This window comes from Carcharodon carcharias, chromosome 10 (genome assembly GCF_017639515.1).
Source record: "Carcharodon carcharias isolate sCarCar2 chromosome 10, sCarCar2.pri, whole genome shotgun sequence".
In the NCBI taxonomy this organism is placed as follows: domain Eukaryota; kingdom Metazoa; phylum Chordata; class Chondrichthyes; order Lamniformes; family Lamnidae; genus Carcharodon; species Carcharodon carcharias.
Genome location: NC_054476.1, coordinates 60,907,915 through 60,964,211, shown reverse-complemented (window position 1 = coordinate 60,964,211; position 56,297 = coordinate 60,907,915). Strand labels below are relative to the sequence as shown.

General features: G+C 42.8%; 1 protein-coding gene and 1 non-coding gene across 3 annotated transcripts; one reads left to right on the top strand and one right to left on the bottom strand.

Moving 5' to 3' along the window:
• Positions 1–6,203: 6,203 nt before the first annotated feature.
• LOC121283290 (acyl-CoA (8-3)-desaturase-like) lies at positions 6,204–45,875 on the bottom strand. 2 transcript variants are annotated; one of them, XM_041197702.1, is made up of 12 exons: positions 45,529–45,875; positions 34,531–34,641; positions 33,611–33,808; positions 33,031–33,132; positions 30,961–31,089; positions 29,347–29,407; positions 25,450–25,526; positions 21,348–21,445; positions 16,754–16,850; positions 12,784–12,863; positions 11,792–11,917; positions 6,204–9,519 (listed from the first exon to the last, which is right to left on the bottom strand). In XM_041197702.1, the coding sequence occupies exons 1-12, from the start codon at positions 45,709–45,711 to the stop codon at positions 9,468–9,470; spliced, it is 1,314 nt and encodes a 437-aa protein (XP_041053636.1). In that variant the 5' UTR covers positions 45,712–45,875; the 3' UTR covers positions 6,204–9,467. The 2 variants fall into 2 exon arrangements, with proteins under 2 accessions (XP_041053636.1, XP_041053637.1); XM_041197703.1 differs by lacking the exon at positions 33,611–33,808 and having other exon boundaries at positions 45,529–45,873.
• A 5,022-nt stretch (positions 45,876–50,897) lies between these two features.
• LOC121283750 lies at positions 50,898–51,016 on the top strand. Its single transcript, XR_005944378.1, has one exon. It is a non-coding gene; the product is annotated as a 5S ribosomal RNA (ribosomal RNA).
• The last annotated feature ends 5,281 nt before the right edge of the window (positions 51,017–56,297 follow it).

Sequence of the window (56,297 nt, the reverse complement as noted above, 5' to 3'; positions counted from 1 at the left end):
GAAAGGCTTGATAGGATAGACATTCAGAGATTGTTTCTGATGGTTGAGGAACCAAAAACATGGGGGCACAGTCTCAGGATAGGGGATCGATCATTTAGGACAGCGAAATTACTTCACTCAAAGGGTTGCGAATCTTTGGAATTCTCTATCCCAGAAAGTTGTGGATATGCCATCGTTGAATATATTTAATGCTGGGATAAACAGATTTTTGGTCTCTCAGGGAATCAAGGGATATGGGCAAGAAAGTGGAGTTGAAGCCCAAGATCAGCCATGATTGTTTTAAATGGTGGAGCAAGCTCGAGGGGTCACATGGTCTGCTCCTGCTCCTAATTCTTGTGTTCATGTGTGGGTACTAGGTGGGTGCAATGTGTCAGGATAGGTGCTGGTGGCAGATGGGTGCAGTATCAGGGTCAGTACTGAGTTGCAGCAAGTGGGCCTTTTTGACATAGTGGGGTCGATTTTCAACTCACAGGATGGAATAAAACTCACACTGTACGATAAGGGGATTGTCAGATTTTAATTTCCATTGATTTCAGCAGGCACTCACTGGACAGCACACGAGTACAGGGTAGGTGTAGTATATCAAAGCAGACGCTAAGTGGCAGTAGATATCTGATGAGATCAAGAAAAGGAATAAATATATTAAGGTAGAAAGGGGACCAATAATTGATACACTTATCAAACTTAGAGAGAATAAATGCCATGGTCCAGATAGATTGTATCCATGTGTATTAAAAGAAGCTAGAGAAGAGATAGCAGAGCCACTATTACATATTTATAAAAAAAACTGAAAAGATAATAGAATCAGAGGACAAATGGCAGCTGAAGTGATTCCTATAATTAAAATTGGGAATGATAAATCGGTTATATTAATGTTAGTGTTTGGAATGATAATAGAATCTTTATTGAAGGTGTAATAGAGAAATTTCTAGAAACTGAAACTATAATAACAGATTTGGAAGGGAGGGTTATGCTTGGCCAACTTTATAGGCTCAGATTTTGCAGTCAGTGGTGAACCAAAGGTACTCAGCAGTGACTTTGAAGAAAGCTGCCCATAAAGATTCAGCGACCTCCATGATGTAGTTCTCCCATTCCTGACAGCAGTTTGAATCTGCCATGTTTGAATCAAGTCAAAGAGACCTCTTGCATGCAGAAGCAGTGATGTCAGCAAGCAGGGTAAACAGTAGTATTAAAGTATTGCCATGAGATCCAGACTTACCTTCTCGTGGAGCAGGAGTCAGGAACTCCCAAGTCTCAACAAGCCTTGGGAGTTCCATGCATGAGTGGGCATGGAGTGGGTGGCGTGCGCACAATCTGGCATTTGAAGTCCTTTGGGCTGAGGACATGGGCACAAAAGAAAATGGCATGAAAACGGGATCATGTGATTGGGAGCGGAGCACAATAATTGAGAAGAGTCCCAGGCAGGAGACAGGGAAACAGGGCAGTAGCGGTCCCAAAGTAAAGAAGAAAGAGGAGCAGAGAAAGAGGCTTCAAGCAGAAAAAAGGACTGTGGTTGGCAGGGCTCAGTGGAGAGGGCTCAGGAGAAGCCCTGGCAATTAAAGAGGCAGCAGATGGATGGTAACTCCGTGCTGCGGGCAGTTGGGGCAAAGGTGCCCTATACAGCTATAGTTTTCTACTCGGTATGGCAAAGAGCTGAAGTTGTGCTGAGTAGGCAGTCTCCAGAAGAGATGAGGCTAGATGAAGATGTGAGGGTGTGTGTAAGAGAGTGAGTGGTGATATCCCTTGAGCTGGCAGTGAGTGAGTTGCCAGTAAATGTGTGATGGCCATGTGAGTATGTGATTTTAGAGTGATAATTTGGTTGCCTTACCCTGGAAACACAAATGAGATCATTCATCTGTTTTCTGCATCGATTGGCCGACCTCTTGTGTGCAGCATTGTGTGACCACCTCTGCCACTGCCTCGCAAGCCAGAGTGGTGAGACTGATGGGCCTCCTGCAGCCGGACCAGAGGTAAAGGGCATCATGGCAGGCCTCCAGAGTATCCAGAAGGCATCCCAAGGATATGTCACTAAATCGGGGTGCGGCACCCTTCTTGGCTTTTGGGGCCATGTCTTCACTCCTGGGTGGCAAATATTGAGAAGTGTGTGCACGGTTCCAGTTTAAATATGGTGCTATGCATGAGGAAGTGGCGAAGCAACAGTGTGGTGGCCAAATTGGAGGCCGCCTGCTAGTGAGACGCCGTGTTTCCTGTGGCTGCATAATTAATGAGGCAGGAATAGGATGATACCACGCAAAAACCCACCATTGCGGTCAGCGGGTAAAACAACTTTTTTCCTGTCCACTACCGCACTTTGCGCAAATCTGGGATGATTCTGTTCTTAATCTCCTTCACTCTTAATTTAACTCATCAAATAAAGAAATAAACAATCATAACTGGACTAAGCCAGAAGCTGAAATAAAGGTAAACAAACTTGAAAAATCTTGAAATAAGGATTTCTTTTTATCATTAGAGAAATTTGACATTCCGCAATTATAAAATTAAGTTTTCAGAGCTAGTGTTTAGCAGTAATTATCAAGTTAGTATGAGGTTAAGAAGCAAGTTAGGCCTCATTCAACAAGGGTGTAACATTTTCAAAGGGCTTTTGCACTGTGACTAACAGCCTAAGAGTTGAAGTTCTCGTCAACTCATAGATTTTCCATTGATTCCAACCTGGGAATGCTGTATGTTAAATACTGAGGAAGGCTGCAACAAAATACAAGACAATATTAGTAAATTTGCAGAATAGGTGTAGAATTGATAAATGAATTTCAGTATAGATGTGTTACAAGTTGGGCAATGTTTTGGAGATGGAAATAGTTGGTCTTAATGATGGCACAAGTTTGAGGTCAGAACCTCATCTTGGGGTCAAATGTGGCACCAAGGTTGTGAATAGACTGACTTAATCTCAGACTCAGTTGCAAGGGAGAGGGATGGAATCAGTAGCTAGGGAATAGGAACTGAAAACAATGGCTTCAGTCTTCCCAATATTCAACTGGAAGAAATTTCTGTTCATCTAGCACTGGATGTTGGATAAGCAGTTTGCTAAGTTGGCAACAGTGGAGGAGTCAAAAGAAGTGGGGGTGAGGTAGAGCTTGCTGTCGTCAGCCCACATGTGAAGACTAATTCTGTGCTTTTGGATGATGTCACCTAGGGGCAACATGTAGATGAGAAATAGGAGGGGATCAAGGATAAATCCTTGGGGGATGCCAGAGGAATGGTGAGGGAGCAGAAAGAGAAGCCATTGCAAGTGATTCTCTGGCTATAATATACTATAGATAAGAATGGAATCTGGGAGAGCAATCCCACCAGCTGGACAACAGTGGTGACGTATTTGAGGAGGATGGTGCAGTCAACCATGTTAGAGGCTGCAGATGTGTCAAGAAAGGAAAAGAGGGAAAGTTTACCTTTATCAGTCACATAGGATGTAATTTTTGAATTTGATAAGAGCTGTTTTGGTACTGTAGCTGGGATGGAAATCTTCAGATCATCTTAAGTTCCTGAAGATCAGATGGAAGGACAAAATACCAGACACTGACAAATTACCAGACAAATTACTTAAAACTATCTCTAGTTCCTAATGCTTAGTTTTAATATCACCACTGAGTCTGGGAGAAGCGCACCCAAGATGGCAGCGCCTGGTGCAACCAAATAAAATTCAGTGCAGTCCCCTTTGAAAGCAAGCGCATGTCAGAGGCAGAGAGAAAGCACAAGGGGAGGAAATTCCAAGTTAGTAACTCACCCAAAACTGAGTCATCTGCGGTATCCTGTCTCGTTTGCAGCAGAACCTGCCAGGCGCAGTTCAGCCTTAACAGTCATCAAACATTCCAGATGATGGGCATGGTCATCTTCATTTTGAAGGACGAACATAAGGGTTGGAAACCTGATTGCAGTGATTCAAACGTGGAGTTCCAGGAAAGATAGGCATGGATTTGAGAGGCGAAAATACGTTTCGTGGACTTGGAAAAGGAGGTTCAAGACAAGGCAGTATTTAGCAAGGGGTCAAAGGTTGGCATTTTGAGGAGGAGTGATGACAGCAGATTTTAAGAAGGACAACACTGGAAAAGAGAGAACCATTTGCTATATCAGCTAACATGGCAGCTAGGAAGGGAAGTTGGGTGATCAGCAGTTTAATAATAGGGGCGAGGAGCAGGAGGTGGGTATTGTGGAGAAGGTGAACTCATAGTGGACATGAGGGGACATAGGTGAGAAACTAGAAAAAGATGTGAGTTCAGGACTAGGGAGGGGGAAGCATTAAAGGATGTTGGACAGGGAGGCTAGTGGCAGGGAGAGTTGAGGCAAAGACAGCTGATTGGATGGTCTCGATAATAGTGACAAAGGAATCCGAGTACTTCACATTTATTGCTGGAGGTGAGAGTGGAGGGGACAGGGGAGAAGGGTTAAGAAGATGGTTTGCTGTAGAGAAAAGAAGCTGGGGTATCTCTTTGCATTCCAGGATGATCCTGGAATAATGAGCAGTTTTAGCAGACACGAGCAGGACCAGTTGTGTTTTAAATAGTCCTGCTCTTGTCTGGCAGTGAGTGGCTAAACCAGTTGTCCACCATATCCTTTCAAGTCTACATCACCTGGGCTTAAGCAAGCAGAGATGAGGGCTGTACTAGGGGGAATAACCAGGGTGAGAGTAATTTTTTTTGGGGGGGGGGGGGCACTAAGGAATCAAAGGTGGGGTGAGGGTGCAGTTGAGCCAATCAGTAGCTGCAGAAACGTTGGGTTGACCAAAAGGCCAAAGGCTAGGCAGTTGGGATTTTGAAAATGCAGTTTAAGTGAATTGGGGGATAGTTTTTTTCCAGGGATGGTACAGAAGGAGATAGGATTGGGATGTTGGGGAGGATAAAGTTGGGGAGTGGATGGTTAGTGATACAAGGAGATGATCAGAGATGGCCTTGTATGTAGTTGATACGATGGGACTAGCAAGATCATCAGAGGTGACAAGGTCAAGGTGGTGGGCATGATTATGGGTTGGGGGTTTGCATGGGGAGAGAGATTTAGGGACAATAAGAAAGCAGTGAACTCAGAAGAGAGAGGATATGATGAGTTGAAATGAAGTTTGAAATCTCCGAGGATGAGAAGTCAATGTAGATGACTGAGCAGAGTGGCAGACAATGATGATTTTGAAAAAGAGGGGTGAAACAGGGTGAGATACTCAAAGGAGGATGAAGTGGAATAGAGGGGTCAGGCTAAGGTGTGATCTGCTGATAGGCACCACGTTGCCACTGCAACATTCTTGAGGGGAGGCGAGTGGTGGAAGACATGGCTAGGTGGGGAGGCTTCATTAAGGGGAAGGGTGTCATCACCCCTCAGCCAGGTTTCTGTTAAGGCCATGATATTGATACAATCATCCACAGTAAGTTCATGGATTGCAAGGGCCTTGTTCACAAGTGAACAGATATCCTGAAGGGAGATGCAGAGAGGGGTGGTGAGAGCTAATCTGCTGGCAGACTCCACAGGGTCAGCAGTGGGTGGGGTGAGGTGGACAGGAGGAAGAGCAGCAAGATGAGCCCCAGCGGGTGTACTGGGTGAGAAGGTTGAAGAGACAGTGGGATGGGGTAATTGGAATTGTTGCTTGTAATGAGCCAGCTCTGAGTGCCTTGATGAGTACATCAGCGGACACCAAGAAAAGCACAGAAGGAAGTTGTAGGCTAAGAGGGAGTCAAGCCTTGGATGGTTGTGAAAGAAGTTGAGGTAGGGGATTGGGAGGCCAGAGTATCTGAGAGTGGAGAAATAAAAGGCAGCATGACAAAAGAACAGAGTTTAGGAGGGGTAAAGAGAAAAGAAGATAAAAAGGAAAGAACAAAAATGGAAATTAATTGATGGGCTTTGGATGCAATGGGCGGAATGCTTGTCTGGGCCAGTTGGGTCAAATGGCCTGTTTCTGTGCTGTACTCAATGCAATTCTCTAATATGTTTAAAAAGTGTGTATTGTAGCAGCTGAACTGCTTTTCCAATTGAAAACAGTGAACTCAGCACAGACTGAGAATCAAACCTGTGACCTTCAGGTCCTGAACTCAACACCACAGCAAGCAGCAGACTTAAAATCTGAGCCATTGAATAGCTGAATTCTGTATTGGAATCAAATGAATTGAGTACAGCTATCTGATTAGTGTGGTACAATGAGTTATATACAAGCACATGTATATACAGTAATGACAACACAGTAAATGTGGCTGTAGTAATCTATGCAGGACTGATGTATAATTGCTTTTTTATTCAGTGTAAAAGTGCTAGATATCAGCTGAAAAACATTACACAAGCTTAGATTCATTCAGTGTGATACCTTTAATACAATAAACAGTACCCAACAAACTGATTCTAAGAACAAAGCTCTTTCGATTTGGCCCTCAGAATTATAGGCCTAGGTTTGCTGCTCATAATATTGATGCTAACCCAATTAATCTTAGTTGGTTATCACCAGCATTATGATCAGAAAACCAGCACCATAGCGTCAATACCTGTTAGAACATTCATTAACCGATGGCCTGATGATTTAAGTGCACTGCCTGCTGTGGTACTGAGCTTTACAGACCAAGGTTCAATCCACTGTCTGTGGGAAGTTACCTGATCATTGCTTGGGGGGGAAGCAGATGAGGCAGGGGCAACAAGGTGGATGTCACAGCTGGTTTCAATCTTAGGGCCATGGCTATGAAAATCAGCCAGAATTCCTTTTCCTGGTCACCAACCGAAAGCTCACCTGCCTGACTGACAGGGCTGAACAGGATTGGAGTTGGCTATGTTGCCCCACCCCTACTGTCCAACAAGAAATTTATTATTGAGCCTCACTCGTGCAGGATGAGGCTATGGATGAAAAGGGGCTGCTGGAGCCTGTGGAACTGAATCCGACAAGAGCCAATTCCGTCAGAAAAGAAAAGGAAACTGTCTGTTTCAGTGAAGCACTCATCCACTGCAGCCCTCAGTCCTAAGGCAAGTGAATGGGCCTCATTCAGGAGATGTCCTCACAACTAGTAGTGCCAGTGAGTGGCTGTGATTGAATCAGTGTACACAAACATGTGTGAACATGGGTACATGGATCTGAGAGTTCAAATGATTGTGCACCGTTATCAACTGTGTGCAAATACATATCTAATGTGTGCATACTAGAAATTAATTGCAACAGCTAACATCTGTTTATGTCGATGGTGCTGACTCTCATTGGGTATGGTTCCAGGTTGCCTACGCCATTTGGTCATATTTCTTCAATGAACCGAGAGTGAATGTTGGTAAATTATTCAACCATAGGATTATCGCATGTTGAGCCTGTTCTAGTCCTTATCCAGCTTCCACACATGCGCTTTCCTACAAGGGTCAATTATGATTGCAAACCCTGGCTGAATATTTTTTCCCTCCCTGTCATTGGAGCACTGAGACCAATTGCAATGCTCCCACTGTTACCCCAATGGGATCAGTTGATTCAACATGGAACAGGCATTGAACAGGCAGCTTTCCTGTGCTGTATAATTCAGTTACACATTGGGTGGTGCCTCAAGGCCATCAGAGACTACATGAAATCAACTCTGCAGTTAAATAATAAAACAGCCTTTTAACAATCCCCAACCTCATCAACCCCAATTAAAAAAATGAAATGACACATCCTTTCCTGTACTAACCCAGGATAATTGTAATAATCTTGGATACCACCAACTCCACTTTCCTCCACCTTCCCCAAATTGGAATGTCTGGTCCACATTATGGAAACTGTAGAATGACTACCCTGAGTCACCTTAATTTAAGATTACCTCTACTGTTCTCAACGACCAGCAGTAATCATGCAACTTCATTTTCACACCTATCTTGAAATGCTGATAAACTAGCAGATATCCAGCACGCCATTGATGAATGCAGTCTTGGTTATTATTGCTGAATTCCTCCATTGATTAATATATAATTCCAGAGACAGGCTGTTACAACTAATCATGGCCACATAACCAGAAATCTCACATAAGCCAAAAAAATTACTGCTGTGCTATTAGGGGATAGGCACTTAATTTTTATAACTCTGTCCAGTTTTAGTGGAAGTGCTAGCCATTTTAGAATAAACAGAATAATGCTTCCAGTAACATAGAGAAATTAAGTCACTAGCGGTAATTGTTGGGCTATAGACTTGGCTGCTGCAGTGTGTTTACACTTTGCTGCACCTTTGGCATTTGGGATGAAAGGGTCCTCTCACTGCTGGCTGTATGGGGTTAGCATCACATGCATCTAGTCAACTTCATTCCAGTTCACAGAGGGCATGGACCTACAGCACAAAATTGGCAAAGTAGTGGGACTGAGAAATGGAAACTTGTTACATTGGTGCAGTAGGGCGCACTTTTCTGAGATTGTGGGTGAGGCACATTGTAAGGGCAGAGTGAAAGAGAGCTTCACTGCTCATCTAACAGTGTTATACTTGACCTGACAATGCTTGGCAGTGGCACTGGAGGCAGAATTTTCTCTCCTGGTCTCAGGGCCCTGATGTCATGGTCAAAAGTGGGTGGGTGGGGGGGGGGGGTGTGGTCAGTGGTCAGAAGCCCGCACTAGGTGAGGAATAGCCACCCAGCAATGATTTCCCCCAAACTGACCAATTAGTGGCCAGAGGGCAAGCTCGCAGCCAATTAAGGACTGCGGGTGGGTAGGCTCTTGAAGCTGGAGGGCCAATAGGAGGCCCTGCAGCACTGAAGAAACAGCAGGCTACCTTTTCAGGCAAGTATGAGAGAGGGTGCCTCAAGATGGAGGCACACTTTCTCCAACATTTTAAAAAGTTTTAAAGAAAAAAAATGCCCTTAGCAGCTGGGCCACCATTGTTTTGGGGAGGTGGAGGGGGGGCAATCCCTCCTCAATGGTAGCTTGCCGCTGCAGTATGCCAGGCAAGCAGGAGAGCCTCAAAGCCTGCCTGGAGTGTAAGCACCCAGTCTGCTGCTGGAAAGATGCCTCCAGGCAACTGGCTGGGTTCCCTGACACCTTGGGGAACCCAGAGATCAACTGGAAAACCCCAGTCAGCCTCTGACAACAGGCCTTTCAGGCTCTCAACCGGCAACTCGCTGCTTGTGGGCGGATAGTTCTCCCACCCCCCCCCCTACCCCACCACCATCTTGTCCCACCTCCAGGAAAATGGGTCTGATGGGATGAAGCTAGTAAACCAGTAGGCAGGCCTCCCTCGGGGCCTAAAAATTAAGTCCTGGGTGACTGGAATGGAAAACATTCCATTCTCTAGCACTAGAATCCCCTGATGAGCAAAAAGTCAATTCCCAAATGTATTATTTATTTAGAACAGAATCTTCTTTTGATTCCTACTGACATTATTTCAGTTCATTTAACACTAATTGTATCCCATCAGAATTAAGAATATGGGCATTTCTTCTGTGGCACTTGGCACAATGTATACAAAATGGCAGCCGCTCCTTTGGAAACCTTCTTTCTTTCCTATTTGCAAGGCAGCAGCCGTTTGGAATGTGTAGTTAGTTGCTTGGTGTGATCAATCACTTGTGTAGGTATGCATCCAACCAGAGCTCCCCAGAGTCTTTCAAGGAGCTATAACAGAATACAAATAAACATATAACATAGAACACATATAAATCCCAAGTATCTCTCCTCATGGACTGCTCGCTAATTATGACCTCTTGCCAAGAACTCATTATTCTGCTCATTTCAGATATTAACTTCTTCACTGAGAATGGTCAGAATGTGAAATGCACTACTACTAAATACATACAAGAGGAACATAATAGAGGTTTATGTTCATAGGGTGAGATGAAGTAGAGTGGGAGGAGGGAGCATAAACAAACATTGCCCTTTGTGTGTGCTGTAAATTCTATGAAGTCACCAAACAGGGCACAGCTCTCGGTGGTGTAATGGTGCATTGGAGACATAGCCAACTTTAAGCTTCAACAGCTTATTACAGAGCAGCACTGCCTGTGGTTTAATACAAGTGACAAGCCTGCACACACTTGGTTGGAAACAGTCCCAAGCACATGGCAGAGGGAGCTGAGGGCAAACAGGACTGGGAAAAAAATCCAAGTTTTTCCCCTTCGTTCCCTTTCCTGTCATGATGGTGCTAAAACATTCACTGGAACATGCTTCCTTTGGGCCTGGACATCTCCTGTACTTTGGCAAAGTGACCACTTTTCATCTGATTGTGCTCAGATTGTGAATAACAACAGCCTATTTCACTGCCATTGCCCATCACAGCCAATCCCTTACCTGCCCTTGCCCAATACAGCCAATCCCTTACATGCCCTTGCCCACCACTCACACAGGTATTTTTCAGCAAGAGTTAGTAGCTAGTTATTGGGAGTTTGAACACCTCTGTTGTCCAGGGGGCTGGGACGCTGGCTGAGATAAGCTGACTCAGGAAAGTGTACTGCTCCTTTCCTTTAATTGTTACTAAACACAAGTTGGGCTCACATTCAAACAACCTCCATTGTTAAAGCTGCTTCAAGAAGTCAAGCTGCATCATTGATACCAAACATTTCTTTTTTCTCTCAAGGATCCTCAAAGCCTTGGACCGAGTCAAATCCCTACTGAGTTAAAAATGTCTCCTACCCACAATGAATATGGACTACAAAAGCTTTGTTGCTTTGCTATTAGACTGCAGCGCCGCAAGAAAGTTCCTTTTATAATTCCTATCCTTATTCCTATAGAAGGGCGTCTTCCCAAAATTGGAGAACAGAAAAAAGTTTGAGGCAGCTGTCTGAGTTCTCTCAGTGCTAACTTCAGCTCTACTAACGCAACCCTTGGGACAATATAACAGAAACAGCTTTTTCTTTCATTTCTAACACTCCAACATCTCTCTGTCTCAACCATTCCTATTTTTACTGTGACCATCCCAAACACATTTTCTCCTCACTGTGTCGAAATCAAGGCTCACAGCCTTAGCACTGGTCCTAAACTCTTAGCAGGAGACAGTGATGTAGTGGTAATGTCATTGGACTAATAATCCAAAGGACCAAGCTAATACTCAGGGGACATGGGTTCAAATCCCACCACAGCAGCTGGTGGAATTTAAATTCAATTAATAAAAAATCTGAAATTGAAAGCTAGTCTCAGTAATTAGTGAGCATGACACTATTGTTGATTGATGTAAAAACCCATCTGGTTCACTAACATCCTCTTTAGTGAAGGAAATCTGCTATTCGTATCCAGTCTGGCCTGCCCTGTATGTGACTCCAGACCCACAGCAATGTGGTTGACTCTTAATTGCCCTCTGCAATTGCCTGTCAAATCAAGGGCAATGAGGGATGGGCAACAAATTCTGGCTTTGCCAGGTGGTGTCCATATCCCATGAAAGAATATTAAAAAAGTTGCCTCAGTCTTCACCATTCGAGGGCCCTGTACTTAACCTCCCTCGGTCCTCACTTCTACACATAACTAGATTTTAAAATGCAATCTGAGCATCACCTAGTCCCTATCTGATTTAGCTTGTCTTCACCTCTACTCTCTCAGCTCCGGTTTTGTCCTGGGCTATTAGATCTGGCATTCCCCTGGCTTTCTCAGGGTAAGTGAGACAAGTAGTCCTTCAGAATATCTGATCACTTCACCATGTCTCCAGAGTGTAGAACAAGAGTTTTCATGATTAAGAAGCCCAGGAGATGGGCTTATGTTTTAAAGATTGTAGAAGGAAGGAAAGCCTGAGTTGAGTGAGGGGTTCCACAGTTCTGGGATCCCGTGAAGGAATACATTAGCGTTGGAAATGGTGCATTGAGTCTTGACTTTAATGCAGCAAAGATACAGTTTTCAGGAAAGGGTATTTGCAGCTTAGAATTGTTGGCATTACTATTAGCTCAATTCAGTCATTTATACTTACTGCACTATGTCTGCGAAGGCGGTGAATAAAGGCTTGGACTGGTACTCCAAGCCATGTTTTGCACAGAGTGACCTTACCAATGGTGCCACCTTGTAGAAGTTGTGCCTTGGCATTGTGGGAAACAGGCTATAAACACAAGAGAGGAAATTAGATAGGGAACAGAAATTAAACACTGGTGGGGTAAAATTCAAATTCAGTTGGGATGCAAAACGGATGGTAGTGAATCTGCTGTCAGTTATACACCCTGTGCCATTTTCTTCTTTATATTGAAGTCACCCTTTATCTTCCCTCTGAGGTTGAATTTTAGCCCCCGTTGACTGCAATCACACCTTGAATTTATTTTATTTTATTTTCTGATGTTCAGTGTCACTTTGTGACTGGTTTGTACAAGAAGTTGCTCATAAACATGTTATGTCAGTTAAGTTGGTTTAATATTACAACACATTTAGAATTGCCTAACATATTAAGAACTATTGTACATGCAGTCAGTGCTGACACCCGGTCTGCACAATGCAAACACGTCTGCTGTTCAGTTCACAGGAGGGACACCGCTGATTTCTGGCATTACAACAGTTTCCTACATTACAACACTGACTGCACTTCAAAAGTACTTCATTGGCTGTAAAGCACTTGGAAAATCTGGTGGTCGTGAAAGGTGCTATGTAACTGCAAGCCTTTCTTTATCTTTTAAAGAAGGTGCTAATACAACACGTCTGTTTTCGCCTGACACAGGAGTGCACCCGAACAACCCATCCCCAATGACTGTTTGGCCAGTGTATAATCTCCAGAATCTACCAGTAAATTCTACTTCATCATGAGCTCCATACCCTATCAAGATAAAGCAACTCCCTCTGTACTCCAGTCTGAGTCATATAGTTGCAGGATCAACTGTACCTCACTCTCAGTTAAAAACACAGGATGGGCACTGCCCCATGTGCCCTTTGTACACAAAGGCTGGCCATGTACCTACTGCTGAAAGCTGGGGTACTCACTGATGCTCAATCTGGAAGTTGAGGTGACCTGTGAACCAGTCATTGAAGAAGGATTGATGGACGTTACAAGTGGCATGCAACTGCGAGAGAAAACAAAAGGGTTAGTGGTCCGTCATGGTTACAAGTATCAAAGTCTGGGATGCAGGCCCTTAATATAGCAAAATCTCATCTGCTGCTAACATGATGGTGAGTCATTGTGACCATCCCATATCAACCCTGCACCAACACACTGGATCCTTTCTTCACCAGATGTACAGATAAATTCATGGTAGAAAGAAAATGACAAAAGAGCTTTTCCCCAGGGACAGGCTGTTTACCTGTGGGAATAGGGTTTGAGGTGAGTTCAGGATAATGGAACAGATGTCCCTTGTCTATTAGGTGCAAAGGAAATACATCTGGGCCAGTCTCAATCCAAAACAAAAACAGAATTACCTGGAAAAACTCAGCAGGTCTGGCAGCATCGGCGGAGAAGAAAAGAGTTGACGTTTCAAGTCCTCATGACCCTTCAACAGAACTGAGTGAATATTAGGAGAGGGGTGAAATATAAGCTGGTTTAAGGTGGGGGGTGGAGGGGGGGTGGGGGGTTGTTGTAGAGACAAGCAAGCAGTGATAGGAGCAGATAATCAAAAGATGTCACAGACAAAAGAACAAAGAGGTGTTGAAGGTGGTGATATTATCTAAACGAATGTGCTAATTAAGAATGGATGGCAGGACACTCAAGGTACAGCTCTAGTGGGGGTGGGGTGGAAAGGCTAACAGGGCATAAAAGATATAGATTTAAAAATAATGGAAATAGGTGGGAAAAGAAAAATCTATATAAATTATTGGAAAAAACAAAAAGAAAGGGGAAGAAACGGAAAGGGGGTGGGGATGGAGGAGGGAGTTCAAGATCTAAAGTTGTTGAATTCAATATTCAGTCCGGAAGGCTGTAAAGTGCCTAGTCGGAAGACGAGGTGTTGTTCCTCCAGTTTGCGTTGGGCTTCACTGGAACAATGCAGCAAGCCAAGGACAGACATGTGGGTAAGAGAGCAGGGTGGAGTGTTAAAATGGCAAGCGACAGGGAGGTTTGGGTCTTTCTAGCAGACAGACCGCAGGTGTTCTGTTGCAGAATTAGCACATTCGTTTAGATAATACCACCACCTTCAACACCTCTTTGTTCTTTTGTCTGTGACATCTTTTGATTATCTGCTCCTATCACTGCTTGCTTTTCCCTACAACCACATCCCCCCCCGACTTCTCTCCCCCCACCCCCACCTTAAACCAGCTTATATTTCACCCCTCTCCTAATATTCACTCAGTTCTGTTGAAGGGTCATGAGGACTCGAAACATCAACTCTTTTCTTCTCCGCCGATGCTGCCAGACCTGCTGAGTTTTTCCAGGTAATTCTGTTTTTGTTTTGGATTTCCAGCATCTGCAGTTTTTTGTTTTTATCCAGTCTCAATCCAGTTTGTTCTGGATATGGCCACAGGACAAGCTGTGGCTAATTAACACAATATGGGACTGGAGTCACAAATAGGTCAGATTGGGCAGAGGGGGCAAGTTTTAGTTATGAAAATCCAGCAGCTTTTATGGTCAGTTTTCTGTTGTCAACTCACAAATAGCCAAATTACCAGTAACTTTACCTCATAAATAGTCATGATGGAATTTTAAATCCTGACATCTGATGGCCAGTCCAGTACTGAAATCATTACACTCACTCTCTATGTCTCTATTTCCCTCTCTATATTTGTCCTATCCACAGCTGCAGCCTCATCCTGCTTCAGTTCAGTCTCTCCAGGTAGGACCTGACCTGCATTTCCTTGATTTTCTGGTACAGTTTCCAATCGCCTGTCCATAGTTCCATGTTACGGCTCAGGAGGACATTAATAAGATAGATTTATGGGGGAGGTAGTGGCATTGTCACTGGGCTAGTATTCCAAATGCCCATGGTAATGTTCGGGGGACCTGGGTTTGAATCCCACTGTGGCAGATGGTGAAATTTGAATTTAATGAAAAAAATCTGGAATTAAAAGTCTGATGATGACCCTAAAACCATAAAAATCTGGTTCACTAATGCTCTTTAGGAAAGGAAATCTGTTGTATTACCTGGTCTGGCTTACATATGATTCCAGGCCCATAGCAATGTGGTTGACTCTTAAATGCCCTCTGAACAAGGGTAATTAGGGATGGGCAATAAATGCTGGTCCGGTCAGTGATGCCCACATCCAATGAGCTAATTAAAAAAATTATAATACTTTGTGCAGAATATGCTTAATTGACAGGTACAGACCCACAGTATTGCAGAGACAGCCCATAGAGATCAATGGTTTTTTAAAAATTCGTTCATGGGATCTGGGAGTCTCTGGCTACACCAGCATTTATTTTCCATCCCCAATTGCCCTCAAGAAGGTGGTGGTGAGCTGCCTTCTTGAACTGCTGCAGTCCATGTGATGTAGGTACACCCACAGTGCTGTTAGGGAGGGAGTTCCAGGATTTTGACCCAGTGACAATGAAGGACTGACGGTATATTTCCAAATCAAGATGGTGTGTGGCTTGGAGGGGAACGTCCAGACGGTGGTGTTTCCATGTATCTGCTGCCCTTGTCCTTCTAGATGGTAGCGGTCATGGGTTTGGAAGGTGCTGCCTAAGGAGGCTTGGTGAGTTTCTGCAGTGCAGCTTGTAGATGGCACACACTGCTGCCACTGTGTGTTGGTGGTGGAGGGAATGAATGTTTGTGGTTGGGGTACCAATCAAGTGGGCTGCTTTGTCCTAGATGGTGTCAAGCTTCTTGAAGTATTGTTGGAGCTGCACTCATCCAGGCAAGGGGAGAGTATTCCATCACACTCCTGACTTGTGCCTTGTAGGTGGTGGACAGGCTTTGGGAAGTCAGGAGGTGAGTTTCTCACCCCAGGATTCCCAGCCTCTGACCTGCTTTTGTGGCCACAGTATTTATGTGGCTGATCCCATTCAGTTTCTGGTCAATGGTACCCCCAGGATGTTGATAATGGAGGATTCAGCAATGGTAATGCCATCGAATTTCAAGGCTGATGGTTAGATTCTCTCTTGTTAGAGACGGTCATTGCCTGGCACTTGCGTGATGTTATTTGCAACTTGTCAGTCCCCACCTGGAATTGTACAGCTCATGTATCCTAGTATCAGCTCCTTAACTTATACATTACACAGTGGGTAAAAAGGAATTCATTAGTCACACTTGGTTACAGATATTAACCAGCGTGCACAATTTGTGTTGTATAATGCTTGACAGCAGCTACTCATATGTTCAAATGACCAGAGAAATACAACGGCTGCATAAATGTTAGGCATCTTCTGTAGAAACAGTGCATGGCCTGCCCCCAATTTTCTCCCAATCTCACACTGTCCCCTCCCTGCAGCCTCGGGTTTAGCAAAGTCCATCCTGCAGCTGCAGGGTCACATGCAGCCTCCAAGTTGTGACAGTTCAGACCTTGAAATGCAGGAAAATCAGCACAATTTGTGGTTGTCTTTATAATTCTCCTGTTTAAATTTTGTGCCTTGGAGGCTTGGTCAAGGCTGTTTTTAGGGATATTGTCTCACTGGAGGATAAATCCTACATTAGAAAACCAAGATCTGTTTGGATCAGCAACATCAGGTATATGGAGGTCAATGGAATCTGGATTTAACTGCTACTGAGACTCCATGGTACATATCTATCTGGCACCTGAACCATGAAGACAAAAGCTCAGGCACGCTGTACTGGTATACTATCTCCAATACTAACTCATTCATTCCTAAGACCGTGGAACTCTTCAGCTTTCTCAGCCTTTCCTTTCTTCCACAAATTATGTTTTTAAATTCAAAAGTAAATTTTTGATTTACCTTTTCATCTGTTACATATTTTGTTGCAGTCAGTATTTAGGGCTTTTCACACCGCATGCAAAGTACATGAAAAGGTTCCCTAATAGTCAGGAGCTCCCCACTTAGGCCAGTGTCCAGTGACATTTAGCCTCTCACCTGCATGGTCAACCAGTCTTCTTTCTGATCATGGTCAATCATCATGGGAATGTGATTCATCTGAGTCACCCACACAAACCAATTACTTTCCACAAACCTGCAAACAGAAACCATGGAATTAATCATCTGAGAAAAGGAATGTGCTCTAACAAAGCATTGATAGAATAACATCCTCCATTTAGCAGAGATAAAATATAAACATAAACCCCACTGGATGGGATCCTTCCGGCAATGCTGTCACTAAGCAGCAAATCACAAAGAGGCATTTGCTCAATGGAAACTCGAGGAACAGCATTTACTCACCTTTTCTCCATATCTCTTGATATCATTACCTAATAAAATCTATCAATCTCAGTCTTGAAAGTTCCACTTGATCCAACAGCCTTTTAAGGGAGTGTGTTCCAGAAGTCCACTCCCCTTTGTGTGTAAGATGCCAACTGATTTTACTCCTAAGTGGACTTGCTCTACTTTTAAGATTGTGCCCCGTTGTTCTAAATTCTTTTGCCAGAGGAAGTGGTTTCTTTGGGCGGAATTTAATGGGCAGGGATACTGCCACCTTCCTGCCTCCACCCTGATTAAGTCCATGGCAGGAAGGCCTGTGGATTACGTTCCCACTTAAGGGCCTCATCCCACTGGCAATAACGGGCGGATGGTTCACCATGCGAGAACACGACGAGCAAACCCGTACGTTGCTGCCAATCTCTCTCCTCCCACCCTTCCTGCCATTACTCACTTCTGGTCTGAAATCCAGCGAAAATCCTAGCTGTTGGGTGGATGTCATATCGGCTGCAGCCACTGGCTCCCTGGTGGCACTGCCATTCATTCGAGCTCTCAGTGGGTGGAATTTCTGCCCCCAGGGTCCTTAATTCTGGGAAAGCCACTGTCCCAACAGCGGGCCTTCCCTCTAAGAGACAACACAGGGCACCAGCCAGTGGGCAACACCCTCATCATCTCCATTAAATCCAGCCCATTGTATCTACCCTATCAAATCCATTTATAATTTTAAAGACCTTGATAGTATCACCCCCTAACTGTTTAAACTCAAGGGAATACTAACCAAATTTATGCAATCTGTTCTAATAATTTAATTGCTTACACCCTGGTATAATTCTGCTGAATCTGCACTGTGTCCCTCCAAAGACCAGCATAACTTTCCCAAGATGCAGTGCCCAGAAATTAATGCAGTATTTTAGATGTGGTCTGTTCAATATTCTTTGCAACTGAAGCATTATTTTCTCAGTATTGTATTCCAATCCCCTTCAAATAAAGGCCAATATTCCATTAGCCTTTTTGATTTTTTTTTTGACTTACCCACTATGTGTTTTGTGTACATGGGACACCCAAATCCTTTTGGTCCTTCACGGCTCCTAGTAGCTCATTATCAAGAAAATATTCCAATTTGTCTTGGATGACCTCACACACTATCTAGGTGTCGTCTGCAAACTTAGATACACAGCCCTCCAGCAGCGCACCTTGACTGCAGCGTGTATCATCTATAAGATGCACTGCAGCAACTCACCAAGAGTTCTTTGACAGCACCTCCCACATTCTATTTCAGAAAGCCAGTTGATGAGGGATGATACTGAAACCAATCCTCACACAATTTTATATTTTTTTTTACAGAGTGAAACATTACAAGCATATACCTCCTAACTCAACCACAGCAGTTTTAGTAAGTGTCTCTTTATATATGCTCAAGTGAAGCCCCTAAGTAATGCCCTCTACCTTCAATTAATTAAACACAATTGACATATAATTAACATTCCAAACCCGCAACCTCTACTGCACAGAAGGACAAGGGCAGCAGACAAATGGGAGCACCACCACCACCAATTTCCCCTCTAAGTCACAAACCATCCAGACTTGGAATGATATCGCCATTTCTTCATTGTCTCTGGGTCAAAATCATGTAACTTTCTCCCTAGCAACATACAAAATTCACCACCACCTTCTCAAGGGCAACTAGTGGTGGGTAACAAATGGCTTTGCCAGTGACCCCCACATCCCATTGACAAATAAAAAAGACATTGATTATATGGTGAAAAGCTGAAGCCCCAGTACAGATATTTGGGGAACACCACTTGTCACATCCTCTCAATCTCTACCAGGGAACTAACTATTCCCTGTTCAATACAGGGTTGAGCATTGATAAGAGGATGGCTGCAAATAGTTTGATATTGAATTTCTCATCTACATGCTGTGACTCAGTTGCATCATTGAAAACACTGCATCAGATTCTACATGTATGCTGACAGCACCTAGCTCTATCTCACCAACACCCACCATCTCTAAATTGTCATCCAGGACTGGATGAGTATAAATTTCTTTCAACTAAATATTTGGATGAACAAAGCCATTGTCTTTAGTACCCACCACAAACTCTGTTCCCTACCCACCGACTTCATCTCTCTCTGGCAACTGTCCGAGACTAAACCAGACATTTCACAACCTTGGTGTTATTTTTGACCCCAAAATGAGCTTTGGACCACATCATCAGCTGCCCCTCGATTCGAGGAAGACATATACTCAGGGTCGCATGTGTCTGCCATGCGTCTTCATGTGACTGAACAGACTGATTCTTGACCCCCAGTTCTTTGGGCACAAGGAGCAGATGTCCCAGGAGGTAGTGGGATCAGGAGTGCAGGACTTGCTTCCTTTACTTTACTTCTCTAACACTACTTTGCCTCATCATTAAGACGTTGGGTTTCAAAGCCTGATGCAACTTGATAGACAAGTTGTTAACATTCTGAATGATTGCAAGCAAGCTTCTCCCAGTCATTAATGTGAATGCCACTGTGCTTCAAGTAGAGTTTCAGAGTGTCTTTGAAACATTTTCTTTGTCCTGCCTTGGAACGCTGGCCATTTGAGAGTTGAGAAAACAGGACCGGTCAGAGAAGATGGTTTCAGCCATCTGGGCACTGTCCAGTCCAGCTGACTTTGCAGGAGCTTTGCCTGAGTGCTTGTGGAAATTACTTCAAGAAAGACAACATATCTGCACCATCACAGCCTTCATAACATCGTCTGACCACAGCCCTGCCTCAGTTCAATTAAACTTTCATTCATGCCTTCGTTATTTCTAGACTTGACAATTCCAATGCAATTTTGCACGGTCTCCCATCTTTCACACTCCATAAACTCAAGCTGCTCGTGTCCTAACTTCCACTAAGTCCCATTCATCCATCACCTGCGCTCGTGGACTTCCACTGGCTCTAGTCTGGAAGCATCTCAATTTTAAAATTCTCATCCTTGTTTTCAAATTCTTCCATGGCTTTGCCCCTCCCTATTTCTATAGCCTTCTCCAATCCCTCAACCCTCGAAGATCTCTGGGCTGCTCCAATTCTGGCCTCTTGAGCATCCCCAATTTTAATTGCTCTACCATTGATGGCTTTGCATTCAGCTGCCAAGGCTCTAAGCTCTGGAACTCCTTCCTTAAACCTCTCTGTCTCTATCCATCTCTTTTCTCCTTTAAGATGCTCCTTAAAATCTACTTCATTGACCAAGCTATTGATCACCTGTGCTAATTGTCTTCTTACAAGGCTTGGTGTGATATTTTGTTTGGTAATGCTCTTGTCAAGCGATTTGGAATGTTTCATTATGTTAAAGATGCTATATAAATGCAAGTTGTTGTTGAAGAATGAGACCCACATTTTGCATTGTAATCAGTTCCACAGAATCAGAATAATCAGTGGCCATTCTCAAAACCCAGACCATCCCGACTGCTATCCATGGGTCTGTAAATGATTGTCTATCTTCTAGTCACCATCACATTTTTTTTAAACATTCGGTCAAGAGTGGTGCCTGCTAACTGGATCTGGAAAGAGAGGTGTCATGTCTGGTCTGGCAGTGGTGGGGAGTGCAGTTGGGGTGTGGGGAGACTGGCAGTCCTAATTCTGCCCAGTTTGTCATGGAGTTGCCACTGGCATTGCCTAACCTGCTTGTTGGGAGCTGACAACTCAGCTTCTCATTAAATAGAGACCAGTAAAACACACAGTGAGACAGAAATAAATAGCTGTCCTGCACATCAAACAGCATTGAATAAACAAATGTACAAATCAATGCCAGAGCCTCAGTGGGTGGAGGAAGTGTTGAATAAAGGTTACTGCAACCCTAACATTTAGCATAAAGATTGGATTCTCAGTAGTGGGATACAGCAGCAGTTATAACATTACATCAGCTGCAGTGATTGAGATAAATATGCAGACAGACCGAGTGCGAGAATAAATTGTTCATTTATTTTACGTAGTTGATGTCAGGAATAGAGGGAGTGGAAAATAAGCAGCAAGACAGAAATAAATAGAGGTAGTGAATAGGAAACTAAATGTTGCACAGAGAAAACAAAGGAGAGAGACATGTGGAACAAAAAAAAAATACAACATTGAAGAAAGGCCTCACCATTGCCTCAGTCTATTCATACGTTAAATCAAATGGAGAGCAGAAAGAAAACAAACACGCAGCTAGTTCCCACATAGCCACAGCTATGACAGGCATTCATTAATGGATGGTTAACGTACTCCAGATTCACAGCACCAATTATTTCAATTGTTGCAGCAGACAACCAAATAATATAGTTAGTAATATGACAAGGGAGCCCCACCTCACAAGAAAGAACATCATCAGGAAACCTTGAATGCCGAGCAGTGGGATGTAAGTCAGGCTGATGCGGATGTAGAAAGACACCATCCAGGCCAAGTCCTGTGGAGGGCAAGAAACAAATAACATCACAAATGAACCATTATTTTTCTTACCGGCTTCACTATTTCCCACCTGAAAGTGACAACTGGTCCCAGGGTTCAGGTCTATAGGCACTGGCTGTCCTCTATTATTACACTCCAGTGCCAGTTGAGACAGTGGGTGTTAACAGGCTGTTGAAAAATTGGGAAGAGTAATGAGAGTGAAATCATATCTGATCCTATCCTCACCAATCCTGTACTCAATCAAGGGCTACAACACAACATGAATTCCAGCCAACTCGTATTGAAAAACAACAGTCCATTCTTTTCACAAGTGAGCCACATTGAAGTTGCAGGCTAGAGGCTGAAGTGTGAAAACACTCAGCAATGCAGTTACAGATTCTGTGCTTTCAGATGTGGTTATTATCTAGAGAGAGTGCTTTGAGTTGCATTACACCAGCATGAAGTACAAGTATGAAGGGCCACAGGTTCCAAACCTGTCGCTGGTGGTGGGAATGATTTGAATAAAGAGAATCCCACAAGAAGGAATGGGTACAATATTACAATGCTAGATTATTTTTATATTGTATTTATGCTAACACACTCAGTGACTCAGTGACAATAGTGATGGTTAAAATTGATAATATCTGATTAATCTTTTTCTGATTTAGAATTCTATCAGGAGCAGTTGGGTTGTTCACTACATGATAACATATACTGATAAGATGGGAGAGGAGTTCCCGTTGTGTTGGAGCAGACACTTATCATGAATAGCAGTGCTGGCTCCTGACGTGCACTGTGTGCATAAAATGAATAATGATGTACTCAGGATAGACTGAATGGAATCAAAGCAGGGAGCTCACTGAGTAGGACTGTTGGTAGAGACACCATGAATACTGCAGGCAAGGACCATCACTATGATGTATGGGCAAAGGAAGAATCCGAAAAGTCTTTCAGCAGAAGATAAAAGACCCCTTCCTCCCCATTACTGCTAAACAAGGTTAATTTCCCAAATTCTACGGCAATAGGTTTGGGCTGTGGAAGCAGGAGCACAGGCATGATTCACTGCTTGTGACATACAATCCCAAGGGCTATGAGGCAGCAATGTTTCAGGCAGGTGTGAACCTCAGTTAATCCTATAATTGGTAAGGCGGTAAACCACACTAAACCTTGCAATTTTGGAATTGGCTTCTGCCAGAGTGCTCACCATACCCACAGAGGATGGCATATTTTGGCCTGGCCTGTTCAAGTTGGTTTCTTAAAGGGATATCGAGCTTCTGGTAAAATGTTTCTTTGGAATTTCTATTTGCATTTTACTACATTTGCACAATGCATTGGTTTTGCTGGACAGTTTACCATTTTTGCATTGCTTTTTCTTGTCAATATTTTTCTTCAACGTCTTCATTGCTGCTGTCATTTAAGTAGATCAGGAAGGGAGTGGGGATGGGGATGCACTTGGGAATCAAACAGTGCTTCATGATTTAGATAAAGAACATGGGTTTATGAGATGGGGGACAATCAAGGCAGGTGCAACACAGCAAGGGGGTCTATCCTCAGATTGTTTATAGTGCAGTGTATTTACAGAGCCCTTGAGATGTACCTGGTCATGTTATAGGAGACCTGTCTTTATTGCCAAGTTGTACTTAAAAGAAACAAAATACTCCAGATGCTGGAAATCTGAAATAAAAAAAGAAAATGCTGGAAATACTCAGCGGGTCTGGCAGCATCTGTGGAGAGAGAAACAGAGTTAACGTTTCAAGTCCATCTGACTCTTCTTCTCCGAAGGGGATTAAGTGGGGGGTGTGGGGGTCCCATGGGGTCTTGGGGATTTGAGGGAGTCCTGTGGGGATTTGCAGTGGGTCAGTACCCATAGTTACCCAGGAGTTCAAAGTGGGAGGGTCAAGGTGGGTCAATGGCGGAGATATGGTGGTCTGTGGGGTGGTCAGATGTTCGGGGGGTGGTCAGTGTGGGATTGGTCAGTGGGGCAGATAGGGAGGGTAGTCTAGAGTTGTGGGGTAGTCGGTGGGGGGGGGTGGTGAGAGTGTGGTCAGGAGTGGGGAGTGAAGCTAGGGTGAGGGGGATTGTCAAGGGGTGGGGAAAGCAGTCTGGGGAAGAGGGGCTAATCACGGAGGTGGGGGTGTAGTCAGGGAGGGTGGGGAGGGCAGTCGGGGATTGCAGGGATTGTTGGGGGAATAATCGGGGGAGGGTGGTGGGGGCACATGGCGGGGGGTCATGGTCATGGTTGTGGGTGTTGGGGTGTGAGGTGTAGTCAGGTGGTCCTGTGGAGGCTTGGGGGTGGGGTGAGTGCAGAGGAGTCCTGTGGAGGGTTGGGGGTGGGGAGGTGGCTGTCAGTGCTACAGTTACTCAGAAGTTAGAAGTGGTTTTAATTCTTCTAACCTCTTCAGGGTAACTCTTGATTAAGACACTTGGAACCATCCAAAGCTTGTGATTTAAATCGTACTTTCAGAAGGTTCCCAGTGCAGGGCAATAGCCCAGTAGATGTTTGAACTTCCTGGGCAATTGGTATGCAATCCTTACATGGAGAGTTATAGGTCCCAATTATATCTGCCTTAAGCATTACTGAATAGAGCATTTAAACACTCCTCGCATTGTAGAATATACCTATTATGCCCTACCCCAGCTTTACCCAATGTAAGTATTGCTGAAAAAAGAGACATGTCGAAGCTTTTCATCCTGCACTCGTCAGGACATTTTGCATAAATATAGGGGGAAAACAACAAGTTATACTGTAAGAGAAGAGAGTGCTGATTGGTTGGCAAATGGACTCTGATTGGTAGAGGCATTGCTATAGAGAATGCATCAATTGGCAGTGGCTGACAGTTAACTGCCAAGTATTGTTTGAAATTTAAACCAGGCAGCTTGACCCCGATTAGTCAAGGCATTGCCTTGAGGAACGAGTCAGCGAATAGCTGTCACTTATTTTGTTTAGCTGAAACAGGCAGGATGTATATACATGTTCTTTCTGTCTGCAAAGAATAGGGCCCTGTGCACTAATATATGTAGCTTCCAGTACACACAATGCACCACACCATGAGCCCGACTAACAATCTGAAATTGGTTGTCAGTGTAATTCTTAGCACATTGAGGATTATTTAGCAAATGTTGTCCAATCGCAGAATCACATCTAATGTTGGATATCGTGTTTTGAGTTTTGCAAGCACGTGCTGGTTGGATACGGTCTGTACCTTGCCCATTGCAAATAGCGGCTGGGACATGTTGTTTGATAGGATCCATCGGGCTTTGGGACGTACGGCCTACATACCTAGCATCACACCGGCACTGAAATTCATATACCACATTACTCATTTGTATGACAGACAGGATGTCTTTTTGGCTTGATGGCAGCATCCTGTTAGTGGCGAATACCACTCGTATTGTGACTGCATGGTAGCAGCGTGAAACAGCTAGCTTCACCTGTTGCTCAAATTTTGAGATACCTTGCTCTTCCAGGATAATCGGAGGTAGACTGGGCACTTTTCAGGGCCGAAAGTGATGACCTTAGGCCTGTTCATGAGTTTGCGCGATATACAGCGCAAAATGATCTGATCAGGGTGGTTATTATCCTGCAGGATACCTTTGACGTGCCCTATTTCATTCAGCATTAAACTTGCATGGTGAGCAAATGGCTTGGGCCCTATTTACAAGGTTGCTGATTAAACCAACCTTATAGTGCGTGGAACTGTAAGAATCCCAACGCGTGTATTGACCAATGAAGACAGGCTTGTGGTAAACCATGGTAGAGAAACCCCTGGCAGATTTCTCAACTAGTACATCAAGGAAGGGGAGTTCATTTGACTGCTCCATTTCTCGAGTGAAATCAACTAAGTTCGCACAGAGCAGGGTTGGAACCTGGGATCCTTTGATCCAAGTGGCTCAGTACACCCCAGATAATTCATTTAGCCACTCGGCCAATTGGTGAGCTATTTTCAAACCACAAGTAAAATATTGACAGAATTGGAGCAGGGATTGAACAAGTCTCCAGGGAGCTGCTAATAAAATACTCACCACCCACTGCCTCCGTTGTACAGCAAAGTAAAAGATGTACCATTGGAAGTAGAGGGGGAGCAGTGCTGGAGGTCCAACTGTGAAAGAACGAGAAAGCAAAGGATTTATAATTGAAGATCTGTGGATATAATGTGATATACAACAGTGATATAACTGAAGTCAGTAACAATGAACCCTTCCTGCACCTCCTATTCCTGCAGCTGCCATTAAACAAGTTCATTATAATTATTTCCCTCTGTCGGCCAACGCACAAGAGGCACTCTGATATGCAATACCTGACACCCAGCATTGAAAATCGTTTTGCACCCACGTCAAATATCAGAAAGCACGGCTCAGAGCAAGAACTGGCAGGATAGAAGGGGAAAAAAAAAAATCGCAAGAAAATAGAGCTTGGAGGTTATGGAGGTCATTCTTGCCAGAGCAAAGTGAAGCAGTGCAATTGGCAAGCGTTCAAAATCATGGCTAATGCACAAGTGTCACCATGACGGTGTTCAAGAACAGTCTGGGTATCTGTAAAAACACAGTGAGGTACAGTGGATTTTCAGACAGCTCATCCGACTCCACCAGATCCAAGAAAGGAGGAACTCCTCCGAAAGAAACAGAGCCCAGCTCTGAAGGAGAGTTTGCTTATAGGTAACCAAGATAGCTTATAGGGTGCTGAAAAGAAGTTTATGTTTTGGTGGATTTTATATTTATCTACTTGAGTGCTGTTAAAGTTGATAGGGACAAGAAGATATACTTTCCATCTTAGGTACCATACACTCTGAGAAGGTGGACAGCAGATCGCAGTATCTGCCTAGATTCAGTATGTGAATGGAGGAATCCAATTTCCATTCAATTGCCCCACCGTCAGAGATCCCCACCTATAATTTCCATGGTGGTTCTCCAGGTCTCCCACTGTCGCTTCAGTGGAATCCTCGAAGAAACAGCAGGAATGCTGTTTTCCCTCAGGGTTTCGCTGATCTTCTAAATTATGGCAGGTTTTTAGCAAGCCCCCCTGCAGAGATTCTCTGCCTCCTCCCTCCCATCAAGACTTCCGTATCTCTCTTTTGCCCTGCTCACCTTCCTTGCTTTTCATTTCCCTCCTAGTGTTTGGGTAGCCCTGTATTGCAATCACAGTCATATTAGATCCAAGTACAAAGATCAGGGTCTCGTCCTGTCAAATCCAATCTGGACTGCACCAAGATCACAGATATGAAAATGGGTCTGCTGCTCAGGGGCCCTTGGAGGTACCATTTACAACTTGGTTGTAAAAGCTTTCCCAGCCTTCTGATAGGTTCATTGGTGAATGCACTACTGATATATAACAATCGTTAAAGTCATTGCTGGGTGTCAGGCTAACACAAGCAAACAAAAAGGTTTATAGGTTCAATCTCCAGTCTGTGCTGAATTAGCTGATTTCAGCAACAGGGACTGAAACAATTCACCTCAGTATGCTGGTGTAGCGAATGGAAAATCAGACACTTTCCAGCTCCTGATCAGCATCCAATAACCTCCGTGAACATATGAATGTTGGGTAAAAACAAGATCAGACTCAGCACTCCATAGTCAAACTGCATGCTAGCAGTCAATGTCTTGGCTCATATGTGTGGAATGGCCTCTTATACTACCAGTCAGCCTATACCCAAAGAACTAAAACTAAAAAAAAAGTGAATTTAGATAGTAGAAAAAAGGGGAGAGAGCTGGGGAAAAATATAAACATTTGCACTAAGAATTTTACTTAATATTAAAAGTTATTAACACATTAGGTTTTGACATGTGCTTTGTCTAGCATATGGTTTCTAAAGCTCTTGTCACATTTCTGGCTTCACGTACATGCCCTCAAAATGAATCAATACACAGCAGACACATGTCTGAGCAAATCTCACACGGTTGACAGGCTACAGTCTGTGTGAGGTAAGCATAGGAAATCCACTCTGAACACCGGCTTGATTTACAGGGAAATCAGGAGAGGAAGCTGGCCAATCAACGAGAAGGGAAAGGAATCTCACCACAGCAAGATACATCAGGAGATCCGAAATAACAGAGGCAAAGTGTCAGCCTGCCTGGGGCCAGGGGTGGGAGCACATTGAAGAGCACCAGCTTTGCTGCGAGTACCTTCTGCACAAAACTGCAACATTGTCCTCTGGCTGGCCTGGTTTCTCAGCAGCTCTTGATGTTCATTTAATGTTTAACTTTTATTAACCACTTCTCTACTCACAAGGCCACAAGAGCAGGGTCACCATCCACCTGGTTTCAGAAAGCTGCACTAAATAAAGAACTGCACAGTAAAGTTTTTATGAACTTGCACTCCCTCACCCTTAACATTAAATGGAATGCACAGGGCTCTGCCTGATCATTAAACGACTCACCACGACAGCAAATGGAAGTCAGCAACATACCTGCCCAATGTGTGGAGTGATGAGATTCCTTTTCTGCTCAACTAACAGAGTAGTGAGATGTAACTTCTGTGCAGCCAAAGAAAGAAGTGACCCTAACTGTCAAGTGAATGGTGCCCTCTATCCTCTTATCCCAGTACTTTCTCCAGTTGTCAGTTTGTTTTAGTCATGAAATCAGGGTGAATTTCTGCCTTTAACAGTTCCAATTTGGGCCCTTTCTTATTTTTCAATTCATGTTCATTGCAAAATGCAATTTCTATAGATTAACCCAAGTTTATTGTGAATTGAATCTTGTATGTTAAAGTCTGTTGTGAATAGGAATAGCATGCTAGGGTTAATAATGACCCTTTTACTGAGTTACTCCACACTAGAGGTTGCACAGAATTCTCACTGTGCATTGCTGTCCTCTCCCATTGGTGGAAAAACGCCACATTGTCAGGCCATATGGTTCAAGCTAAAACAACGGGACTAAGTTAATGTCCAGTTTATACCTTAATGAGTGCCTGACCTGGGAAAAAGGGCTGGGGCTGAGATTGAAGGGGCAGGCACAAGTCCTGAAAGAACTCATTTTGGAAGCAGCAAACTGAGTTTCATTTTAAATTCACAAATATCATAGTTTAAAATTTCATTCCAGATTATAATGCAGAAATGTTATAATTGAGAGTCCTGCTTCAAATGTATAATTGGTAAATATATTTTAATGTAGATAAAAGAGAGGGGATGCATTTTGATAGGTACACCAAGAATCTAAATGGTGTAGAGGAGTAGAAGATCTCAGGGTACAGATGCACTAATCACTATAAATAGTAATGTAGGTTAATAAGTCAATAACAAAAAAAAACAAGCACTGAGGCCATCTTTAGACAGATAGAATTGGAAAACAGAAGTTATGTTGAACTTGCATAGAATCTTGATTAAATCACAATTAGAGTGGTGTGACAGTTATGGTTTTCATATTCTAAAAAATATGCAGAGGCAATAGACAAGATGCAAAAATGATTTACTAGAATTATATCAAAACTGAGAGGTAATACCTATAAGGAAAGATTGAACAAGCAGGGGCTCTTTTCTCTGGAAAAGTGATGACTGAGGGGTGACCGGGTGGAAGACTTTAAGATTATGAAAGGGTTTACTAATGATGACAGGGAAAAACGCTTCTGCTTGTGGGGGACACCAGAACTAAAGGCCACAAAAAGAGTCACTAATAAACCCACCAGAGAATTCAAGAGAAATGTTTCTTACCCAGAGAGTGGTTAGAATGTGGAATTCTCTACCACATGGAGTAGTTGAGCTGACTAGCATGAACACATTAAAGTGGAAGCTGCATAATCACGTAAGGGGGAAAAGATTAGGTTATGCTATTAGGGTTAGATGAAGAGAGATGGGAGAAGGCTGCCATAGAGCATAAGCATGGATCATATGGGCCATGTAGAATATACAGCATAGAAAAATGCTACGTAATTCTGTAATTCTATGTAAATGCAATGATACAGAGCGACAGAATGTTGCCAGGACTTACTCAGGAAGAAATACTTGTGTTGGTACTGATATGGCATATATTTCTTTTTCTGCTTCCCCACCTGGGTCAAAGGAAACAAAGAAAAAGATTTGCGTTACCTTCATGTGTACAAACAAAAATAAAATCAAGACCTGCGCATTGGATTTTATAAACGGCATTTCAGGTGCAGAGCTACAAGCAATGGGAGTGCGATGGGAATCCAGACCTGGAAGTCAGTACATGCTACAGTTTCTCATCCATTGATTTTAAAATCCAATGGGCCACATTGATTTTTATGTCCAAATACCCAATATGTGGAGTTGACAAATAATGTCTGTGCCAGGAGCACTAATTCATGAAATCCATCCCTCTGTCTTTAATTTGCTTTCCTACCTAGCTCTTTCATTATCGCCACACATCTTTACTGGTCACCATTGGGTGCCAATGAACGTGACCTATAACTGGCCCTACTTTATACTTTGCTTTGTTCAGGTAGGGATTTCCAAATTAATTCCTTATATTTTTTAAAACATCACTCTCAGGATGTGGGTGTCATTAATAAGGCTGGCATTTATTGCCCACCTTTAGTTACCCATAACAAAGTGGTTGTGAGCCTTCTTGATCACTGCAGCCCGTGTGATGAGATAACTCTCACAGTGCCATTAGGTAGTGAGTTCCAATTCACCCAGACCTTGTTGAAGTCCTAGGAATGACTTGTTCTGTGTGTCTTGTCCCTCTCCCAGATGCAGGAAGCTGCACTCTGGACCCAAGATGCAGAGATCACCCCTGTAATTTCCCATATACAGTTCCACCCTTTCTATATACAAGTAAAGGGTCTAGCATCTGAACATTAGAAATAGGAGAAGGAGTTGGCCATTTGGCCCTTTAAGCCTGCTCCGCCATTCAGCAAGATCATAGCTAATCTTCTAGCTCAACCTCTACCTTCCACTAAGCCCATATTCTTTAATTCCTTTCATACCCAAAACAGGAAAATAAGGAAAACAGATGATCCTTCCACCGTATGATTGATTTGTCCAAGGATCCGGAAAATCAGGCCTAAAAAGCAATCCTAAAGTTGCAATCAACAAGCTAAAGCTCCACTTTAATGTGGAGCCACATGGAAACAAGTGACCATCACTCATACTTCCTCCACCACCCCCTTAGACATGTCTCTCCCCCCACCCCTAGCAACCATTCCCTTTTCCCCACCAACTCTGGGCACCTCTCTTTCCTGGAGAATGCTCATGTTTCCCCACCCCTACCTGGGCACCTCTTCTCTAACAACTTCTTATTCCGCAACAACAACCTTTCCCCCACTCCCCTAACCCATTCACAGGCACTTTTTCTTCCTGGATAACACTTGTACTCCAACCTGACCACCACTCAAGTCCCTCTTCCCAAACACTGGCACCTCTCCTCATGGAAAGCAAATACAGCCAACACACAACACTGCTCACCAGATACCCCATAACACTATTTATAAAACCTAGGATCCTATATACTTTTTATAACTTCACCAGCTTGCCCTTCTACTCTGTCTGCCTATATCCTACTGACCTTAGCAGTTTCTAAAAGCCCTGCCAGTGAAGATGCCATGGTGTTGAGCAGCTGGCTGGATAACTGTGCACTACTTGCCTCAACTGAGAGTTTCTTTCCCAGGACAAAGAAGATGGGATGCATGTTGATGTCGGGATCTTTGCGGAAGCAATTGGGTTTGGCATGATGCTGAAAGTGGAGGTGGTTCCACCAGCTAGCTGGAGCACCCTGTAACCAGAAAAAGAAATGAAACCATCAGGCCAGCTTGAGAGGATCAAATCTTAAAACACCCCCAAAGCTCTAAATAAAGTGCACACAGCTTTCAACCACACAGACTTAACTCACACAACCACTGGTCTGGGGTGGGGTGGGGGGGCGTCAGTCTATCTCTGCATTGATTATGAAAAGGGAATAATAATTTTCTCTTTAAGATGTTGACTCTTTCTGGGGTATGATTACACAGGCATCAACTGCCCTTTAGCAACTTTCCCCACAGGCCATATTTGCTATGCGAGCCTTGTCAGCGAGTGTCTTCATAGCCCAGACCAAACCCTGTTCTCACTGAACATCCAGACAAGCAAACTTTCCAATAGGTGTTTCTTGATCAACACAAGTAATGATACAATTAGCCTCAGTGTCACCAGACTACAGTAACTTTTCTGTTTCTTTGTCTAGGGGCACTGAGGCCAATTGCACTTACTGTTACCACAGGTGAGATCAATGGATCTGCATGTACCAGGGATTAAACCTGGTCCTAATCACAGGAGGAGCCCAATAAAAACAATTTATTGAGCTAGTGCACATTAAAGTTGGCATAGTATTTAAGTCCCATGTGTAGGCTACATAGGGCAAGTGTACGGTACAAGGAACTATAGAAGGAATCTGTGTATTCTTCTTATTTATTAGTTAGCGGAATGTAGGCATCGCTGACTAGGCCAGCATTTATTGCTCATCCCTAATTGCCCTTGAGAAGGTGGTTTTGAACTGCAGCTGATTTGGAGTTGGTTTGGGTCAGTGTACAGCATTGAGAGAGACAGACAGCAAAAAATAGGAGCATGAGTTACAGAGACACAAGTATAAGAGAGAGAGAGAGAGAGAGAGAGAGGAACCGAAAGCAAAATATAAAGAGAACAAACAGCGGATAGTCAGAGAGAGACAGAGTACAAAAGAGGTAAACAGAAAGAGGCAAAGAGAGACAGAGAGAGAGAGAGAGAGAAAGGCAGACACAGGAAGAGGTAGGCCGAAATAAGTCAGGAATTTCCTCGAAGCTGCTCCTGTTTCACTAACCGATTTTGTCAGAAGTTTTCTGGCAAAGTTACTCTAAACAAATTCCAAATAGATATGAAAGAAAAATGTATATGTAAGACAGTAACAGATATGGGCCGAGATTTTCCACCCCCACCACTAAACCACCCCCCCAAACATCACGGCAGGGTCCCCCATGGTGGATATTGCAAACCATTGAAATCTCCGTTGACTCTGGTGGGACTGGAAGATTCTGCCAGCGGGAAAAGCTGGGAAATCCTACCCATGGAGTAAAGAGAGAGAGAGAGGGCAGAATATTCCATGCCTGCTGGCATCGGGCGTGCTCAGTGGCCTGAGCAGACAATTTGGCGAGAAGGCCAAAAATCAGTTTCACATCCTGAAACAAGTTTGCGATTGTCCGCTCAGCTCATCAATGGTGGGCCACATTTCCCACCATCAGATGTTGGGAATCTCATTATAACACATCTGCAGACCATTATAAGGCTAGCCCGCCGGACTTATTGTCCCATGCTGGATCCTCGGCCCACATCGGCATGATTGCACACTGACATGTTTCACAACTGCACATAAGTGATATGCACCTGGCGAGGTGCACTTCACTCAGGGCTTCAAGGTTTGTTTGCCTATCTTGCTTCAGGCAGCACTTGCAGTCATTAGCACCAGGACTCACAGACAGCACTTGGTGCAACTCTGGAACGATTCCACCCAGAGAGTGAGAGAATGAGAGAGAGAGAAAGAGAGAAGAAAGCATGAAAACAATGTGGGGACAGGGAGAGTGAGCACAAAAGAGGAAGTGAATAAAGTTGATAAGTTAGAGACACATGTTACTGGAATGAAACTGATGGTATAATACAGGAGTATAGTGGACTAGCAACAAAACTCCACACAAATAGTGTGACCCACCTTCAAGTGACCGATGATAAACTTGTGGACAAGATGGTTCCACTTGGACTTACTGAACACAGAGAGATGCCCAAAGTCATGCTGTAGCCAACCACCCTGTGCCTGTAAACAAAACCGCAAGAGAGAACATTACAACTAAATAACAAGAGCACTGCACGGGCCACCACCACAATTCTCATCAATTGGCAAATCCATGTTACTAGGGCCAGTCAGAGCTACACTGGCTTCTGATTAAATTGACTCTTTATACTGAGCACAGAGATCAGAAGATCCCATGTTGGATTTCTGATCTTTGACCAGACTGATCCTGAATCTGCTGGTTAGAACAGCCCCTCCTGAAGTGATTATGCTAAATTAAAGCTTCTGATATTCAGAAAGACCTAATCAGAAGTTGACTATGGTCAAATATAATTTATGGTAGTTCATAAGGTAATTGGTGTTGACATGATATTATACACTTGAGCGAGTCAGACTGAATGACAAATCCCACTTCACATAGTGCAATACCCCAGCGAATATGGCAGCTGGATATACGCAGGAGGAATTTACCTAGTTATGCACCAGCTAACTGTGAACCTACCTGCACAATAGCCAGAAGAGCTGTGCTGACCAGAAAGGGGACAAGGGAGGTGCCAAAATACCACAGGGTGAGCCAGGCTGCAGCATCGAGGAGCAGGAGGTGTGCTAGCAGTCCAGCAAAGAACAACTTATTTGGCTTTAGGAGGTTTGTCCTTTCCACAAGGGCACGAAGTTCCTGGAAATCTTCTGTTACCGGTTTCTGAGAGTGAAATGGAGAAAATGACCATCGGTTTGAAAAGAAAAGTTCTGCTGAACACCATGAATGGATTCTCAGCTTGAGGTATCACTGCACATTGAGAAATCTGAAACAAAAACAGAAAATGCTGGAAAAACTCAGCAGATCTGACAGCGTCTGTGAAGAAAGAAAAACAAAGTTAACGTTTCAAGTCTGTATGACCCTTCTTCGGTCATATGGACTCAAAACGTTAACTTTGTTTTTCTCTCTCCACAGATGCTGTCAGACCTGCTGAGCTTTTCCAGCATTTGCTGTTTTTGTTTCAGATTTCCAGCATCCGCAGTATTTTGCTTTTATCTTAGTATTGAGAAATTTGTGTTGTCTTGACTTTTTAATTGTATAGAAAAAAAATACCAGTGGCATTCTTACAAGTGATGTTTAAAAGCAGGTGGCTATTTTCAGTGTAGGTGTAAACTGGGCAGCACCCTGCAAATCTTTCCTAGGCATTCATGGCAGTAGCAATAATTCTCTACATAAATGGCAGGAAGATTTGTATTTATATAGTGTCTTTCATGACCTCAAGATGACCCAAATCACTTCACAGCCAATTAAGTATTTCTGGAGTGTAGTTACCATTACAATGTAGGAAATGTGCACATCGAGATCCCAGTAGTGGCAACGTGATAATGACCAGATATTCTCTCTAGGACTCATGCTGCAGAACAGTGACTTGAGAAGGTACTCACATTTTTCCATGATTCCAAGCTGGGTTGGTCAGGAGCAAGCTCTCCGATCAGCAGTGATTTCAGGTATTTGCTCACCAACGACTTATCAACATGAAAGGCAATGAAAGGATCCTAAAGGAAGAGACCAATAGTTATCCTGAGTAAAATGCCATTATTTATAGAAATGATGGGGTACACTCTGTGTAAGGTTTGAAAATGTTCCAAAAGTTCAGTTTTTTTTAAATAGAGAAACCTAGATGCAAGTTTAAATCCAATGAAGCAAGACACCACCAAGGTTAAAATGATTGGGACTGTAAACAAGGTAAATTGAAAATTACAATTACTTGATCCCAAACTTACGTTCATAAGCCTGAAGGAGGAAGGGAAGACACAGGGAAGCAAGATTTTTGATTGATAAAGGAATTAAGGGTTGTGGGGGAACAGGTAGGAAAGTGGAGTTAAAGCCACAATCAGATCATCCATGATCTTATTGAATGGTGGAGAAGGCTTGAGGGGCTGAATGGCCTACTCCTCCTATTTCTTATGTTCTTCTACAGTTCTGATGCTTTGGGAAAGAATAAGTCAGAGTAGCTTAGTTGTAGGAGACAGAGGGTGATGACAGACAGCTTTAGTGACTGGAAGCCAGTGTCCAGTGGCATATCACAGGGATCTGTGCTGGGTCCCCTATTATTTGTCATTTATATGAACGACACAGATGACTATGCGGGGGGTAAGATTTGTAAGTTTGCAGATGACACAAAGATTGGCTGGGTGGTTAACAGTGAGGTTGGGTGTCTTGGGCTACAGGAAGGTATAGACGGGATGGTCAAATGGGCAGATAAGTGGCAGATGGGATTTAACCCTGAAAAGTGTGAGGTGATACACTTTAGAAGGAGTAACTTGACAAGGAAGTATTCAATGAATGGCATGAATGAGGAAGTTCTGAGGAACAAAGGGACCTTGGCACGTGTGTCCATAGATCTCTGAAGGCGGAGGGGCATGTTAGTGCGATGGTGAAAAAGGCATATGGGATACTTGTCTTTATCAACCAATGCATAGATTACAAAAGTAGGGAGGTCATGTTGGAGTTGTACAGAACCTTGGTGAGGCTACAGCTGGAGTACTGTGTGCAGTTTTGTTCGCCACATTATAGGAAGGATGTGATTGCACTGGAGGGGGTGCAGAGGAGATTCACCAGGATGTTGCTTGGGATGAAACACTTAAGTTATGAAGAGAGGTTGGACAGACCTGGGTTGTCTTCATTGAGCAGAGAAGACTGAGGGGCAACCTGATCAAGGTGTACAAGATAATGAGGGGCATGGACAGGGTAGATAGGGAGCAGCTGTTCCCCTTAGTTGAAGGGTCAGTCACGAGGGGACATAAGTTCAAGGTGAGGGGCAGGAGGTTTAGGGGGGGATGTGAGGAAAAAATGTTTTACCCAGAGGGTGGTGACGGTCTGGAATGCACTGCCTGGGAGGGTGGTGGAGACGGGTTGCCTCACATCCTTTAAAAAGTACCTGGATGAGCACTTGGCATGTCATAACATTCAAGGCTATGGACCAAGTGCTGGTAAATGGGATTAAATAGGTAGGTCAGGTGTTTGAGGTGTCGGTGCAGACTCGATGGGCCGAAGGGACTCCTCTGCACTGTGGGATTCTGTAGCTGCACTGAATGTTGGTTCAACACAGTAAGAATTTAGGGATGAGGGAGAGCTTGCAAAATCAGTTAGGAGCTCAGGTGGAATATTGGAGAATGTTTAGTAATTATTACAATAGTATAATTCGAATAAAGTGTCACATCAAAGGTATGGGGAGACAGAGACTGAAAGTGAGAAGGGAGAGAAGGATAGCCTACTATTGACAAACCGTTTCCTTCTACCTAGCAGGGAGTGTATGAAATAGCGTTTGTGAGTTGATGGTGATGACCCTTGGCTGTAGTATGATTTTACAGCTGTTTGATTATTTTAGCTGAGTTAGAGGAGCCTTTTATTGGATGGGTCCTTGAGGTTTTCCAAGAAGCAATTTAAACTCTAACCAATGAAACTATACCCATGTTATGTAACTAAAACAGTTACTACAGAGAGAAAGATGAGCTAATTTGAACAATAAATTGTTTCATTCACTGAGCTGATTATTTTTGCTAAGGTAACACTCTTACATACAAACATACTAATTAGGAGCAGGAGTCCCTGGGGCCTGCCCTGCCATTCAATAAGATCATGGCTGATCCGATTGTGGCCTCAACTCCACATTCCGCCAACCCCCAATAACCTTTGACTCCCTTGTTAATCAAGAATCTATCTACCTCTGCCTTAAAGATATTCATTGGCCCTGCCTCCATCGCTCTACGGGGAAGAGAGTTCCAAAGACTCACGACCCTCTTAGAGAAAATATTTCTGCTCACCTCCATCTTAAATGGGAGATCCCTTATTTTTGAACTGTGTCCCTTAGTTCTAATCTCTCCCATAAGGAGAAACCTCCTTTCAGCATCCACCCTATCAAGTGTCCTCAGGATCTTGTGTGTTTCAATAAGATCACCCCTCTTTCTTCTAAACTGCAATGGATACAGGCCCAGCCTGTCCAACCTTTCCTCATAAGATAATGACCCCCCCAATTCAGGTATCAGTTCTCTGGACTGCTTCCAATGCATTTATATCATTTCTTAAATTAGGAGTCCAAAGCTGTACACAATATTCTAGAGGTGGTCTCACCAATGCCATCTACAACTGTAGCAAAACATCCCTACTTTTACATTCCATTCCCCTTGCAATAAGCGACAACATTACATTTGCCTTCCTAATCACTTGCTGTACCAGCATAATAACTTTTTGTGATTCATGTACCAGAACACCCAGATCCCTCTGTGCCTCAGAGTTTTGCAATCTCTCTCTACTTAAATAATATGCTGTTTTTCTATTCTTCCTGCGGAAGTGGAGAAGTTCACATTTTCCCACAGTCTTGGTAACTTCCTACCAATGCAAACTGTAAAATAATTGTTGGGAGCCAAGTGAAAAGTTAAGGTCTATCTTGAACCAGATTTCTGTGATAATTAGTTTATTTTCCCCTTTGATGTTACCTGTAAATTGAGATGGATGAGTCCTAGATACTGTGTACGGTTTTAGGCTCTGTACTAAGGAAGAACATACTTGTCTTGAACAGTTCACCAGATTGATTCTGGAGCACGAGGGTAGTCCCGTGATGTGGGATTGAGTAGGTTGGAACTTTACTTGTTGAAGTTTAGAAGAACAGGGGCTGATCTAATTAACACTTAAGTTCTGAGGGAGATTTGACAAGGTAAATACTGAGAGGCTGTTTTCCTCTAGCTGGAGAGTTTAGAACTAAGGGCTATAGTCTCAGACTAAAGGATTTGTCATTTAAGACTGTGATGAAGATAAATTTATTCAATCAGAGAGCTGTGAAACTTTAGAATTCTCTACCCCAAAGAGCTATGGATGATCAGTTGTTGAGTAGTTTCAAGGCAGAGATAGAGACATGGACATGGACAAAGAACTAAACTCCAGAGGTGAAGTGACAGTGACTGCCCTTGACATCAAGTCAGCATTTGACTGAGCGTAGCATCAAAGAGCCCTAGCAAAATTGAAGTCAATGTGAATCTTGGGAAAAACTCTCCACTGGTTGGAGTCATATCTAGCACAATGGAAGATGGTTGTGGTTGTTGGACATCAATCATCTCAGTCCGAGGAGGAGCTCCTCAGGGTAGTGTCCTGGGCCCAACCTTCTTCAGCTGTTTCATAAATGATCTTCCTTCTATCATAAGGTCAGAAGTGGTGATGTTTACGGATGATTGCACAATATTCTGCACCCATCACGACTCTTCAGATACTGAAGCAGTACATGTGCATGTGCAGCAAGATCTGGAAAACATCCAGGCTTGGGCTGACATGTGGCAAGTAATACTTGCGCCACACAAGTGCCAAGCAATGACCATCACCAACAAGAGAGAATCTAACCATCTCCCTTTGACATTCAATGGCATTACCATCGCTGAATTCCCCACTGTCAACACCCTGGAGGTTACCATTGACCAGAATTCTAACTGGACTAGCCATATAAATACTGTGGCTGCAAGAGCAGGTCAGAGGCTAGGAATCCTGCAGCGAGTAACTCACCTCCTAACTCTCCAAAGCCTGTCCACCATCTACAAGGCACAAGTCAGGAGTATGATGTAATACTCTCCACTTGCCTGGATAAGTGCAGCTCCAACAACAGTCAAGAAGCTTGACACCATCCAGGACACAGCAGCCTGCTCGATTGACACCCCATTCGCCATCTTAAACATTCACTCCCTCCACCACTGATGCATTGTGGCAGTAGTGTGTACATCTACAAGATGAACTGCAGCAACTCATCAACACTCCTTCGACAGTGCATTCCAAACTCTCTATGTCTTAGTTCTAATGAAGGGTCATACGGACTCGAAACGTCAACTGTATCCCTCTCCGCAGATGCTGTCAGACCTGCTGAGTTTTGCCAGGTATTTTTGTTTTTGTTCTAGGTTTCCAGCATCTGCAGTATTTTGCTTTTATAAAAATAGAGAAGTCTTGCTAAAACTATACAAGGCACTAGTTAGACCACACCTAGAATACTATGAACAGTTGTGGTTCCCTTATCTAAGGAAAGCTATACTGGCATTGGAAGCAGTCCAGAGAAGGTTCACTAGGTTGATCCCAGGTATGGAGGGATTTTCTCATGAGGAGAGGTTGAGTAGGTTGGGCCTATGCTCTTTGGAGTTTAGAAGAATGAGAGGCGACCTTATTGAGACACATAAGATTCTTAGGGGGCTTGACAGGATAGATGCTGAGAGGCTGTTTCCCCTTGTGGGAGAGTCTAGGACCAGAGGGCATAATCTCAGAGTAAGGGGGCACCCATTTAAAACAGAGATGAGGAGGAATTTCTTCCCTCAGTGGATAGTCAATCTACCTTTTGGGCTGTAACTTAAAACCATGATGATCTCAATCCTGAACTTTATTTTTTTAATTATTTAAAGAAAATCATGCTTTGCTTTCTGATAATTCTAAGTTGTGCATGTTCAAGAATGAACATCAAGCTGCCTGTTAGTAAAAAAGGACAGCTTACTTTGCCACTGAGGGCTGGAGACGCTGAGTCGTTAAGTATATTCAAGGCTGAGATAGACAGATTTTTCATCAGTAAGGGAATCAAGTGTTATGGGGAAAAGGCAGGAAAGTGGAGTTGATGATTATCAGATCAGGTACGATCTCGTTGAATGGCAGAACAGACACGAAGGGATGATTGACCTATTCTGCTCCCTCGTCTTATGGAACGGTGGAGCAGGCTCAAAGGATCACATGACTGACTTCTACTCCTTATGTTCTTAAGTCAAAGGCTGGCAAAAGCTGGGTATTCTACAGCAGGTGACTCAGCTCCTAACTCCCCAAAGCCTTTCTATCACAAACAAGTTAAGAATGTGATGGATTACTCTCCACTTGCCTGGATGAATACAGTTCTAACGTCATCCAGGAAGAAAGCAACCCATTTAATTGGCACTCCATCAATCACCTTAAACAGTCACTCCTCCCACCACCTACACAATGTAGCTGCAATGTGTACCATCTACAAAAAGCACTGCAACAACTCACCAAGGTTCCTTCGACAGCATCTCCAGCATCTAAGACAAAAGTAGCAGATGCATGGGAACACCACCACCTGGGAGTTCTCCTCCAAGCCCACACCATCCTTACTTGATCTATGTTGTCTTTCCTTCATTGTCACTGGGTCAAAATCCTGGAACTTCCTTCCTAACACCAGGGGGTACACCTACACCACGCGGATCACAACAGTGCAAGAAGCCAGCTTACCATCATTTGTTCAAGGTCAATTAAGGATGGTCAATAAATCTTGGCTTTGCCAGCGTGTCCCCTTCCCATGAATTAATTAAAAAAGAATTCAGTAAGCATAGTGGGATCAGGGTATTAAAGTGAAAAGGGATCGCAGAAGCAACCCGGAGAGTTAGAGAGAGATTGGCAGCTTCAGAAATAACAGAGAAATCCATCAATAAAATACACAAACACGCACACACATCACTGGGTCTCAGATCAGTCCACAACAAATGTGTTACAGTACAGTGAAAGAGAGGAAGGGGGGATTTAGTGCTAGAAAACCCATTATCTATAAAGTTAGTCTGTCACAGGAGTTGGATTTGAAACAAAATACAGCTTATATGTAGTGTAGGGCCACAATCAGCAAGAGAAAACAGACAGGGACAACATTTCCTACATCAATTATAGTGCTACAGTTAAAGCAATTAATTATTGGATAGTTAAAGCAAAGACACATCTAAATCCAGCAGAAAACACTCCATACAGGCAGGGTGAGAACATCCAATAAGGTATAATTATATACAGGTAAATTCATGCTCCCAGAGGTGAGTCACAGTCAAAATATGTTTTAGAGGACTGTCACAATGATTCTCCACCTCACACTTGCTTCAAATATCGCTCCTTAGTGAGTATGCAGGATCTGCAAATCTGTGGTTAAAATGATTTCACAATATTTCCTTTCCTCAATATATGTCAATGTCTCATGTCTCACCAATGTGAGGATATCATTTGGACATTCCTCAAACTAAGCAGTTGGCAGGCTGCTCAAACATAGAGCATTGTAGGTAATACTCTGAACAGGAACTAAACTACTGCATGCATTAAACTTGAATGAAGTATGTTTCACTCAATCTAGAATTATAAAGGACCCCAAAATAAATTCAAAACCAGAATACTACTGCATGAATGTATAATGTAAAAACTGGTGTCAGATCCTAGTCAAATGCCAGTGGTTATCTCAGACATCACAGAACAGAGGGGACTCCAGACAAGTATATGCAAATAATTGACAGCGGTTTATCCAGTTCAATTAACAGGAGTTTTATACAATTACATAGTGAGCAACTGTATCCTGCTGAACAAACAGGACCTGTACAAATACACAATGAGCAATTATCACCATGCTGAATTAACAGAAACTCTGTACAAACCATCCAGGAAAAAAACAGTCCATATAGATACTCAAGGGGAGGGGGGATTTTGGGTGCAGTTGGAACATTAGGCACAAACTGCATTTGAAATTGCAGTGTTTAAGGTTACAGGTCATGTTTCTGCCATGAGGCATTTATAAAATAGCAAAAAGGCAAATTCTTCCATGAACATGTTCAATTGGGAAGAATAGTAGAATGCAATTGTTTCTTGCTTTACATTAAAAAATATTCATTGACCTACTTGATTGAAAACCTGGTGCAGTTTTATTGTTGCAGCTGGTAATGGGCTTGTCATTTAAAAAAGCCTCTAAACCTGTCTAGTTCTTCACCTATGAGTAACCTGACTTTAAATCACTGAAAATGATTTAAAAACAAAGTACACTATACTACTTACTAGTTTCATCAGCTACCTTAGTTTTTAGTAAAATAAGTACTTCTAACATGTAAAAACTTGTAAAGTGTGCCTTTGAATGGCTATGTGCCGACGAAAATGAGCTCAATTTGAAGACCCTCCTGAAACAACATAAACGGGCACAATAATCAGAAATTTACCACCTTATTTCAAGCCGGGGTGTGGCCAGTTTTGTGGGTGGGGCTGGCTTTAGATAAAATTATTTTAAACCAGTGTAAAGATTTTAGGACAAAAACAACTGGAAAAACTCAACAGGTCTGGCAGCATCTCTGGAGAGGAAGATGGAGTTAATGTTTCGAGTCCATATGACTCTTCATCAGAACTGATGAAGAATCATACGGACTCGAAACGTTAACTCTGTCTTCCACTCCACAGATGCTGTCAGACTTGCTGAGTTTTTCCAGCTATTTTTGTTTTTGTTTCAGATTTCCAGCATCCACAGTATTTTGCTTTTATCTTAAAGATTTTAGAAATTTGATTTACACCTGACGTAACTTACACTTGAGCTTCCACGACCTTTTGCACTGGTTTGTGCAATCTCACCTGAATTATGGTAAAACTACAATGAACTCCAGGCCACAGTAATAACCTAATAATAGAGAAGAAAACAGGCACTTCATACAGAGCACTGTTGGAGAAGATATACGGAGTATTCTAGCCGCTAATTTTCAAAGACGAGGTCCAGCAGTAAGGCATGGTCACGCATAAAGAATCTTGGAGCAGTGCATAAACCAACACACAGATATCACTGTAAAGTTCCCCAACTGCATCACCACACACCTCAACAGCATGCCAAAAGTTAGAATGAGTAAAGGAGTGGCATAGGTACAGACTGGTCCCACCTCACAATAGGGAGATAGGAACATAGGAGCAGGAGTAGGCCATTCAGCCCATTGATTTTGCTTCACCATTCAATTAGATCATGGCTGATCACCCTGATGTCATTAGTATCCATAAATCTATTATTTCTGTCTTGAACATGCCCAGTGATTGAGCTTCCACCGCCCTCTGGGATAGAAAATTCCAAAGATTCACCACCCTATTCTCAGACATTCTCCACTGAGGAAATGGAGAGAACATCGAGTTTCAGGACAGCAAGACAAGCTTGCTACCTTAACAAGAGTTTACCAGAACTGCTACTAGACTTAGGAAGGACGAGCATAAAATGGTGGTCACTCTTTGTGTTCTGTGTTATCTAAGAGCAAATATAAGAGAAAACTAGGTTGACAGCTCTATCAAAAACCAGGAAAAAAAAAAGTCCTTCCCAGCTAGTTGCTCTCCTTGATCACTTCTGAACTGTGACTACAACTTCCAAAGCATCTAATTCTGTGAACAATTGTGCTCACGGTCAATCAGACTTTGAAGAATGGGTAGGCTTCAGATCAAACAGGAGCACTTTTAACCAGGTTCTTTCTCTTGTCATCTATATAGAAAATAGTTTCCAAAAGGAGAATACAGCAGCTGTGTTTCTTGACCTGAGAAGCACCAGGATATCAAAGTCGTTACTTTGATGAGTTGTTACAGCTACAGGGATATGTTTTGAGACAGAAAATTCTAAGTGATGTTACACAATAAGCTGAACACATTGAAGGTCCAGAAGAATGGACTGCTCCAGAGATCTGTTATTGCTACAGTTCTTTAATATAATTACAAATCCATCTCCAACAGTCTCCAACAGTCTCCAGCCCATTCACCTATGTAGATGGCATCTGCCTAGCTTCAAGAAATAGAGACTTCAAAAAAGATTGAGCACAACTTGAATCAAGACAATAGCCATTGGAAAAAGTGGACCCAGTCCATCAAAGACAGCATCATCATGGTTCCATCTTAACAATGTCAATACTTCAATATTTTGTAGATGGAGAACAACTGGAACATGCCCTAATACCAATGTACCTAGGAGTAACTCTAGGTCAGGCACTTGCCTACACAAACAACCTAACCATGGTAGGTCAGAACACCAAGGGCAGAAAATGCCTCCAAAGTAAACTTGAGGGTACAATCTGGGCAGCTAATGCATAAAAGCAAATAGCTCGCCATTACCTCTGTTAATTCATGCGAGCATAATGCATTGTGTATCTAAATTCTTTCTACAACAAACTGTTGTAAGTTAAATCAACCTTGAAAATAATTCTGACTATTAGGCCAACAAATACCAAATGGCTACTTGTCCTGTTAAATATTTAGACTCCTAATATCAGGTGTCATAATGCAGCAAAGAACTCCTCAAGTGAAGCCAGGGGGTGCCACAATTGCCACTTTTCAATGTTGTATGGAATACTTTTTAGCGCTGACTCATCAGTAGAAGACAAATCTGGACTAGGCTACCAATCACATCAGTGGCAGATGCAGCCTAATATGGCAGACTGAATGGGGATGAGCTACTGCCTCTATAAGAAACTCCTTCATTATTACCAAGCCTAATGAGAGATAGGCTGGCCTCAAGCTGCCATCCCATCTCTGGGACATGACTTAGATGTGGAGTGGTAAGATGTATGGTAAATGGCCATTTTTGAGGACTCTGGAATGTCCTTCTGTGCAGCTGAGGATGCCACACATTCACTGAATGGCTGCTCAGTTCCAGCTGATCTACCGGAAGGAATTACCAGACTCCACAATGCGATCCTGAGGCTATTGGACAGCTAACACATGTATGATGCCTACCTAAGCCCCTTGACACTTTTCACATTTTTGATTTATGGCTTATGTTTTGAATATTCCCCCTATCCTTATTGCACCACGTTATCTTCTCAAATAACTCATTGCCTGTATTGAGAAGTAATTTCCACAATTGTCAAGTTTTAAAAAAATATTTCTCTATAATCTCCCATTGATTTCTAATCTTTCTTTGATCATTGACATTAAGAACTCCCTTTCTAATTACTGATCATTATCCTTGTGTTGCTGATCTGTCACTCTTCTCCCCAATTATTGATCTGTAATATGTGATCATCAATCTGTCTCTCATCAAGGTTCATTTATTTCTTATTCTGTTCTTATTATCCATCAATAAATGCTAATCATGGTTTGGTTCAATAATTTTTGGTTATCACACTCCCTGATCATTGATCTTTGATTATTAGCCTGTGACAATCAATCATGAATCTTGCTCCAATTATTGATCAGTAATGTTTCTGATTGTCTGCCTGTGGACACAGGGGATGTGATAGGATACCACGTGATCTTCAAGGACAGGAGTTCCAGCTTTCAGGTTTATTCTTAAACCTGGAAATGCTATTCAACACGCGTTACCTGTTATGGTTTGGATTATAGAAAGTCGCTCTGCTTATAAAGCAGCTTTTTTACTTGCACACCTTCAGAAAAGATCAAAATTAGAACAACACTCTTTGTGATGATTGATCAGTGAGTGCAGACCTCATTCTGCCTTATTATTGAAGTATTCGCTCACTCTGATCATTGATCAGTAACAAAGCAACTGCACTCCGTCAGCTTGAAAACTTCCCCAGAAACGTTGAGATTTTGTCGTCCTCTGCTTTTTGTTCACTAATTTATTTTTCCCTATTGGTGAGTGATCGTTCTGATTATTTCTCAGTGACCTTTCTCTCTCACATTGATTACTGTTGAAGTGCTAGTCTTACCGTAGCGTCCTGCCCCGCGTAGTGCCCGATCACTCGGGCGCCTCCCGGGTGCCTTTTGCTGAACTCGCTGATATCATAGACTTTTCTGTGGATCACCAGCCAGCGGTCGCTGCGGGTACAGTGCTTCTGCACTTCCTCCCAGGTAAAGAACCTGCCGCGTTCACACTCTGTGCTCAAGCCCATCACTCAAAGCCCAGGCAATGGCTTCTTATCCCTCCCCTGGACTGTGTCTCAGATCCTCCCTACCTACCCGGGCTGTGTCTCAGTTTCTCCCCGCTTCCCCTCACTCCCCGGCCAGCCTGTGTCTCAGATCGAGCGCGCTCTCCTGTCTCCCCGCCTACATTTCCTCCCGGCCGCTCTCCACCCTTGGCTTCCTCCCCAATTTCAGTACCACATCCAGCAACAAATTCGAGGATAGTTTCTACATCAATCAAAGCCACTTCCCACAGTGATTGGTTCCGGGGACTGTCAATCAGACTGGCAGCTCACACTCTGATATGGGTGGATATCCTAGGCGGGAATTGAACCATCTTATTGGTTAAGAGAGGCGCCCATTCGCCAAATCCCATTTGCTATTGGCTTTTTCCTGCATCAACTCCTCTCACGCGGTTTAGGCCATGTCTTTCATTGGTCGCGCATGGACATCAGATTTACCGAGAGAATGAATGGAGAGTCTTCTCTCTGCTGGTTGATGTGGGCTGGAATGACCGAGGTGGTACCAGTTTAACTTATTCAGGTCATGTTTTATCAGGTTTCAAGGAACCTGAGACCGGGGCGGGACTGTTAAAAATTTAAGGCTACAACCTGGTGTTAAAAAAGTACTCAACCAAAATTAGAAAATAAATATTGGGACGTATGTCAGACGGAATTTAATGTTCTTTTTTCACATCTGCCAAGACTTACGTTTTTATCTCGCTATATCACATGCCTCAAATGTTACAAACGTTTCACATGGATTTAGTTACTTTGAAGCAGAATAACTTCGATGCACCATGTAGCTAATTTGTCCCAGTAAGATGCCACAAATAAAAGTGAGATCAAACATGTCAATCTAGAAAACTAAGAGTAGCTGCTAATCCCCCCACCACAAAACTGACGACCGAGCAGCCTTGGTTGTAATTGTGTGAAAGCAGCGGGCTTTTGTAGCTGAAAAGGAGCATTGTGAATGCTAGAAATCTGATAGCAAAATGAAATATTGGAAATAAAAAAATCATGAGAAAATACATTAAATTTCAGGTGGGTACCCTTTAACAGACAAAAGATAGGTATTTCAATAAAAGATAGGTATTTTATTAATGTTGGAAAAATGAGGACATACCTGGGAGAAGCGAGGGAAAGAAAAGAGAACCAATAGATGTACCAGTTACATGAAAAGAGTTAATAGGTTAAATGACTTGTAAGATGTTTAATATAAAACTTGAATATATCAATTAAATGATGCAGGGATATAAAAATGGACAAAAAGATGAGCAAATAATCAGGAGTGAAAAGGACAAAAGCATAAGAAATAACAAAACAGCAGAAATACGTGGTAAATGTAGCAGATTTGAAAGTAAACAAAAATGCAAATGAAACAGTCATAGGAAAATAAAAAACACACATCTGTGGTGTGATCCTTTGAAAGGTCTGTTGCCCAAACGCTAGCTTGCCTCTTTTACTCCTAAACACTGCAGACCCTGCTGACATTGCAAGAAAATGCAGGGGCTGGTTAAGGTCTGAAGTTACCGACGCCACTGTTCGCAAGTTTAAGCAGATAATAGCCTCTCTGCATTTAATGCCGTCACACTCTCCACTCCCTTTAACAAGATGCAGGTGATTCTCTTGTTCCATCCTCTCCAAAGGGCCAATCCCAGAATCTCCATTCCTCTCATATAAAGCACCATGCCCACTAGTCTTCATTGCCCTCTGTCAGAGTGCTTAAACAGCTAGAATCAGCAGTCTATTCAATTGTGAGAGCCATCACAATCAGACCCAATTCTGTCCTTACCCAATGTCCACGTATGCCCATTTTTCAGACTGGATAATTATCAGGTGCTAGATCACTATGCCTTATTCTTCTCCCCAACTCAGAGGCACTAAAACTGAGCCACTTTGCCTCAGATAAGCTAGTTTCACATGAGCCAGGCACCAGGGACTTTCTAGTTTGCATAGCTCAGTTATATTTGCCTTTACCAACCATGCATTTGACCATGAAGTTAATTGCATACTGCCTCTCTTAATTTCTATCCTCCTCCTTTATTTTTCTTTCAGACAGACAATTTTAATATAAATTTGTATAGTTTTGTGTAAGGTCATATTTAATCCTGGCTTTAATTGGGTAGACTACCATATCAGATTGTCAAAAAATTAAATATTACAGCCTGAAACTTTATCTTACTGGGCCCCTTCAAACCTGTAAATTATTGAAAATTCATGTTTTTTACTGACTCCAACCTGGGTTGGTCCCATGTCTAGGATGGTCATGCATTTAATTAGTGCTATTATTACATTAACCATGTATCCTGAGTGGCTTATGTTAAATCAAACTCATAGTTAGGGGAGGGAGTGAGAAACAGATGAAGAGAGAGATGGAGACACTGTTTGGCAGATGGAATAAATGAGGGAAAAAGAAAAAGAGACATACTGTTGATGTAGATAGCAAGGTAGGAATTCTCAGACTCCAGATATGAAGGCCTGCATTGTACATACGCACAAATTCATAGAGTATTCCTATGTTACTTGTATTTCAAATATTTTAATTATAATCTGGATTTTACTGTTTGTGACATTAGCACACAGATGTTTAACATAATTGTATATTTTGTCTACTGTTTTAATGGTGGCATTAAGTCATTAAAATAAACTTGTTAAACTAACAGACCGAGAAATGTAATATAAATGTATTAATGATTCATTTGCTGATGCTATAACCAGTGATTTGTAGGATTTATATATATAAAAAGCATAGTTTGATGTGTATAAAACTGCTGTTGTATCAAAAATAAAGAATTTAGTTTTCAGGGCTGAAGTTTTCTCCCGTGTCTGTCTCATGAATGCCACCCCCACCCCTGACCCCCAGAACACATGGTGTCTGGATCACACTGCTCAACCCCAAGCTCCATTGTTTCACCCATCTGACATTGGACCTGAGGCTTCCACCACTCAGACCCTCAGGCCCATGCACCCAATGCTGGTTCTGTGCCTCACCCTCTTCCTGCTCACCAAGAGACATGGCAGCTGGGAGAGGAAAATATATGTGTATCACCCTGCACAATGGCATACCAATCATATCATTCTGTTTCTCCATAAGTATCATGCACCACTCCACCTTACCCCATCCTTGTTCCCTTATGGTTACTTGTTATGTCATCTGCCAGGTCTTTCTCTGTCAATGTGAAAGTTTACTGAATTGCCTTAATGACAGCTTTTTTTTCTGCGACTTCCACAATGTGAATGCTGGTCTTTTGCTTGCTGTCCGTTTGAGCCTCCTGCTCTGCTTGTCGATAACAGCCCGAGTCTCCATTGGTGAACATTGAGGAGGCCCTTTAGAGCCCTTCCAAATTGCAAATTTTCAACCAGGCAAATCTGTTAGTAAATATAAATGAATGCAATGTTTTGCTGAAGTTTGTAAAATTTCCATTACAAAATTATCAATTACTTGATTTCCCCTTGCTTTGACTTCAGAGATAAAAAATTACATTTTAGTTACTTGTATAAATTCTTAAACACTCAAGTTTTGTCCCTTCTTTCATTTTACAGACATAGGCAGTTACACTCTTTAAACAATGTTTCTGTTTTGAGTTACATGATGTGATCCCTCTGAAGTGAAACTTTCTAATGTAATAATTACTGATTATTATTTCTGGAATTATACAAGGTTGCACGTTCTTAAGTAAAATATATACTGCCTTGTGCCACCACCCACCCCCACATACCACACACACACACACACACACACACACGGGGCTGAATTTTCATCCTAGAGTCAGGAAATTTGCTAGCCCCTCAGGTAAAGAGCCTGCAAAGGCACGATTTTTGTCTCAGAGGTAGGTGCTAACTGGAGTTGGACTTCCACCCCCAGAAAGAGTTCAGAGACAACCACAGGGTTTGCTGGGTGGGGAGGCGGGTTGTTTAAAAGGCCTGTCTGGGTGCTCTGGGACTTTGTTCCAGTTACAATAAAATCAATAAAACAGAAAACACCACTTACACCCCAGCACACTCCCTATACATTCTCCATGCCAACTAATGCCATCTCATGCTCCTCCACCCACCCCCAACGGCTCCTCATACTCTCTATGCCAGCCTATGGCACTTCATTGCCCATTTACCCAGTCTAAACTCTGTGTAGTACCACTGAATCCTATAAGAATAATGACATGTGTGAAAAGTTTTTACAAAACTGTCATTCATTCATAATTGTAGCCATATAAATACTGTGGCTGCAAGAGCAGGCCAGATGCCAGGAATCCCAAAGCCTGCCTACAATCTACAAGGCACAAGTCAGGAGTGTGATGGAATATTCTCCACTTGCCTAGATGAGTGCAGATCCAACAACACTCAAGAAGTTTGACGCTATCCAGGACAAAGCAGCTCACTTGATCGGCACCCCATCCCTCATTCACTCCCTCCACCACCGACCCACAATGGCAGTAATATGTACCATCTACAAGATGCACTGCAGAAACTCACTAAGGTTCCTTAGACAGCACCTTCCAAACCCACAACCACTACCGCCTAGAAGGACAAGGGCAGCAGGTACATGAGAACACCACCACCAGGAAGTTCCCTCCAAGCCACTCACAATCTTGATTTGGAAATATATCACCATTCCTTCACTGCGGCTGGGTCAAAACCCTGGAGCTCCCTCCCTAATAGTACTGTGGGTGAACCAACAGCACATGGACACCACTGTAGAGCAAGACAGTGGGAAGTTAATAGTAGATAATAAGGAAATGGTGGAAGAAATGAACAAATATTTTGCTTTGTCTTCACTATAGAGGATATAAAAAAACTTTACAGTATTAGCTGCAAATCAGGAGGTGAAAGGGAGAGAGGAACTTGATGAAATTGAAATCATTAGGGAAATGGTACTGAGCAAATTGATGGAACTGCAGGCTGGCAAGTCTTCAGGTCCTGATGGACTACATCCTAGAGTCTTAAAAGAGTTGGCTAATGAGGTAGTCAATGCACTGGTGTTAATTATCCAAAATTCTCTAGATTCTGGAAAGGTTCCATCAGTCTGGAAAGTAGAAAATATAACTCCTATATTCAAGAAGGGAGTGAGGTAGAAAACAGGAAACTGTAGGCCAGTTAGCTTGATGTCTGTCATGGGAAAGTTGTTAGAATCAATCATTAAGGAGGTTATAGCTGGGCACTTAGAAGAGCTCAAGGCCTACAGCCATACTAGTCTGAAAACGCCCGATCTCGTCTGATCTCGGAAGCTAAGCAAACTCAGGCCTGGTTAGTACTTGGATGGGAGACCGCCTGGGAATACCAGGTGCAGTAGGCTTTTACTCTAAAAGAGTTAGAAGAACTCAAGGCAATCAGGAACAATCAGCATGGTTTTGTGAAAGGGAAATCATGTTTAACCAATTTATTGGAATTTTTGAAGGAGTAATATACGTGGTGGATTAAGGGGAGCCTGTAGACGTACTGTACTTGGATTTCCAGAAGGCATTTGATAAGGTGCCACATCAAAGTTTATTACAGAAACTAAAGACGCATCGTATAGGGGGTAGTATATTAGCATATATAGAAGATTAGCTGGCTGGCAGAAAGCAGAGAGCATGCATAAACGGGTCTTTTTCAGATTGACAGGATGTGATGAGTAGAGTCCCACAGGGGCCTGTGCTGCGGCCTCAACTTTTTATGATTTACAACAATGACTTAGTTGAGGGGAGGGAAGACATGGTAGCTAAATTTGCAAATGACACAAGATAGGTAGGAAAATATGTTGTGAAGAGGATGTGAGGAGGTTGTAGATGGATATAGATAGGTTGCGTGAGTGGGCAAAGATCTGGCAAATGGAGTTTAATGTGGGAAAATGTGAAGATGTTCACTCTGGCAGGAAGAACAAAAAAGCAGAACATTACTTAAATGGAGAATGGCTGCATAATTCGGAGGTGCAGAGGGATCTAGGTGTTCTAGTACATGAGTCACAAATTGTTAGTATGCAGGTACAGCAAGTAATTAAGAAGGCTAAGGGAATGCTATCTTTTATTACTAGAGGGATTGAGCATAAAAGTAAGGATGTTATGCTTCAGTTATAGAGGGCATTGGTGAGACTGCACTTTGAATACTATGTGTAGTTTTGGTCTCCTTATTTAACAAAGGATGTGAATGCATTGGAGGCAGTTCAGAGGAGGTTTACTAGATTGATATCTGGAATGAGTGGGTTGTCTTATGAGGAAAGGTTGGGCAGACTGGGCTTGTTTCCACTGGAGTTTAGAAACGTGAGGGGTGATTTGATTGAAGTATACAAGATCCTGAATGGCCTTGACAAGGTGGACATCGAAAGGATGTTTCCTCTTGCGGGTGAGTCCAGAACCAGGGGGCACTGTTTTAAAATTCGGGGTTGCCCTTTTAGGACAGAGATGAGGAGAATTTTTTTCTCCCAGTGGGTTGTGCGACTTTAGAACTTACTGCCTCATAAGGTGCAGGCAGGGCCATTGAATATTTTTAAGGCAGAGATGACCAAAGGTTATTGGTGGTAGATGGAAATGTGGAAATCGAAACACAAGAAGATCAGCCATGATCTTATTGAATGGCAGAGCAGGCTCGAGGGGCTGAATGGTCTACTCCTGTTCCTATTTCTTATATTCTTATGCAGCAATTCAATAAAGCAGCTCACCACCTTCTCAAGGGCAATTAGGGATGGGCAATAAATGCTGGCCCAGCCAGGAAAACCCACATCCCTTGAAAGAATTTTTTAAAAATTCTTACAAAAATCTCCTTGTACTACAAGCCTATGAAAGTGTCACTCAACCAGGCCTTTAAAGTATCAGTAGCAGAAAATGCAAGCACTTTACACCTCTTTATCTTGCGCAAATTGAGGGTGGGTGAAGAGCAGAGGTTGGCATGGAGTGTACATTAGGCCATTAGGAGAGGGTAGAGGAGCATCAGTTGGCATGGGCCAAGTGTCCTTTGGGGATGAAGTGGCATAGGTGAGACCTTTTGAACTTACCTTTCAAAAGGTTCTCTCATCCAGGCTATGGTTTACAACACTTCTGAGAGGCCATGAACCATGACTTATTGAAAAGCTCCACAAAAATTGCAGAGGGCTAGGAGATGCCTACCCACAATGGACCCAGCCAGGTCAAGGGTGCATGGTGTGGGCTTGCGACCAACACCAGGCCGCAGCCTTATCGGGCTCTGACTAAAATTGGGGATGCTGGAAATAGAGCCAGAAATCCTGGAATCGAGTCCCTACTGCCATTTTTAAAGGCTGGTGGTGTCTCCCTGACTCTAGCCATCATTTCGGCCGATTCTATTGGTTTAAATGTTGGAACATACCACATTTTATATTAGCCTACATGATTCTGAAACTCATTCAAGATTGTTTTGTTTTAATAATTCAGAAGTTAAACAGCATCATTGGATTCTGTTTCTTCATTATAGGAATGATATAAAAGCAATGAAAAAGGTGTAAAGTTGTTAGAATTACGATGAGAGACTTGAATAGGTCAATTTTTCACTAAAGCTCAGTAAGTTAATGGAACATGATAGAGGTCTTCAAGGTTACAAACAGTTATGATGAGGTAAATAGTAATAGATTATTTTCATTGAATGGTAAAATGATAACAAGAGATCATAAATTTAAGATTATCACAAAAAGAAGTAAAGGGGAGGTTAAAAGACACCTTATGCAATGAGTATGGGATTCTCTGCCATAAAATGTTGTTGAAGCGGAGAACTGTTTTTTAAACAAATAAGCTACTTGAAAAAGAGGAATTTTGTAGGATAACGAGAATGAGCAGGAGAATAGAATTAGGCCAGATGACTTATGTGGAGAAAGTCACCCCTGCAAATTTGAATGGTCTACTTCACAGAAATACAGGATAGATACAGCACAGAATGAGGCCATTGAACCCAGCATGTCTGTGCTAGCTCTCAGAAGGTGCAATTTACCCAGTGCCACTCCCTGGCTTTCTCCCCATAGCCCAGCACATTCTTCCTCATCAGATAATAATCCAATTCCCTCTTAAATGTCTCAATTGAAATGCCACCACCTCAATCTTAGGCAATGCATTCCAGATCCCAACAACTTGCTGCAGGAAAAAGTTTTTCCTTATCTCCCCATTGCTTCTTTTGCCAATTATCTTAAATCTATGCCTTCTTGTTCTCGATCCTTCTACCAATGGGAACAATGTTTCCCTATATACTCTATCCAGACACCTCAGGATTTTGAATATTTTTATGAAATCTCTTTTCAGCCTTCTCTTCTCCAAGGAAACAGTGCCAACCTCATCAATCTATCTACGTAACTGAAGCTACTCATCCCTGGAACTAAAATTTGAAGGTCTATTGTTTCATCTGTCAAAAAGTCCATTATAAATCTCACTGAAATCACAGCCTGCCATCAGCACTCAGCATTATTATCTGGGCGATGGCGTGATTTTTTTTCTGTCTGACTGAAGTTTTATGTTATTAAGCTGCTACGGCCATCGCCTCTCTGAATTCTCTTGTCTCTTCTTAGTTCAAAATATGTTATACCATATACTATTGTTCAGGGTCCTGAATCTAAATAAAGGGAACTACGAGGGTATGAGGCACAAGTTGGCAATGATGGTTGGGGAAACCTTACTAAAAGGGTTGACAGTGTCTAGGCAATGGCTAATATTTAAGGAAAGTATGCATGAATTACAATTGTTCATTCCTGTCTGGCAGAAAAATAAAACAGGAAAGGTGGCTCAAACATAGCTAACAAAAGAAACTAGGGATGGTATTACATTCAAAGAGGACACATATAAAATTGCAAGAAAAGCAGCAAGCCTGAGGATTGGGAGCCGTTTAGAATTCAGAGAAAGCGGACAAAAAGATTGATCAAGAAGGGGAAAATGGAATATGAGAGTAAACTTGCAAGGAACATAAAAACTGACTATCAAAGCTTCTATAAATTTGTGAAGAGAGAAAGATTAGCAAAGACAAATGTGTGTCCCTTACAGTCAGAAATGGGGGGAATTATAATGGGGAACAAAGAAATGGCAGAAGAATTGAACACATATTTTGGTTCTGTCTTCACAAAAGAGGACACAAATAATTTCCCAGAAATGTTAGGGAACCAAGGGTCTAGTGAGAGGGAGGAATTGAAGAAAATCAGTATTAGTAAAAAATGGTGCTAGGGAAATTAATGGGGTTAAAGGCTGAAAAATCCCCAGGGCCTGATAATCTACATCCCAGAGTACTCGTGGAAGTGGCCCTGGAAAAATTGATGCTTTGATGGTCATCTTCCAAAATTCTATAGACTCTGGAGCAGTTCCTACAGATTGGAGGTTGGTAAATGTAACCCCACTATTTAAAAAAGGAGGGAGAGAAAAAACAAAGAATTACAGACCAGTTAGCCTAACATCAGTAGTGGGAAAAATGCTAGAGTCTATTACAAAAGATGTGGTAACAGAACACTTGGAAAGCATTGATGGGATTAGACAAAGTCAGCACGGGTTTATGAAAGGAAAATCATGCTTAACTAATCTACTGGAGTTTTTTTTGAAGATTTAACTAGTAGAATAGATAAGGAAGAACCAGTGGATGTAGTGTATTTGGATTTCAGGAAGGCTTTTGATAAGGTCCCACATAAGAGGCTAGTGGGCAAAATTAAAACACATGGGATTGGAGGTAATATACTGGCATGGATTGAGAATTGGTTGACAGACCGAAAACAGAGAATGTGAATAAATGGGTATTGTTCTGGGTGGTAGGCGGTGACTAGTGGTGTACTGCAGGGACCAGTGCTTGGGCCCCAGCTATTCACGATATAGATATAAATGACTTGGATGAGGGAGCCAAATGCAATATTGCCAAGTTTGTTGACGACACAAAACTGGGCAGGGTTATGAGGAGGCTGCAAGGAGGCTTCAGGGCAATTTAGACAAGTTGTGTGCGTGGGCAAACACATGGCAGATGCAGTATAACATGGATAAATGTGAAGTTATACGCTTTGGTGTGAAAAATAGAAAGGCAAAGTATTATTTAAATGGTGATATATTGGGAAATATGGGTGTACAAAGGGATCTGAGTGTTCCTTGTACACCAGTCAATGAAAGTAAATAGGCAGATGCAGCAATTAGGAAGGCAAATGGTATGTTGGCTTTCATTGCAAGAGGATTGGATTTCAGAAGTAGGGATGTCTTACTGCAGTATACAGGGCCTTGGTGAGACCACACCTGGAGTATTGTGTGCAGTTTTGGCCTCCCTACCTAAAAAGGGAGATACTTGCCATAGAGGGAATGCAGCAAAGGTTCACTAGGCTGATACTGGGGATGGCAGGACTGTTGTATGAGGAGAGCTTGGTTCGACTGGGCCTGTATTCACTAGAGTTTAGAAGAATGAGAGGGGATCTGATTGAAATGTATAAAATTCTAACAGGACTAGACAGACTGGATGCAGGGAGGATGTTTCCCCTGGTTGGGGAGTCTAAAACCAGGGGCCACAGTCTCAGGATACAGGGCAGACCATTTAGGACTGAGATGAGGAAAGATTTCTTCATTCAGAGGGTGGTCAACCTGTGGAATTCTCTACCAAAGAAGGCTGTGGAGACCAGGTCACTGAGTATATTCAAGAAAGAAATTGAT

What these genes read in the sequence shown, in the direction of transcription:
- LOC121283290 (XM_041197702.1), bottom strand. Translation starts at nt 45,711, where the DNA reads ATGGGCTTGAGCACAGAGTGTGAACGCGGCAGGTTCTTTACCTGGGAG. An exon ending in CTCTTCTGGCTATTGTGCAG is followed by an intron (nt 33,133 to 33,610) that starts GTAGGTTCACAG and finishes TTTTGTTTACAG; the next exon opens with GCACAGGGTGGTTGGCTACA. An exon ending in GCCTTCGCAGACATAGTGCA is followed by an intron (nt 9,520 to 11,791) that starts GTAAGTATAAAT and finishes ATTCTGTTATAG; the next exon opens with CTCCTTGAAAGACTCTGGGG.